This window comes from Cannabis sativa, chromosome 3 (genome assembly GCF_029168945.1).
Source record: "Cannabis sativa cultivar Pink pepper isolate KNU-18-1 chromosome 3, ASM2916894v1, whole genome shotgun sequence".
In the NCBI taxonomy this organism is placed as follows: Eukaryota; Viridiplantae; Streptophyta; class Magnoliopsida; order Rosales; family Cannabaceae; genus Cannabis; species Cannabis sativa.
The window spans coordinates 50,764,278-50,836,366 of NC_083603.1; the positions used below are offsets into that span (position 1 = coordinate 50,764,278).

The 72,089-nt window shown below is 32.1% G+C and overlaps 5 protein-coding genes across 9 annotated transcripts; 3 read left to right on the plus strand and 2 right to left on the minus strand.

Moving 5' to 3' along the window:
- The first annotated feature begins 2,166 nt into the window (after positions 1-2,166).
- LOC115699525 (protease Do-like 9) lies at positions 2,167-6,515 on the plus strand. 3 transcript variants are annotated; one of them, XR_009686885.1, is made up of 10 exons: positions 2,176-2,949; positions 3,450-3,649; positions 3,748-3,928; positions 4,255-4,446; positions 4,864-5,096; positions 5,491-5,592; positions 5,700-5,750; positions 5,860-5,964; positions 6,051-6,350; positions 6,440-6,515. XR_009686885.1 is itself a non-coding variant. In XM_061112061.1 (9 exons), the coding sequence occupies exons 1-9, from the start codon at positions 2,307-2,309 to the stop codon at positions 6,147-6,149; spliced, it is 1,806 nt and encodes a 601-aa protein (XP_060968044.1). In that variant the 5' UTR covers positions 2,167-2,306; the 3' UTR covers positions 6,150-6,515. The 3 variants fall into 3 exon arrangements, 1 of the variants encoding a protein (XP_060968044.1); XR_009686886.1 differs by having other exon boundaries at positions 6,448-6,515; XM_061112061.1 differs by having other exon boundaries at positions 2,167-2,949; positions 6,051-6,515.
- Positions 6,490-8,522, minus strand: LOC133035791 (WAT1-related protein At4g15540-like). 3 transcript variants are annotated; one of them, XM_061112063.1, is made up of 7 exons: positions 8,210-8,522; positions 8,021-8,092; positions 7,818-7,934; positions 7,461-7,713; positions 7,191-7,349; positions 6,943-7,094; positions 6,490-6,827 (listed from the first exon to the last, which is right to left on the minus strand). In XM_061112063.1, exons 1-7 carry the CDS (start codon positions 8,398-8,400, stop codon positions 6,689-6,691), a joined length of 1,083 nt encoding a protein of 360 aa, XP_060968046.1. In that variant the 5' UTR covers positions 8,401-8,522; the 3' UTR covers positions 6,490-6,688. The 3 variants fall into 3 exon arrangements, with proteins under 3 accessions (XP_060968046.1, XP_060968045.1, XP_060968048.1); XM_061112062.1 differs by having other exon boundaries at positions 8,021-8,086; positions 8,210-8,514; XM_061112065.1 differs by lacking the exon at positions 8,021-8,092 and having other exon boundaries at positions 8,210-8,474.
- Positions 8,523-16,444: 7,922 nt separating this feature from the next.
- On the plus strand, positions 16,445-19,308 carry LOC133035792 (uncharacterized). The gene is made up of 4 exons (XM_061112066.1): positions 16,445-17,810; positions 17,916-18,045; positions 18,176-18,672; positions 18,803-19,308. The coding sequence occupies exons 1-4, from the start codon at positions 17,539-17,541 to the stop codon at positions 18,990-18,992; spliced, it is 1,089 nt and encodes a 362-aa protein (XP_060968049.1). The 5' UTR covers positions 16,445-17,538; the 3' UTR covers positions 18,993-19,308.
- On the plus strand, positions 16,679-17,437 carry LOC133036151 (uncharacterized). Its single transcript, XM_061112647.1, has 4 exons — positions 16,679-16,726; positions 16,829-17,167; positions 17,268-17,348; positions 17,417-17,437. The coding sequence occupies exons 1-4, from the start codon at positions 16,679-16,681 to the stop codon at positions 17,435-17,437; spliced, it is 489 nt and encodes a 162-aa protein (XP_060968630.1).
- A 196-nt stretch (positions 19,309-19,504) lies between the features above and the next one.
- LOC133036152 (uncharacterized) lies at positions 19,505-21,636 on the minus strand. Its single transcript, XM_061112648.1, has 4 exons — positions 21,347-21,636; positions 21,243-21,305; positions 20,089-21,163; positions 19,505-19,936 (listed from the first exon to the last, which is right to left on the minus strand). Exons 1-4 carry the CDS (start codon positions 21,634-21,636, stop codon positions 19,505-19,507), a joined length of 1,860 nt encoding a protein of 619 aa, XP_060968631.1.
- Positions 21,637-72,089: the final 50,453 nt, after the last annotated feature.

The window sequence follows — 72,089 nt, forward strand, 5'->3', positions numbered from 1 at the left end:
AGGCTCGCGCCTAGGGCCCACTCATTCTAGGGACCCAAATAAAAAATATACATATTTTTTTAATAATTTTTAAAAATACCATTTATCTTTATAGTAAGAGCCCAATTTTTTTTTTTCCTATGGCCCATTTTAACTTAGGGTCAGTCCTGGGTGTGCTCTATTCTTGGGATGGTTGAGGCTGGTGATGATGGCTTCTATTTGGGTCTTCCCAACATTATGAAAAGAAATAAGAATGTGGTGTTGGGTTTTCTCAAAGAAAAGATGAGGAAAAAAGTTGAGAGTTGGGATAACAAATTCCTGTCTCGTGCCGATAAAGAAGTTCTTTTGAAATCAGTTGCCTTATCTCTTCCCAATTATGCAATGAGTGTCTTCCTTATGCCTAAATGTATTTGTGAGGATCTCGAAAAAATGATGCGCAAGTTTTGGTGGAAGTCTAACTCTAAATAAGGGAATGGTATACACTGGATGAGTTGGGACCGTTTGTGTGTTCCAAATGATCAAGGTGGGATGGGATTTCGCCACTTGCATGATTTTAATGTTGCACTTCTTAGAAAACAAGCTTGGTGCTTACATACTCTTAAAGACTCTCTTGTTGGTAAGTTGTTCAAAGCTAGATACTTTCCTCATGGGTCATTCATTAATGCTGAGTTAGAAAGTAATCCTAGTTACATTTGGAGGAGCATTCTTGAAGCTAAAGATGTTATCTTAAAAGGGGGTCGTTTGATTGTTGGGTCGGGTGAGGATGTATCCATCATTAAAGATCCTTGGTTGCCCGACAGTGACAACCCCTTTGTCACATCCTTTCATCCAAGCTTGTGTGATTAAAAAGTAAGTTGTTTGCTGGCCATGGATCCTAGAAGCTGGGACCATGAGATTGTGTCTGATTTGTTTAATAGTAGAGACAGAGATTTGATTTTTAGCATCCCAATTGCTTCTTCAGGTGATATTGACACTTGGTATTAGAGTAAGGAAACCTCAGGTAAATATTCTGTCAGATCTGCCTACAAATTGATTCAAGATTTAAAGTTTCCTCTAGCCCTTTAATAACAACTCAAGTTTTTCGAGTGAGCTGTGGAAGTTGAAGGTTCCCTCAAAGGTAAAAGAAATGTTTTGGCGAGCGTTGTCTAACTGTTGACCAACTCGTTCTCAGCTCATTCAAAGGCATGTTCAAATCTCCTCTATTTGCCCCAGGTGTAACCAATCGGCTGAAACAATCAGCCATTGCCTGGTTTTGTGCAATTTTGCATCTGCTTGCTGGTGTGAAGTTTGTTTGCTTCCTGGGAATGTTGTGTTTTCCTCATTTGGTGTCTGGTTTCAAAATCAGTTTCAACGGTGGAGTAAGGAGGATAGACAAATGGGTGCTATGTTATGTTGGGCAATATATCATGATCGATATAACAAAGTGTGCAATGGGAAGAGTAATACTTTTAAAAATATTGTTGCCTTTGCTAAAGGTGATCTTGAACAAAGGTTATTTGCTCACAATAACTCCTTTAGTCCTTCTCATTTTTCGATGGAGGTTGGGGAATAGGATGAGCAATGGTATGCTCCATTAGGTGATAATTACAAGATTAATGTAGATGCAGCAAAATTTGAGGGTGCAAACAGATTTGGGTATGGCTGGCTCTTTCGAGATGTAAGGGGTCATGTTTTACAGGCTCAATCAGGTTCTTGGGTTGGTTGTGTTGATTTGGGTCTTGCCGAGGCCATAGGTGTGAAGGAGGTCTTAAGTTGGCTAAAGATGTCAAATGTTTCCAATGTAACCGTTGAAACGGATAGTCTCATCACTGTTCAAGCTATTAGAAGTTCGGTCATTATGATCTCTCCTTTTGGCAGTTGTATTGATGATTGCAGATTCCTTTTGTCTAATTTGGTAAATGTTAATTTACGTTTTATTAAACGGTCTGTTAATCGTGTTGCTCATGACTTAGCTAGAGTTTCATGGTTACATGCTGATCGTAGCTACTCGGCGACTTCTATCCCGAGTAGCATTTTTAATGTAATTGCTCAATAGATGATTTAATAAATTTACATCTTTTATTAAAAAAAATGTTCAAAAATCAAATCTCCCTTTTAAAATTCATTGAAAAAAGAAAAAAAAATAATTTTGTAAAATTTATTTTATTCACCATTCCATGAGTCCCCGTTACTTTAGTAAATTATTCAAAAGCCCTCAAAATTATTCCCCGTTATTATTTTCCCTCTACTACTTCTGGAGGAGTCATTTTCTTCTTTTCTTATTCCTCCGAGCTGACCAAAACCATTTCAACAGAGGAGAGACCCTTCGCCAAATCCCAGTATCCAAAATGGGTGAGACTGAGGCCAAAAGAAAACGAGGTCGTAAACCCAAAACCACCATTTCCGAAAACCTAGAAATCCCACCTACATCAACTTCCACCGCCATTGTCCCCGCCACTACCCCCGGCACCACCTCCACACCTGTATTGGACGATGTTTTCTCAGTCAGCAATGTCGAAATACTTGACACGGGTACGCCCACTGACCGTCACCGCCGCCGTCGCCCCGGCCGCCCACCCAAGAAGCTCCCCAAGAACTCTGATAAGCCCGAGAAGCCCCCGGCCAAGGCCCCAGGGAGACGCCCCTCTCGGCCGGTTGAAAATGGCGACTTCGCGTTATCCACTGACCTGGTGGTTGGCCCAGGTTTGGGTGCTGATCATGGGATCAGGTGGGAGAGCGTAGAGAGGGTGATGCCCGCTATGGATTCTGTGGTGAAGGTTTTTTGTGTCCATACGGAGCCTAATTTCTCGCTTCCGTGGCAGAGGAAGAGGCAGTATAGCTCGAGCAGTAGTGGGTTTGTTATTAGTGGGAAGAGGGTGCTTACTAATGCGCATTCGGTGGAGCATTATACTCAGGTCAAGCTCAAGAAGCGTGGCTCCGACACCAAGTATTTGGCTACTGTTCTTGCCATTGGCACCGAGTGTGATATTGGTATTCAAATCCTCCTTATTGCTTCTTTCTTTGAAATGTTTTTGCTCTCTGTATATTTTTTGTAAGAACTTATATATATATATATACATACATATATTACTGATTGCTTAGTTTGAGTTTTTTCTATTTAAATTTTTTAATGTAATATTTTTCCCATTTGAGTAAATTGTGAGATAGTTGGTTGTTCGGTAATGGCAGGAGTATCTATCTCTGTTTCATTATAGATAGGTAAAAAAGTTGCTATTTTTCCAGAAATTGTGCAATTTTTCCCTTTGTAATGAATACTTTTTTTTTTTTAGAAAATTATTGAATTTTAAGCCAAGTTCATCAGGAAGATTAATAGTAAATAATCATATATGAGCAAATATTCAAGGAAGTGGCAAGTATTAGAGCCTCAACGTGTAATGTGAAGTAATTGTTGGTATTAGTAGTATTTCTCTGAACTTGTGTTCTTCCTATGAGAAAACAATTTAATTGAATGTTTTATTTATGTAATGCAGCAATGCTTACTGTTGATGATGATGAGTTTTGGCAAGGAGTATACCCTGTAGAATTTGGGGATTTGCCTACACTTCAAGATGCCGTGACTGTTGTTGGTTATCCAATTGGAGGTGACACCATTTCTGTGACTAGTGGAGTTGTATCTCGAATTGAGATTCTATCCTATGTTTATGGTTCCACCGAACTTCTTGGTTTGCAGGTTATGAGATGGTGATTTTGGCTATTTTTCTTTGCTCCAGTGCTGGTCACAACTCTTAAATTTGTCTTTAACTCTACTTTGCATTTTTGTATCTACAGATAGATGCTGCTATAAACTCAGGTAATTCAGGTGGACCTGCTTTTAATGATAAAGGTAACTGCGTGGGTATTGCATTTCAGTCCCTTAAACATGAGGATGCGGAGAACATTGGTTATGTCATTCCAACACCAGTTATTAAGCACTTCATTCAAGATTATGAAAAGAATGGTGCTTATACAGGTACATATACGTCTCTCTCTCTCTCTCTCTCTCTATATATATATATATATATATATATTATATGTTTATATAAACTAGTTACTAGTGTTATTAGTCCCAGTTGGAGTTTGATCCCCCAGGCTTTCCACTCACAAAACCTACGCAAACTACTTGAGCTAGACTCGGATGGCATTTATGTAGTTTTTCTTTTTTATTGGCTTTTCACAAATTAGATTCGCATATGTGGGTATACTATCATGTTATATTTGTAGTCTTGCATTCTTTCAATTCTCTAACCCTTTTTTGTTTTTTGTTTTGTTCTTGTCATATATAATATTCACTTTCAGGATTTCCAATTCTTGGGATTGAGTGGCAGAAGATGGAAAATCCTGATTTGCGCAAGTCTATGGGCATGAAACCTGATCAAAAAGGTGTTCGCATTAAAAGAATTGATCCTACAACTCCAGAAGCTCAAGTTTTAAAGCCATCTGATATAATTCTCAGCTTTGATAGTGTTCATATTGCCAATGATGGAACAGGTTAGTATAGATTTGATGCATCTATGTTTGTTATTCATATATAATAATAAGATAAACCGTGGGTGTTGTTGCTGTCATTATTCCCCATGAAAGAAAATTAATAGTTATAGAATATTTTTCAACCTGTACTGTTTATTATTTTGTGGGGCTTATTTTTCCTTTTAAATTACTGAAGGGAATCTTTTTTGTTTTTTTTTTTTGGGCTTTAACCTGTATGCTTTGGTCATTGAATTTGGATTAATAACCAAAGCATACCAGTCAATGAGTTTCAACTTACAAGTACATGTGTCCCGAGAAGATATGGAAATTGTGAATTCGGAGGAAAGCATGTATGAGTTACAACTTACAAGTCTTATTCTTGTCTTCTGCTTAATGTGTAATGTCACTTCAAATCCCTTTCTTTTGTTGATTTTTCAGTTCCTTTTCGACATGGCGAGCGCATAGGTTTTAGTTACCTTATCTCCCAGAAGTACACTGGAGATAATGCTGCTATCATGGTTTTGCGCAACTCTGAGATTCTCAATTTTGATATTGAACTTGTAACCCACAAAAGGCTAATACCAGCACACAATAGAGGAAGACCTCCATCATATTATATCATTGCTGGATTTGTTTTTACGACCGTGTCTGTTCCTTATCTCCGATCTGAGGTGTGTAATTCACTTTCAATTCCATTCAATCTTTTTTCTTTTTCCTGCATGGCAATTTGTTTTCTGTATGAGCTCTGTTCTATACTGCTGAATAAGCCTCAGCTTTTGTAGTTAGGTTTGTGTACAAGTTTTTGTAATGTTTCGGTGCATCTAGAAGTTGATTTACAATTCCTATTTTAGAATCAACTACAAAAATAATTCCATTTCTGTTTCTATATTATCTAGATAACTGTACCAATAATCATCACTAGTGTTTCTCATATTTTGTTTTTATGGTTTTTAGAACTAATATAGTTCCTTTTTCATGTGTCTTGGCTCATGAAGAACGCCAGTAGTTTATTTTCAGAATATTTAAACGAACTTGGATATTAATTTCCCTGCTTGTGTTTTACAGTACGGAAAAGATTACGAATATGAAGCCCCAGTGAAGCTATTGGATAAGCTGTTGCATTCTTTACCAGAATCTCCCGATGAACAGCTTGTTGTGGTTTCTCAGGTTCACTTTCTTTTTCTCTGAAGTTATGCACTGTGTTACAATGGCAGACTCATTTTTGTGATGGTATTTTCTAACATTTATTTCTGGATTTGGAAAATCTTTTTAAGGTGCTCGTGGCTGATATCAACATTGGGTATGAGGACATTGTTAACACCCAGGTTAGGGTTGGCACCAATATAAATATGAATGCAGTTTAGTAGCGTAAATTGCTTTACAGAGTGAGGTATTGAATTTATTTACTATTTTCTTTTTCTAATGCATGCATAGGTTCTGGCTTTCAATGGTAAACCTGTAAAGAATCTGAGGAATCTGGCCAACATGGTTGAGAGCTGTAATGATGAATTTTTAAGATTTGATTTGGAATACCAACAGGTACTCGGCTCATGTCGACTTTGTGTTTGCACTTGTCTGTTCGGTTGGTGCATATTGCACTTTCTTAAATTCTTACCCTTGTGCAGATAGTGGTCCTCCGTACAAAGACAGCAAATGACGCTACTCTGGACATTTTGGCAACACATTGCATACCATCAGCCATGTCTGATGATCTCAAGACATAAAATTCAATTGGGCATACTAGATACTACCCTGAGTTGCTGCTTCTTGTAGGCACTAGATAAGGAATTTTGGATTCTTTTTGGTGAACATGTAGTTGTTAGTATACCATAGTAAATTATTCGTTAACCTCAGCTTAAGCCTGTTGCATTCTCCGGTCAAAACATGTAGGCCTAGAATCTTCATTGAAGCTGATGGAAAATATGGTAGGTGTAAAATCTAGAGGCAATCCTCAAATTTTGATAGGGCATTCAAATTTTGAAAGTGGTGGCCTAACTAATTTTATGCTGTCAAGATCTTCAGGTTGAGGACATGTTTCATGCAAGATGAGGTTGGGCCCAATCAAGAAGAAAAAAGTGCTTTTGCTCTTATATTGCATATATTTATTCTAAAAGAAGCATTTGCTATATGATTATTTAGTAATTTACAAAGAGCATCAACCATGCGCATTGCCTGGTTCAGACAAAATTAACAAATTCAACTCTGGTTTTAAAGTAATGTTAGTACCTTGACATCTTTGACTTTTATTTAAATGGGGATGTGGTTAGCTTTCTAAAAGTGGGGTCAGTGGGGAGACTGACTGCAACCCATCAACAACTCCATGGGTCTCATCCTTTCCCTCTACTGATTGTGACCATATTACTCCATAGAAGCCTATAACGATTAAAACAGCTCCAATAACACTGTCAGAAAAGTAAGGAATAAAAGAAGATCAGAAGTCAATCAAAACATAGTCTAAGAGTTTATGATAATGGATAAATCATGTGCTTTAGTTGCCGATATGGAAGGTGGTATTACCTTCCAATGTAAAGTGCCTCGCCGAGAAAAATGGAGCTTATAAAGGCAGCAATAGCAATCCCTAAAGGCTGGAACATGGCAGTAAAAACTGGGCCTTTCTTTTTTATGCACCATGTTATCACAGAAAAGGGAACCACACTTCCAAAAATACCCTACCAAAAAAGTTAAGTTTAGCAAATGACTACTAAATAACTAGTCATATTCTGATCACATTAGTGGAATTGAGAGTGAGAAAATGTTGTGCTTACTGAATAGAGGACAGAGATGAGCTCAATATTAGGTGTTAGTGCCCAGACACTTGAACCTTCTCCCACAATTAAAGTAAGTAATGCACACTGAATGGTTCCAAAGAAGAAATAATAGAAGAGTATGGTTATCTCTGATGGGTACCTTTCAAGAATTGCTGCCTTCAAACATAAACCAGTTTCATAAAAGTTTTTGGATAAGAAAAAATGAAGAGAATTAGATCAGAATATACCTGAATGAAACCCAAGAAGTTTTTATTTAATTGAATTTACCTGGCCAATATTCCATATGGAAAAACATAAACTACCAACTACAATTATAAGGCCTCCAAATATCCAATTATTAGTTGCTCCCAAAATCATGGAGACAGAGTTTGTTGAATAAGTATTTTGACCAGAATGCAACAATGGAGGCAAAATTGCTGGACCTTTGTATATGGTGATGATCAGTGCTCCTGCGATTGAAAGCACAGTGCCCATGACTTTCATCATCCCTTTTCGATTTTTCAAATCCAACTTTTCCATTCTACACCAAACAAAACAAATTATAAGTCATATGATTGGGAGAGGAGGACTTTCCGATCTCTTTCTTTTCTCTTAATCTTTCTCCTATAAGCAATAAATAAGTACTTGAAGAAAACAGCTAGAATGAAAGTGAAGGCCGGAGCCAGGCTACTCAAAGCTGATTCAAGTGTTGGGGAGCTATAGCTTATCCCAGCAAATGCACAATTTTGCACGAGAGTTATCCTGAAATTTTAACAATAAGAAATTTTTATTTTTTTTAAAATATCACATTATGCTGATAACCAAATTAAAGAAGAAATGCTACTTACCCAACGAAGCTAAGGAGGAAGAATTTAGAGAGAAGAGAGAAAGTGAGTGGGGTTGGTGTCTTCTTTCTGTGACTTAGAAGAAGAAATATCCATGAAGGGATTTGAGTGGTTATGAAAGAAAATTAGCACACATATATATATATATATAGATCTATATATATACATAGAGTAATTGGTGAAGTTAAATACCTATGGCAGATGAAGATGGGGAGGAAGATAATAGTGGCAAGTGCATTTGTGTAGACAACAAAAGCAAAGTGATTAATTCCTTTGGTCATAGCTGCTTTGCTCATTGTGGTTGACACAATATCCAGGCATTCAACCATCACCATGGCTGCAAATGGTGCAAACCCTTTTAACCATGCTGCCATTATTCCCATCTCTATCTTTCTCTTCTTCTCTAAATATCCTCAATTTAATGCTAGACTTTGCAAGCTATATGTTTGTTTAGTAGGTAAGCTATCCTATGACGTTGACTAAATTTCCATTTTACTTAGAGCTAGAAATAAAAAAATAAGGGTTTGATTTATTTTAATTTTTCACTATTAGATAACTATTATTATGTGATTTTTTTTTTTTAATAAAAATTACCATTTAGATATCATTAAAAAACAATTTGTGAGTAAATTAAAAATTATATAAATTATTTAAAATAATTTCTTAACAAATTTAAAAAATAGTTAAATATCTTAATTTTTAACTGTTTTACTGTAGGAAGGAATTTTTTTTAAAAATACTATATATATTTTATACTGTATACCGTGTTAAATTTTTACAGTTGTTCTACGGTTATTTTTTAGTTGTTCTACTATTGTTTTAATTGTTCTGTTTTGTTAATTTACAATTATTTTATAAAAAAATATTATTATGTAAAAAATTTAATAAAATTATAAAATTTACCTAAAATCTGTTATATTATTTTATAATATAATAATAAAGTAGATTAAAATGTGATAAATATATGTGAATAATATATATTAAGTGTATGGTGAATAAATGTGTAACTTATGATTTTATAACCTACACTTTTGTAACCTACATGTTGTAACTTGGAGAGGAGTTACAATTTGTTGTCACTTGTAACTCATGTGTTGATCACACATTATTAGTGTAATAAAAGGGTTGTTACATAATTTGATGATAGGATTCAAATGGTATGAAATATAGTTGTTACAAACTATATTAATACTCATTTATATGAGAGAAATGAGTGTTGTGTATTTTGAATTCTAAGTGATCACCCTATCCATTATAAAAGGAGGTCTTTGGTGCTCATTTATAAGAGATGTCAAGTTTTCTATCAAGAAAGCACTTTGCTAGAAAACCCTAAAAGGCTTGATAATTCCCAAAGCTATTTCCTAGAGAGTTCCCTTAGTGCTTAGAGATAGGGGGAAATAAGCTTTTGGACAAAGGTGTAATACCTTGTTCAAGTCATGGTGATCCCCACTAATCTACACTCAAGGTTGTGAGTGAGTATTTATATATATACATATATTATTCTCTTGTTATATATATATATTATATTACATGTGTTGTAATCTTCTCTTCTACCTTTCATATATATATGTGATATATATAGTGTATATATATGTATTGTAACATATATTTAATCAATCTCTTATTTTAGTCCTTGTATTATTTTACAATAGAGTTGTAATAAATCTTGATTTTCTTCCATTGTTATAAAATCTCTAACAATCAAAAGCTTATCCCTTTTCAATGGAAGAGGTGATAAATCAAGATTGTGAGAATACAAGGATAAGAGATTTTATGTGAAAGCCATTCATGGGTGAGCATGATGGTGAATATTATGTGATTTACTATTTTATATGATAGTAATATATAATATATATATATGAGTTATATATATGTGACATATATGTGATTATGTGTTTGTATCATATTAATATATATAGTAGTATATAATATGATATTTAATTTTTATATCATGCTATTATATGTATATATGTGAGATATATAATATATAATATGTATGTATGAGTAATATATATTATATATATGTAGAGCATGTGATATAATATATATTAGTGAGATTAAATATGTAGAAATAATTACTTCTATGTATTTATGTGAGACATGCATATATAATATATGTTATATATGTGTATATAATATATATCATGTATATTAATGTGTATATATATGTTATATATGTGTGAGGTATGTAACATATATAGCTGTGTAATAAATATATATATTATGTGTATATGATATGTATATTATAGTATATATGTTATATTTATATGAGATATGTAACATATATATTTGTGAATTTAATATTGACATTATGTGTATGTTACATATAAGATGTTGATTAGTAACATACATATTATATTAATGTATGAGTTATATAGTATGATAATAATGTTGATAGTAATATAATAGTGTTTATTACTATTGATGTGAAAATTATTATCATCTATTTTGTGAATAAAGAATAGATTTGAATTCTTATTCAATTTGGTGGTGAACATCTCACTTTATGAGATAATAAAAGATGGATTTTGAGAAGTTACATGTTTTATTGGATTATAAGAGATAATCATCTCATATTATGAGATAAGGAAAAGTGGACTATGAGAGTTACACTTATGAGAATTGTCTTGTCTTAGCAAGAACAATAGATTAAAAGGGGATCCAAACTTGTGAAATGAGTCATAAATTGGAAAAACAATTTTAGACTCAAAAATAAAGTGAGTCAATGTTGATTCAAAAAAAAAAAAAAATTGTGAAAAGATAACAAAATTGGAGAAGCAATTTTGAATCTTAAATAATCAAAGTGGTGAACAAAATTGATGAGAAAAGTCATTTCAAGAGGAAATACACAAAAGTGATATTTTATATACACTTTATGGTAAAAATGTGGGGGTGAGCCACAAATTTAATCAAAATGTGTTGAGACATTATTGATTAATTTATTTGATTTTGAATTCAAATTCTAAATCAAGTTTGGCTATGTGCATAAGTGAAAATATTGACATATTTGGTGTCAAATTTTTGGTAAAATTAATTTCAAGAAGGAAATTAAATTTAAGAAAAATTATAGAGACGAAGTGGTCTTCTATATTTTAAAATCAAGATATTATCTTGATAGTGAAATGTGAAAGTGTGGGGGTGATACTCCAATATGAAAAGTTTAAGACATGTTTGGTGTCTTAAAATAAAGTATAATTTAGACATGTTTGGTGTCTAAATTAGTGTTTAATTTTGATATGCATGGTATCAAAATTATTGAGAATTTGAGTTGTGTGAAAATTAATCTTTTATGATTGAATTTTCAAAGCTTAAGTACTTAAGGAGAAAAGTGGTCACAAAGTGAACACTATATTTTGGCATGCATGATTCACATGGAATCAATATTGAGAGGTTATAACAAATCGCTTAATCTCCGTACAAGATTAAAGCATGAATTTTCGAGGGATGGGACCTAAACTCCCTTAGCGTTTTGCTCATTGATGGTAACCTATCTTAACACTAGTAAAAATCTAGTCTTAAGTTCAATAGGTAATAACAAGTCAATAGAGTGAATGTGGTACTCAATTGTCCCATCTATGGATGAGTACATGTTGTAAAATTGAGGGTTAAAACCAAAAGGTTTTTTAATGGAGCTTAAGCTTAAGAAAACTCACTTAAGCTTAAGAAGTGTCTAAAGAGTGGTGAGACACTAAAACTCCACCTATATGGACTAGAGGTGGTGCCGCCTCTTATGAGAATTGGGAGTTATTCTCTAGAGAGTCCATGAATTGGAATTTTGCACATGGCCATTAACGGTGCAAGAGCGAGACATGCGGTCTCAAGTGAGCATTAGCGAGGGTGTGTGTGTTATCACCGGTTTGTATTAAAGGGATAGTGGTTCAATGCTACGGCAACCAAAATTTCATCAAACTTTGTGGTAACTACACTAAGGTAAAATTCAAGTCGAAAGACATTTTACCTAATGCACCTAAGCAAGACTTCTTTAAAAGTGTATATTTATTCAATCAAAGTGGGGGAATGTTATATTTTGATATAATATTTTGATTGATTAAATAAATGTTACAAGTGTGTTACAAGTGTGTCACACATTTTAATCTAGTGGGGGATTGTTATATTATTTTATAATATAATAATAAAGTAGATTAAAATGTGATAAATATATGTGAATAATATATATTAAGTGTATGGTGAATAAATGTGTAACTTATGATTTTATAACCTACACTTTTGTAACCTACATGTTGTAACTTGGAGAGGAGTTACAATTTGTTGTCACTTGTAACTCATGTGTTGATCACACATTATTAGTGTAATAAAAGGGTTGTTACATAATTTGATGATAGGATTCAAATGGTATGAAATATAGTTGTTACAAACTATATTAATACTCATTTATATGAGAGAAATGAGTGTTGTGTATTTTGAATTCTAAGTGATCACCCTATCCATTATAAAAGGAGGTCTTTGGTGCTCATTTATAAGAGATGTCAAGTTTTCTATCAAGAAAGCACTTTGCTAGAAAACCCTAAAAGGCTTGATAATTCCCAAAGCTATTTCCTAGAGAGTTCCCTTAGTGCTTAGAGATAGGGGGAAATAAGCTTTTGGACAAAGGTGTAATACCTTGTTCAAGTCATGGTGATCCCCACTAATCTACACTCAAGGTTGTGAGTGAGTATTTATATATATACATATATTATTCTCTTGTTATATATATATATTATATTACATGTGTTGTAATCTTCTCTTCTACCTTTCATATATATATGTGATATATATAGTGTATATATATGTATTGTAACATATATTTAATCAATCTCTTATTTTAGTCCTTGTATTATTTTACAATAGAGTTGTAATAAATCTTGATTTTCTTCCATTGTTATAAAATCTCTAACAAAATCTAATATGTTTTTTTTTTTTGTGAAAATCTCAATAAAAAATTACTCAGCAATAATGCACTTCTTCTGAAATTTTCTTTCCCATGGCTGCATAGTGCAAACCCCTTTTAACCATGCTGCCATTATTCCTATCTCTATCTTTCAACTTCTCTAAATATCTTTTACTACTAAATTTTATGCCAGACTTTGCAAGCTATATGTTTTTTTTTTTTATCCAAATATCTTAAAAGATTTTTTTTCTTATTTTAAAAATTAAAAAAGAATTAAACTAAACGGAGCCTACATCACATCATAAAAAAAAAATATTAAAGTGACACTTGCCTTTAAAACAAAATATAATTAAGTTTGACATGGTCTTTTTCAATAAAAAAGGAATCTTTACAATTTTGAACTGGATTTTTTTTTTCAAAAATATATCTTATTTTTTATATTGTATATTATGTTAAATTTTTATAGTTGTTTTATGATAATTTTTTAATTGTTTCACGTGTTTTAATTATTCTGTTTTGTTAATTTACAATTATTTTATAAAAAGATAATATTCTTGTAAAAAATTTAGTAAAATTATAAATTTTTACCTAAAATTTAATATTTTTGTAAAAGCCACAATAAAAAATAGAATAATTACATAAAACATCATTTTTTGTAAAATATTTACATTTTTACGTTCAAATAATGTTTTTTTTTTTTTACATTTTTACGGTTTTCCAAAGAATAACACGAAAACAACATAAAATCAACAAGAAAATTACATAAAAGTAACATGGAAATAACATCAAAATAACAACAAAATATAACATATAGATAATAAAAAATCAACAATAAATTAACCAGATTATAATATAAAAAGACCGTATTTTCTGTAAATAAAATAAAAAAATCGTAAAAATATTTAAAATTCCATAAAATTGTATTTTTTGTATTTTTTTTTATTATTTTTATATTTTTGTGAAATAATCCCATAAAAAATTACTCAGCAATAATGCACTTCTTCTGAAGTTTTCTTTCCCATTAATAAGACACATGCTGTGTACCCTATCCTAATTAAACAAATAATTGATGAGTTACTCAATTCCTATCATATGTATTTTTTATTATTTATACTCAATAATAATACAATAGATGATCGTGCAATGCAGAGTTTCTTCCATTTATAATTGAAATCATTTTTCTTCTTTGAAAGCTGTTGAACCGTTTTTTTTATTATTAATTATTATATAAAAATAATAATGATAATAAAGAGAATGCTGGTTCAGAGAAAAAAAAAAACGAAAAAAAATATTATATATTAATAATGTATCTTTACTTTTTACTCCATTAACATATAATTGTCCACTACTTACCTCTCCATTTTCTAAGGGAAATTTACACCCATTACTGTTTTTTCCATTTTTTTTCGTTTGTACTGTGACACGGTGGAATTTACTTTTGTACTGTTTTTTTTTTTGGCAGTATACTGCCTTTGCAAACTTTAACATTCAATGGGTTAATGCTTCACACTTGTCACGATAGAGTTTTGCCACGTTTTTTTTTAAAAAAGAATTCATTTTTTATTTTTTGATTTGACGGTTTTCTATTCTTATCAAAAGGTTATGTACTTTTTCATTTTTCTTTTATTTTTTTTTTATTTTTTTCGAATATAAAATTTTTACTTATAACTCTCTCTCCCCTCAACTGTTTATCTTCTTCCCCCATTTTCAGTTTTCTTTTACAGTTTCGAGTAGTGGGTGGTTTTTGCATTTGAAAAAATTTCAAATCTTATCCCACTTTCTTAAACTTCCCTCTCATTTTCCCCCCCATTTTTATTATTTTTGTCTATAAATACCTTCATAATTCCTTATAATGGCTGTTACTCGTTCATCTCCATCTCCGGCTAAAGCTACAAAACTCACAAAACAATCCCAGAAAACCAGACCCAAATCAAAAATGGGTAAAAAAAATATTAAAGACAACCCTCCTAGCCCCACTTCCCATTCTGCTAAAAGAAAAACTCATGGTGGACCTTCGAAGAACACTCGAGGGAAAAGACCTCGAACTGTGGTTGAAAACTCAGACTAAGATTTTGAGTTGGAATCTGAATTTCTTAAGTCGCCTGTCTCTGTGAAGGTATTTTCTATTTATCTTTTGCTGTTTTTGAGTTTTTTTTTTTTTTTTTTTTTTTTTTTTTTTTCTTTTTTTGTTAAATTCGATTTTTGAAGTTCATATAACTAGGTATATGTTTGTTTTTGTCTCTGTATTTGTAATTGTTTTATATATCTTGTTTGATTTATTTATGTGTTTTTTTTTTAATTTTTATTTGTTGTTTTGTTGGTGTTGTTTCGTTTTATTTTAGGGCAAGGGTAAATCCCCTGTAAAGGTGTTGCCATCATCAGGTGTGGCTGAGGAAATTCCTGTTAATAGGATTGTTGAGGTTTGTCATGTTATGCATTCTGTTCTATGTTTTTTTTTATTGTTATTTTGTAGTGTTTTATGGTGTTTTATCAGTGTTTTTTATTGTTCTATTTTTTAGGATTGGGAATGCAAGTACACCCGATCTCAATTCTATCATTCTAGAGTAGTAACATCTGGGTATTACTCTGTAATTGGAGACATTAAGAGAATTCTAACTGAAAGCCAATTGGAAATTTTTTCAAAATCTGTGTTTGGTTATTTTCTTCGAATTCCGGAGTACATAATTCATTATCAATTGCTTCATTGTTTGCTGTTGAGGGAGGTTCAGCAGCCTAATGGGTTGGAGTTTTGGGTTTGTGTCCAAGGGAAATATCTTAGGTTTAGTATCGAAGAGTTTGCGTTGGTCACGGGGTTAGATTGTCATGTTGATTCTGATTTTTATCAGTTTCAGCAAGATGATAATGAATTGGTCAAACATTGTTTTAAGGGGTACAAAAAAAATTACCAAGGGTGCTATTCAGACTGCGTTTATTGCTAACAATCTTAAGGATAACGACGATCTTGCAGTCAAGTTGGCTGTCTTGTATTTTGTGTAGTGTTATTTGTTGGGTGGTCCCCCGGGTAAAGTTGTTTCGTCTGAGGAAATAGATGTTGTCGATAGTGGTCGATATAATGAATTTGGTTAGGGCAAGCATTGTTTTGATATCACTATGCATTCTTTGAAGGGTAAGATAGATTCTGGTTATAAGAGGGTAGTTCGTAGTGACGAGGATGGTGGGGTATTACAGGTTATTGGGTTTTCCTTTGGCTATTCAATTCTGGTTTTTCGAGTGTTGCCCGTACGTTATTGGGAAACTATCGTTGTACTCAAATGTTGGCATTCCAAGGATTTTGAATTGGCCTAAACTACCCAAGCACAAGGAGGGTCAGGTGAAAATGGATGTCATGAACACCCTCATTTTCGATCGGTCTTTGAAAGAGGTAATTCTGTTGTTTTTTTACACTATTTCTACTGTTGTTTTAATGTTATTTTTGTGTACATTAGTTATACTTTATGTTTTGATTGTTGTTGTTATTTTATAATTTCAGTTTCATGTGCATATTTTTTTTTCGGTTTTTGTTGTTTCAGTTAAAATTAAGAAACATCACTGGAACTTCTGTTGAGAGATTGAGTTTGAGCCTTACTGATTTTTTCTCTGGTGAGACTACTCCCGATGCTGTCAAATTCAAAATTAAAGGTGGTTCCAAGTCTGTTGGTCAACCTGGCTTGATGGGTGCTTCTTCATCATCTGCTCATGAGAATGTCTCCCGAGTTGAGTTTGAGGAACTTAAAAAGAGTCTATCTGTTGTTGTCAGCCAGTAAGGGATACTTATGAAATCTGTTGCTGAGATGAACAAGAAGTTGGACATTCTTATTGAGGTGTTTTTTTAATTGTCTTTACTTTTTTCTGTTATTTTTTTAGTAGTGTTTTTATGTTGTTTTATACAGTAAATTAATTTTTTAAGTTTTTTTTGTTCTCAGTCATCCCAAGGTGGTCTTACTCACAATGGATCTCAGTCTGAAGATGCTCTTCGTTCTTCAGAAAATGAGGATGATGAAGATTCCACTTCAGAGGAAGATGAGGATGATAAAATCGACGATGACAAAGGAGATGAACATCATGACGATGAAACTGATGATGATGATGATGATCTTGGTGGAGCTGGTATTGGTGCTGGTCAGGATGAGGCTCACACGGGGGATGTTCGTAATGATGAGGGTGTTGCTGTCCCCGAGGTTGTTTCGAGGGATGATGATACCGACAAGGTGGATGATGCCAAGAATTCTGACCCTGTGGAACCTGTTGCAGAGATCAAACAGGTGTATTTCTTGTTTGGCCATCATTTTTTTTGTGCCCTTTGTGTGGATTTTGTGTTTTGTGTTTGTTTTAATAGTTTTTTAATGTTGTTTTTGTTGTCAGCCTGAACAGTCTCAAGGTGGGGAGGAGAACATTGATGTTGATGCAACAATTGCATCTGCTGTTAAAGCTGTGGAGAATTTGGTTTGTATTTCTCTTTTTTTTTTCTTTGTAATTTGTGTTTATATGGTATTCTATTGTTGTTTTAATAGTGTTTTGATTGTACTTTTTGAAATAAAAAATAAGTCTTCTTTTTTTCCTTTTTCTTTTTTAGATTGGCTCCTCAACTCATGTCCCTGCTTCTGTTGAGACTTCTGAGAAGACTGATCTTGAAATGGTTGTTTTTCAAGAGACTCCTATTTTACGTCCTCAAAAGAGGGATCAGAAGAAAGGAGCTGTTTTGAAATCTCCATTCATTGAGCTTGCTTCTGGTGCATCTAAATCAGGTTCATCCTCAGTTTTTCCTGATGATTCTGTTTATAAGGTCGTTAAATATGTGCGTGGTTTGTGCCCGTTGGACAACAAGATTGGTGAACCTGTCGATCCGCAATTGGAAGCTGAGTTTGTCACGTGGGTTGATACAGGTCTTAGAAAGCATAAATCTAAGTAAGTATTTTTGTAGGTGTTTTCAGTTATATATCTCTTATTGTTTTCCATTTAGTTTTTAATTTTTTATTTGTGTTTTGACATTTTTTTATTTGTTTTTTTTAGCACAACAACTAATGTGTATTGTAAGGGTAAGGACACAATATTTCTGCCATTTCGTTTTGGTGTTGAGGACATTAGCAACAAGATGTGGTTTCACAACCTTGCCTACCCTAATTGTTTCCTTACCAATTCTGTAAGTTTTTTTTTATTATTATTATTTATATATTTTTGTTGTTGTTTTTTATTTTTTTAATGTTTTTAAGTGTTGTTAGTTTTTTTTATAAGTTTGAATGATTTTTTACTAAATTTTTTTTCTTGTACAGCACATTGACATTATTTTCTATTATCTTCGTAAGAAAATAATGTACTCAGCCGAGCCGAAAATCAAAGTCACCACAACTGATTGCCTTTTTTGTTCTAGCATAACAAGTTTGTATGAGAAGTTTGTTGAGAAAAACAACGATATATCGGTGTTGTCTCTTTCTCACAATGTGGCACAGTACATCCAAGGTGGTAAGATATTATGTGCCACTCCTTGGCATTTGGTTGATCATGTTGTTATGCCTATCAATGTAAAATTACAGGATCATTGGATTTGTGGTCGTCTAAACATAGCTGAGCGGCGGATATATCTGTACAATTCATTGCGTTCTGGAAGGTATATGACAGCTGCCAAAGAGGCTTGCAAGCCTTTTTCTGTTATTTTACCATATTACTTCTCTATGTTAGACTTCAAAGGCCTTCGCAATGAAGCTAAGTTTAGCACGATGGAACCGTTCCCTATTGTTGCTGTTGATGGTTTACCCGAGCAGGTCACAGCGTAAGTTTTATGTATAGTGTTCAATGTTTTTCACTGCTTGTTTGTATTGTTATGTTTTTGTTATGTGACTTTGATTTTTATTAGTGTTCTCATAGTGTCTGTTTTTGTGTTTTCTTATTTTTTTTTCCAGTGATTGTGGTGTTTTTGTAGCATCATTTGCTGAGTATTTCATTGATGGCAAACCCATCCCATCCTCTGGTTTTGATGTGGAAATTCACCGCGATCGTTTGGCTGTGTTATTTTATCAATATGGCATGAAGAAGCAACTTGAGAACATTGAAAGTGAATCCGAGGCCCCTCCCAGCCTTCCCAAGAAGTGATTTGTTTTTTCAATCAGACTGTCATTGTTCTTATGGTTTTTTAATGTTGTTTTTATGTTTTTTTATGTTGTTTTCGAAAACAAACATTGGTGTTCTGTTATGTTTTCTTACGTTTTGTGTGGACAATATGTAATCTTTATTTTTGTATGTTTTTTTTTCTTCTTCTTATGTACAAACAAGTTGTTATGTTAAATTTGTTAGTATTTTCATTTCACATCCCTTCTTTTTATGTTTTTTTTTCTTATAGTTTCTCTGTTTTTTTGAATACAAATATTCATTTCATTATTAAAAACACAAACTGTTTCAATAATAAACTTCATATATATATTTAGGTTAGTATCCAACATCTTTTAATATCCAATATAAAGTATCATCAATCTCTATGTAATCAATGTTTTCAAATAAAAACTGTATTCCCTTTGTATTTCAGAAATTTAAATTCCTCAATATCTCATTCTCAAAACGTATGTGTAGTTTTCTTTTGTTTTTCCACTGTTGTTCTGTTGTTGTTTTTATTCCCTTCTACGTCTTCTGCTGCATGTTCTTTTGTTATGCCCCAGTTCACCACATTTGCTGCACTTGTTGTGTTGATCCTTTTCCCATCCAGCCTTCCTTCTTAATGTTTTTAGTCTTCCTGATTTTACTCTTTCATGCGGAGGCAAGACTATAATATTCTTCACTTCTTCCGGTACCTCCCACTCACTTTGGTGTCCTATTGGGTAAACTGTCCCTGAATAAGTTGCCAGCCAATTTTTTTTTGTGTAGTAATCTGAACAGTAGGTGTACGGGTCCATGTTCATCTCCCTCATCACGGCCACAGAGTGCCCGCATGGCATTTCATCTATTTGGAACCTGTTGCACGTGCATGTTCTTTTTTCTAGGTTTACTTTCCACGATTCTTTCATTCTTGTTACCTCAAACAAGTAATCTGTTGTTGCTTTAACCTGTTTTAAATTTTATTACAAAAAAAAACAAACATAGCTGATATTCTTACAACAACAATACAAAACTATTAAAACAACACTACAACAACACATTTACTTACTGTTTGTTTTTTTTTTTACAAAAAAAAAAAGAAGCATAATTAATATGTTACCTCCAGATTTAATGAGTATGTGTAATTTTTCAATAGTATGTCTTCTCCAGTTGGTGATAGCTTAGTGAAGGTGTTGTGTGCTTTTGTCCTATTAGTATGCGTCCATTGTTGCACCAATGCTCTCAAGCATTCTAGCAGCGTTGTAATTGGTAGCTCCCTTGCTGCCAAATTTATAGCGTTCAGTGATTCTGATATGTTTGAGGTCATTGTAGAATACCTCTTGTTTTGGCTATGAATTCTTGACCACTTTTTATAACCGACTTTTTTTAGGTAAGGTCTTATGCGTTTGTCCAATCCATCAAATTCAGCCATGTGGAACTCGAATTGCTTTTCTGTGTAGGCTTTGACTGCTCCAAAGAATGGCAGATTGTATTTGGCAGCATGTTGTTTGAAGCTTGTTTTAAGGTTGCTCAAAATGTGGTAACCGCAGTAACTGTGTGTAATTTCTGGATAGATTTCTCTTGCTGGTTTGATGAGGCTTTCATTCCTGTCTGAAATTAGGCATTGGTGTTCCCGGACCCCATACACTTCTTTAAATTTTTTGAAGAACCATTTCCAAGATTGGTCATTCTCAGAATCTGCAACACAAAACGCTAGTGGAAAAATATGACCTGCTGCATCTTGTGTGCATGCGCACAACAAAGTTCCCCCATAAGCTACTTTGAGGAACGTTCCGTCCACAACAACTATCGGTTTGCATGCTCCCCACGCTTTTATGGATGCATCCAACGCCATGAAAACAAAGAGCAAGCTGTTGTCTTCTATTTTTTTCAGATCGACAAATGATCCCGGGTTTGTTTTTTCCACCATGTGTAAGAAACTCGGTATTAGGCTGTACGAGTCACTAGCATTACCTCTCAAGTCGTTTATTGCATGTTCCTTACTTCTCCAAGCTTTCATATAGTTCATTTTGATGCCATATCTGTATTTCAACTCCCCTTTTATGTCCATCGGTGTTGCCTTTGTCTTTATGTTCAAGAACTTCGGTTTTATGCATTCCCCTATCAGTTTCGATGTTGCTTGCCTTTGGTCTTCATGCCTAATATTTATGGGGCATGTGTGGATATTTGAGAACCTATTAAAACAAAAACAACATTAAAAAACTTTTAAAACAAAAACAACAAAAACAACATTAAAAAACTATTAAAACAAACCTGTTGCAGAGATCAAACAGGTGTATTTCAGTACAAAGTGTGGAAAAAGGGCATTTGTTCAGGCTGACAACAAAAACAACATTAAAAAACTATTAAAAACAAACCTCCTGATTATGAATGTGTTTGTTGGGCCATTTCTCGATGCTCGTAGTGACCAATTGCAGCTTTCGTAAACACATTTCAGACTGTACTCTTGAGAGTAGGACTTCCACACTTTGTACTGAAAGTTGTTTTTGATTGCGTAGTAGCTCAGGACATTCTTTAGAGTTTCTTTGTCTTTGTATGCCTGTCCTTTTTCCACTTCGGGGTGATGCTTGTCTGTTATTAACTTTGCATTGTTGATGTCGATTTCTGGATCCAGTTTTTTACTGGTGTTTTCAAGTTTTTCTACCATTTCTTCAAAGAACTTGATTTGCATAGTCAATTATGTCGAATTTGTCGTTCTCATCTTCTATTGTTTCTGACTGTTCCCCTTCTTCTGTTTGCTGTCCCGTTGTGTATGATTCTGTTGTTGCTATGTTGTTTTCAAGCGTTGTTGTGTTGTTTTCGATCATTGCCACATTATATTCATACGGTGTTGTTGTGGATATCAAATTTGGTGTTGCAGCAGGTGTTGTGTTGTTGTTTTGCTGGTTGACGCATAATGGATATGTGGTGAAATCTGTTTCCTTGATTTTCAATTCCAAGTAAAAGTAGAGGCTTCGATCGTTGCATATTTTGATCGATGGTATTCCTTCTTTAGCTTGGTACTGTATTTGTAGTGTTGTGCTTTTTGGAAATTATTTTACCAGGATCTTAGATCTACTCACAAGTATGTTTATTAACATCCTAAATAAGAACTTTCTAAAACGATAAATTAAACACATATAAAGTTTAGGAAACCTTACATTGGGTGCAGCGGAATAATATGACTCATTCCGTTCAGATATCTAGCCCTTGATTCCTTTCTGTAGCAGAGCATTATCAATATCTGAACCTGGATCTCTTTCTCTGAATCTTTGATGCTGAATCTCCTTTGCTGATGATCTTTCTTCACGATCTTCCTCACTATGATTGAGGTATCACTTGATGTGTGTGGGCACTACTCATACACTAAGGATTTCAAAATATTGAAGAAGAAGAGAGAGAGTGGTCAGCTAAAGATAGGGAGAGAGAAGGCTCAGTTTTTCTGATTCAGAAAGTCTGAAGAAAAGTGTAATTTTCCTGAAGCCTTCACTATCTATTTATAGCATTCCACTAGGGTTAGATTTGAATTATATGGCATTAAAATAATAAAAAAATCAACTTAAAATAGCTACAAAGGTGGCCGGCCAAGCATTAGTGGATTGGGCCTTGGGTTTTGCAATTTTGCAATTTTAACACCTTTTGTATCTGATTTTCTCAAAAATGCCAATTTCCTAATTCAAACATTTAAATGCCAATTCTAACTATTTAATAACTATAAATAATTATTAAATAATATTGTCATTTATCATATTTATTAATTGAACCATACAAAGTATCATAATTAACAAATATGCCCCTAAAACTCTTTCTTTACAATTTCGCCCTTACTTAGTGAAAAATTCACAAACAGACATAGTCTAATTTGAGAATTATAATTGATTAATCAAAACCAATTAGATGAGTCTTACAAGCAATATTATCTCAACTAGTGGGGGGACCATGGGTCTATATAACCGAGCTTCCAATAAGTAGATCAAGAATTTAGCACTAAAATTCACTAACTTATTAATTCTTCGTTGAATCCACGCATAGAACTTAGAATTGCACTCTCAGTATATAGAATGCTCTATATGTTCCACCATATAGACACATCATTAGTTATCCATTGTTATAATCCTAATGTGATCAATGATCCTCTATATGAATGATCTACACTGTAAAGGGATTAAATTACCGTTACACCCTACAATGTATTTATTCCTTAAAACACTTGACCCCGTATAAATGATATTTCAACTAATGTGAAATATGTACTCCACCATTTATGTTCGTTTGGTCAAGCTCGAAGGAGATCATCCTTTGCTTACTATTCGCCAGATAGAAGCTATAGATTCCATGTTTATGCTAGCGCTCCCACTCAATTGCACTACCGTGTTCCCAAAATGTACGTATCACCCTGACCTAAAAGTAGGCTTAACTAACAAATCAAAGAACACGAATAGCCTTTCAAGATTGAGCCTAATCATATCAGGATTAAGATCATTTGATCTAGGATCAACTAGGCGATATTGACTTGAATAGATATTACGGTAAGTTTAATAAATCTAAGTCAAAGTTCAATATCGGTCCCTTCCGATGCATACTCCATGCATCCAACCTGAGCTTTACTTTAACCAATGCTCTGGAAATAACATAGCACTTTTCCAAATGCAAGTAAACTCTGTTGTAGATTATCATATCAGTAAAATCCTATGTCTGATAAATCTAGGAAACTTTATTCACATAGTCATGTTTACTTTCCAATGTGTTGACGGCACAATAAACAGGATCAAGTATGTGAAAAGGATTTCAGATGAATTTATACATTATGTACATATAATCATGAAATAAATCATGTGAACCATGCAACACTAAATGTTATTTCTGATCTATATTAATAAGTAAATCTGATTATATTGAAATGAGTTTTATTTAGGGCATAAAACCCAACAAAACCCCACTTGCACTAATATAAAACAAAAAGTGCGTTTCAAATATTCTCAACACATTGATATGCAAATCAAGTGCGGTCCACCCCTAACCACTTAGATGACCTAATCAAAATCTTAAGAAAAGCTAGAACCATTAACCATGGTTTGTTAGCTATTCTAAGTGATTAGGGGTGGACCATCCCATTGTCAATAGATAAGAAAGTGTTTGTTCAAACAAATACTACTTTTCTAAGAAAATGACTAAGTCTGAAAAAACAAGTAGCAAATAAAGGAGATATTTAATTCTTGATTCCAAAAGTGTTCTATCATCTTATATAACATATGATGATCCCACTGCCTCTGTTGTCTTGTCACAACCGAAGAGATTAATACCATTTTCTTAGACATAATTCACGGTACCTTGTCGTAGTGGGAGAGTTTCTAGGAACTCACCTTCTTATGACTTGGGAGACACTAGTGATTAAAATCCATTGTGAGTTTAAACAAGTAATGGATTGTCAAGATAAGAAACTAAGAAGAAAAGCCAATAGAACTATGGTTTAATCCATTCACATGGAATAACCTAAAGTTTTCTATTACAAGGACATAAAAGGAAATTTTAGTTAATAAGTCTACTCTATGGACTTAACAAACTTCCTGTTCCTAGTATTATAGGTTTGATTTTATCTAAACCTATGGCTTGTGGTATACCTGGTAATTACTTACTCTAATGCAAGCAACTTACTTTAGTAAGATGCTGAAGCATTTTCTTTCTAATGGAAATCTATAGAAGCTTCACAACTTCTTAGGTATAGATTTTATTTATCTAAGGAAAAGTCTCAACTATTCCAGAAAAGATAAAGCCATGAAAGAATTTCTTAAATCAACAGTGAGAGGTCTTAGATATGCTTTTGTATGCCTTAGACCAGACACCTGCTGTTGAGTGGGAGTAATGAGTAGGTATCAGATTAATCCAGGAGAAGAACATTGGAAGACAATCAAGTAAATCTTAAGATAAAGAAGAGGAACTATATGTTAGTCTATAAGGGTGTGTTTAAAACTCTTAGACTACACCATATCAGATTTCGAAATTTGCCTTTGTGCTAGTAAATCTTTCTGATAAGATGGTGATTACTCTGGGGGTGGAATAGTGATTTTGGAGAAGTGTAAAAACCTATCTGAAGTCTCTAGGTCTACCAGAGAGGGACTGAATGTTAAGGTTGCAGGAAAGGAACTTATTCAGTCTAAGGAAAGTTCTATACATTTTTGGCATCATTCCAAATTGCCTTAAACTACTAGTGTTAATTTCCTGATTAACCAGAAGTAGTTGCCAAAGATATAGAATCCAGTATCCCAAGAGAGTAAACATATAGAGAGGAATTTCACATTATCAATGATTTTGTGATTAAAGGAAGAGTAATGGTGGAGAAAAGGTTGTGGTTAATTCAACCTTTCAGATCCTATTACGAGGAGTTTACTACTACTACACTTGATTTGCATATCAATGTGTTGAGATTATTTGGAACGCACTTTTTGTTTTATATTAGTGCAAGTGGGAGTTTGTTGGGTTTTATGCCCTAAATAAAACTCATTTCAATATAATCAGATTTACTTATTAATATAGATCAGAAATAACATTTAATGTTGCATGGTTCACATGATTTATTTCATGATTATATGTACATAATGTATAAATTCATCTGAAACCCTTTTCACATACTTGATCCTGTTTATTGTGCCATCAACACATTGGAAAGTAAACATGACTATGTGAATAAAGTTTCCTAGATTTATCAGACATAGGGTTTTACTGATATGATAATCTACAACAGAGTTTACTTGCATTTGGAGAAGTGCTATGTTCTTTCCAGAGCATTGGTTAAAGTAAAGCTCAGGTTGGATGCATGGAGTATGCATCGGAAGGGACCGATATTGAACTTTGACTTAGATTTATTAAACTTACCGTAATATCTATTCAAGTCAATATCGCCTAGTTGATCCTAGATCAAATGATCTTAATCCTGATATGATTAGGCTCAATCTTGAAAGGCTATTCGTGTTCTTTGATTTGTTAGTTAAGCCTACTTTTAGGTCAGGGTGATACGTACATTTTGGGAACACGGTAGAGCAATTGAGTGGGAGCGCTAGCATAAACATGGAATCTATAGCTTCTATGTGGCGAATAGTAAGCAAAGGATGATCTCCTTCGAGCTTGACCAAACGAACATAAATGGTGGAGTACTCATTTCACATAAGCTGAAATATCATTTATACGGGGTCAAGTGTTTTAAGGAATAAATACATAGTAGGGTGTAACGGTAATTTAATTCCTTTACAGTGTAGATCATTCATATAGAGGATCATTGATCACATTAGGATTATAACAATGGATAACTAATGATGTATCTATATGGTGGAACATATAGAGCATTCTATATACTGAGAGTGCAATTCTAAGTTCTATGCGTGGATTCAACGAAGAATTAATAAGTTAGTGAATTTTAGTGCTAAATTCTTGATCTACTTATTGGAAGCTCGGTTATATAGACCCATGGTCCCCCCACTAGTTGAGATAATATTGCTTGTAAGACTCATGTAATTGGTTTTGATTAATCAATTATAATTCTCAATTTAGAGTATGTCTATTTGTGAATTTTTCACTAAGTAAGGGCGAAATTGTAAAGAAAGAGTTTATAGGGGCATATTTGTTAATTATGATACTTTGTATGGTTCAATTAATAAATATGATAAATGACAATATTATTTAATAATTATTTATAGTTATTAAATAGTTAGAATTGGCATTTAAATGGTTGAATTAGAAAATTGGCATTTTTGAGAAAATCAGATGCAGAAAAGATAAAATTGCAAAATTGCAAAAAGTGAGGCCCAAATCCACTAGTATAGGGCCTGCCACTTTTGTTGGAAATTTAAACTGATATTTTCATTATTTTAATGCCAAATAATTCAAACCTAACCCTAGTGGAATGCTATAAATAGATAGTGAAGGCTTCAGGAAAATTACACTAAAATTTCTACACTTCTGATTCAGAAAAAAAAAACTGAGCCTTCTCTCTCCCTATCTTTAGCTGCCACTTCTTCTTTCTCTTCCTCATTGAGATTTCGAAATTCTTAGTGTAAGAGTAGTGCCCACACACAGCAAGTGATACCTCAATCATAGTGAGGAAGATCGTGAAGAAAGATCATCAGCAAAGGAGTTTCAGCATCAAGGATTCAGAGAAAGAGATCCAGGTTCAGATATTGATAATGCTCTGCTACAGAAAGGAATCAAGGGCTAGATATCTGAACGGAAGGAGTCATTATATTCCGCTGCACCCAATGTAAGGTTTCCTAAACTTTATATGTGTTTATTTCATCGTTTTAGAAAGTTCATATTTAGGGTGTTAATCAACATACTTGTGAGTAGATCTAAGATCCTGGTAAAATAATTTCCAACAACTGGTATCAGAGCCATGGTAATTGATTTAGTTGCAAGAAATTTGGACTTTAAAACGATTGTTTGTATGTTCTTTGGATGGTATCATGTTGTATTGAGTGTTATTTGATGATTGATTGATGTTTGTGAAATTTTCGTGAAAAATAATTGCGATTTTATCTCTAGAATTATTTTTATTGGATAGTATGGAAACAATTAAGCAAGTTAGCCTTTTACAGAACTCAATTTCGATTTTATTTGAATTAGTTATGATTTTTTGAAGATTCGAAAAAATCGAAGCTGTGCTGAAATTTTCTTGCGATCGCGAAAACTGTCCGTACAGTTCACAATTTTTTCGTTTTTCTTCGATTTTTCATGCTTTTTCATGGAATTAACTTCCGATTTTTTGTATAGTTTTGTATTTATACTATTACTATTCCTAATTCAATTCTAATTATCATTTTGAATTAATTTAATATTTTTTAAATTTTATTCAAGATATTAGTGTAATTTGAATTTGAATAGAATTAGTATCTATCTTCTTGCTTAAAAATCTATCTTATTTTTAAATTTGATTATATCTTATCTTAATTTTAAATTTAAGGTCAGATTTTATATATATATTTTTAAATTAAATCTCTTTTAGATATTTTGACCTTATTTAAATTTAAAATAAGATAATTATAATCATGTAATTTTAAATAGATGTAAGATATTTTGCTAACTTTTAAATTTTGTTATTTTATTTATTTAAATTAAATTTAAAATCTGAAAAAGATATTTAACTTATCTTTTCTAATTTTTATTTAATTTTTATTTATAAAATAACATTTAAATTTTAAAAGTAGTTAGCAAATTTTGAAATGATATTTAGGTTGGTTGGAACCTAGTTTTTCAAAATTGTAGGTTTAATTTTAAATTTAATTTTTTTTTTTTAAAATTTTGAATGATTCAAATTTTTTTAAAATTTTCGAAAAATTATTTTTTAATTAATTAATTATTTCGAAATTAATTATTTAATTTAAAATTAAATAAATCCTACATCCAACTATCCAGCTAACCTTGTTGCAGTAGTATGTGTTTTAGCTTGTTGTAAGTTTTCAAAACCTATTATTACTTGATTGCAAATAGCCATGGTTACTTTTTGCCAGATCTAATGATCTGATGGCTCCATTGGTCAAGATAATAATTTGTAACAGGTATATTTACAATCTTCTTTCATCTGTGTATGACCTAACAACATGATAGGACCCATCCAAAGTGTGCCTGTGTGAGCCTATGTGTTTAATTTTATTATAGATGCATATAGGTTGTTGTTGCTAAAATAAATTATCATAGTTCTTGATAGAATTTATTTAGGCCCATTTAGTTTTTGGGCCTATTCAATTAATAACAGTTGTTCTTATTAAGGTTAAATTCCTCTCTTTTGGGCCTTGTGTGAGAGTTGGGAGCCATAGAAGTGGGTACGACATACTGAACCCAGCACCCCCTCACACAAACCACCCCAATTGTGAAGGCCCATTTGCCTGATTTGAATGACTGTACTAGGTTAATTACACTAGTTTAACCTAATTAAAATTGATTAGCAACATAATTAATTTCATTTATTTTGAAATTAATTTAAGAAAATTATAGTTTAAAGAATTTTTTATTCTAAGCTAAACTATATGTATTTTCTTGTATTTAATTAAATATAGAATTATAACCATCTAGATTCTTTCTGGAACTTAATTTAAATTTTTCATTAAATATTCCTATTTAAGTTGATATTTAGTTATCTTCAACTAACCAACTTAAATCTGAATATCTTTTGAATTCAAAATTTCAAAATTAAGTTGATGAATTTTAGGCATTGGTTATTAAGATTCTTTAGATATTTTTTACGTTAATATCTTTTCGAATATTAACTTAAAATGGAATATTTTCAAATTAAGTGGTTACAACTTAATTTTTGATATTTAATTAAATTTAAATTTGAAAATTATTTAAGTTCTAGATTTTTTCTAATACAACTTAAATTAGATATTTTTTTTCAAATTCTGTGGAAAAGATACTTAGTCAAATAAGATATTTTCTAGATAGTTATTTCTAGACTACTTATTATTTCTAATATTAAATATGAAAATATTATAAATTGTGAAATTAATTATTTAATTAATTTTGGTACAATTTATTTTAAGTATATTTTTCCTAGTATTAAACTAGCAATTAATAATTAAGCATTCTCTACACTTAATTATTTATTTCTTGAATTTAATACATTTAATTAATTTGAAAATTAAATATCTAAGTTGATTTTTATCATCATACTTAAATATTTCTTTTTCATGACATTTAATTAAATAGAAAATTATTTTTAGTTCAAATTTATTTTTTCAACTAAATTTAAATAATTTTCAAAATATATTTTTTTCTTTATTTTATTAATCAATTTTCGAAATTTCATTTCTTAAATGCTAGAATTTCGAATTTTATCTTGAAAAATAGATTAAGTTGTAAATTAATTATTTATTTTAATTAATTCTTGGATCAACTTAAATCAATGATTTTTTCATTTATTGATTAATTTAAAATAAATTGAATTAAAGTATATTATTAGAAATTGAATTAATTAGTCAAAGGAAAATCTAGATAGATGATATTTTTGCTTGAAGTATTTTTCTAGTGTATTTAATTAAATAGAAAATTAATATTTAAGTTGATTTTCATCATCATACTTAAATATTTGAGATTTTTCTTATATATATTTAATTAAATAGGAAAATTATATTTTTTGTTGTAAATTAATTTTATTAATTAATTTTGGGCCAACATTAAATTAGAATAATTTTTCCAGGATTTATTTTTTATTTTAATATGCATTTTTCGAAAATTGTATTCTTATATACTTTAATTTTTCAAAATGCAATATATATTTATAGAAAATTAAATTTGAGTTGTAAATTAATTTAAATTAATTTTGTAACAACTTAAATTGAATATTTTTCTAAATATTTATTGGAAATTATTACTAAGATGGAAATAATTCATGTTATTTTCATATCCATCTAAGTAAAATTTATAAATATTAAATTAAAATTTATATTTGGAATTTTTCATTCTAAATTGGAAATTTTAATTAAATAAATATATATTTAAAATAAATAGAATAAATAAAGAGAATAAAAGAAAATACAACTCTCTTTAAATAATGAGCTTTATTATTAAGACATTCGATCTCCATTGTGGGTTTTACACCGAGTTTGTTTTAGTGAGTAATCCTCCCTAATGGAGGAACGTTCATTAGCAATTTCGCACCGTTTAACCTCGCATGATAAGTAGTTTGTAAGTGTTTTGTATGGTATGGATCACCCTAATGGTGGCGACCATACTTGACTTGCAAATTATGAAACAATGGTGGAAGCTCATAAGATAGAATTGCCTTGACTCTCGCCTAAACGGGACAACGCTGAATTCCAATCTTGATCGAATAAAAGGTTGCTAGAATGTTTAACATTTTAGACGAGCTGACAACTCTATTCAATGAATGGTAGCTTTGACTCTCGCCTAAACGGGACACTGATATCAATTTGTTGAAAACCTTAGAAATTATTTAGGATTTTAAGTTTTAGTATTTTCACTAGTCATTCCTACTTGCTATATGTTTATAATTTCTGAATTGTGTATGAATTTATATTGAACCATGTTATTTCTGTTATTAAGTTGTAGTTTAATTTCGAATCTTCATTGTTGGTCTAACATGTTTGTTTTTCTAATGAGATAAATCCCTAATGAATTTTCACCATTAGACATATATAATAGTGTAAGATCTCGAAAGATAAATATTGTATATGCAACATCTAGCTGTTCATCAATTGATGACACCTTAGACTAGTATTTTTACAATATGAAACAAGAAGATTACATAAATAAGATTACTTTGTCTTTCGCTAATCGAAGCATCGTTGGATTCTTATTTATAAACGAAATTATCCTAATTCCTCTTAGCTTATTCATTTCGAATTAGCTTCAAAACATATCATTGGATGAATGGTCTATAAATCATTTCATGTCATTATATTTTCTCTTAAGAAATTAAATGACGCATATGATTATAATCCCGAAATTCTATTCCCAATTGATATAAATCCTCAATCTTAGAAATCTCCTACTTGTATGGGCAAATCTGACTTAGAGTTTGTATTAGTAGTGGTGGTCCAAGAAAGAATTATTCATTATATTTGGTTGAATTTAAGTCTTTGACTTTAATTTTAGAATCCAAACGTAAATTTTCTTATATTTCTAATTCCAGAATACAATACAGTTACACTTTCTCAAGTGTTTAATATCCATCTTCTATTAATGGATTAAAACTGTATGGAATATGAGTTAGGTATTCTGTGACCAACATCCACTTGCAGTATTCTAAGAACTCTTTGATGTAACTAAACCTATGTCATCAATAGACACTACCATTCTTTTAATCTATGGCATTTGTATCTTGTTCATAGTGGATTTGACAAGATCAATCTCTGCAAAGAGTTAATATGCCTATATCCACTGAAAGTAGTTCATCTCATTCGCAGATGGATGTACATTCAGGGGTGGATATGAGTTTTTCGTTGTATTCTTAAAACGATAACTCTAGATTATACCTTTTAGCAAAGAAATTTGAAATGTTTGAAAAATTTCATTAATTTCTAGCAATGGTTAAAACCATTAAGGTAAGTGGTTAAAGATCTTGCGGGCGATGGGGGTGGAGAAATAGTTAGTAGATATGCAGTTCAAAGATCATTAAATTGATTTTTGAATTATATCCAAACTTACCTCCCCAGAAATTTCGAGTTGCATGTTGATGATTAGTTACTAGTTGTTGCCTAATTCCTTCTATGGTAATACAATTTCAGAATGATGTAATGGTTGTATACCTAATGTAAATCATTACTAGATTCATGGATGACCTAATCAAAATCTTAAGAAAAGCTAGAACCATTAACCATGGTTTGTTAGCTATTCTAAGTGGTTAGGGGTGGACCATCCCATTGTCAATAGATAAGAAAGTGTTTGTTCAAACAAATACTACTTTTCTAAGATAATGACTAAGTCTGAAAACAAGTAGCAAATAAAGGAGATATTTAATTCTTGATTCCAAAAGTGTTCTATCATCTTATATAACATATGATGATCCCACTGCCTCTGTTGTCTTGTCACAACCGAAGAGATCAATACCATTTAGTTTTCTTAGACATAATTCACGGTGCCTTGTCGTAGTGGGAGAGTTTCTAGGAACTCACCTTCTTATGACTTGGGAGACACTAGTGATTTAAATCCATTATGAGTTTAAACAAGTAATGGATTGTCAAGATAAGAAACTAAGAAGAAAGCCAATAGAACTATGGTTTAATCCATTCACATGGAATAACCTAAAGTTTTCTATTACAAGGACATAAAAGGAAATTTTAGTTAATAAGTCTATTCTATAGACTTAACAAAACTTCCTGTTCCTAGTATTATAGGTTCGAGTTTATCTAAACCTATGGCTTGTGGTATACCTGGTAATTACTTACTCTAATGCAAGCAACTTAATTTTTGATATTTAATTAAATTTAAATTTGAAAATTATTTAAGTTCTAGATTTTTTCTAATACAACTTAAATTAGATATTTTTTTTCAAATTCTGTGGAAAAGATACTTAGTCAAATAAGATATTTTCTAGATAGTTATTTCTAGACTACTTATTATTTCTAATATTAAATATGAAAATATTATAAATTGTGAAATTAATTATTTAATTAATTTTGGTACAATTTATTTTAAGTATATTTTTCCTAGTATTAAACTAGCAATTAATAATTAAGCATTCTCTACACTTAATTATTTATTTCTTGAATTTAATACATTTAATTAATTTGAAAATTAAATATCTAAGTTGATTTTTATCATCATACTTAAATATTTCTTTTTCATGACATTTAATTAAATAGAAAATTATTTTTAGTTCAAATTTATTTTTTCAACTAAATTTAAATAATTTTCAAAATATATTTTTTTCTTTATTTTATTAATCAATTTTCGAAATTTCATTTCTTAAATGCTAGAATTTCGAATTTTATCTTGAAAAATAGATTAAGTTGTAAATTAATTATTTATTTTAATTAATTCTTGGATCAACTTAAATCAATGATTTTTTCATTTATTGATTAATTTAAAATAAATTGAATTAAAGTATATTATTAGAAATTGAATTAATTAGTCAAAGGAAAATCTAGATAGATGATATTTTTGCTTGAAGTATTTTTCTAGTGTATTTAATTAAATAGAAAATTAATATTTAAGTTGATTTTCATCATCATACTTAAATATTTGAGATTTTTCTTATATATATTTAATTAAATAGGAAAATTATATTTTTTGTTGTAAATTAATTTTATTAATTAATTTTGGGCCAACATTAAATTAGAATAATTTTTCCAGGATTTATTTTTTATTTTAATATGCATTTTTCGAAAATTGTATTCTTATATACTTTAATTTTTCAAAATGCAATATATATTTATAGAAAATTAAATTTGAGTTGTAAATTAATTTAAATTAATTTTGTAACAACTTAAATTGAATATTTTTCTAAATATTTATTGGAAATTATTACTAAGATGGAAATAATTCATGTTATTTTCATATCCATCTAAGTAAAATTTATAAATATTAAATTAAAATTTATATTTGGAATTTTTCATTCTAAATTGGAAATTTTAATTAAATAAATATATATTTAAAATAAATAGAATAAATAAAGAGAATAAAAGAAAATACAACTCTCTTTAAATAATGAGCTTTATTATTAAGACATTCGATCTCCATTGTGGGTTTTACACCGAGTTTGTTTTAGTGAGTAATCCTCCCTAATGGAGGAACGTTCATTAGCAATTTCGCACCGTTTAACCTCGCATGATAAGTAGTTTGTAAGTGTTTTGTATGGTATGGATCACCCTAATGGTGGCGACCATACTTGACTTGCAAATTATGAAACAATGGTGGAAGCTCATAAGATAGAATTGCCTTGACTCTCGCCTAAACGGGACAACGCTGAATTCCAATCTTGATCGAATAAAAGGTTGCTAGAATGTTTAACATTTTAGACGAGCTGACAACTCTATTCAATGAATGGTAGCTTTGACTCTCGCCTAAACGGGACACTGATATCAATTTGTTGAAAACCTTAGAAATTATTTAGGATTTTAAGTTTTAGTATTTTCACTAGTCATTCCTACTTGCTATATGTTTATAATTTCTGAATTGTGTATGAATTTATATTGAACCATGTTATTTCTGTTATTAAGTTGTAGTTTAATTTCGAATCTTCATTGTTGGTCTAACATGTTTGTTTTTCTAATGAGATAAATCCCTAATGAATTTTCACCATTAGACATATATAATAGTGTAAGATCTCGAAAGATAAATATTGTATATGCAACATCTAGCTGTTCATCAATTGATGACACCTTAGACTAGTATTTTTACAATATGAAACAAGAAGATTACATAAATAAGATTACTTTGTCTTTCGCTAATCGAAGCATCGTTGGATTCTTATTTATAAACGAAATTATCCTAATTCCTCTTAGCTTATTCATTTCGAATTAGCTTCAAAACATATCATTGGATGAATGGTCTATAAATCATTTCATGTCATTATATTTTCTCTTAAGAAATTAAATGACGCATATGATTATAATCCCGAAATTCTATTCCCAATTGATATAAATCCTCAATCTTAGAAATCTCCTACTTGTATGGGCAAATCTGACTTAGAGTTTGTATTAGTAGTGGTGGTCCAAGAAAGAATTATTCATTATATTTGGTTGAATTTAAGTCTTTGACTTTAATTTTAGAATCCAAACAGAAATTTTCTTATATTTCTAATTCCAGAATACAATACAGTTACACTTTCTCAAGTGTTTAATATCCATCTTCTATTAATGGATTAAAACTGTATGGAATATGAGTTAGGTATTCTGTGACCAACATCCACTTGCAGTATTCTAAGAACTCTTTGATGTAACTAAACCTATGTCATCAATAGACACTACCATTCTTTTAATCTATGGCATTTGTATCTTGTTCATAGTGGATTTGACAAGATCAATCACTGCAAAGAGTTAATATGCCTATATCCACTGAAAGTAGTTCATCTCATTCGCAGATGGATGTACATTCAGGGGTGGATATGAGTTTTTCGTTGTATTCTTAAAACGATAACTCTAGATTATACCTTTTAGCAAAGAAATTTGAAATGTTTGAAAAATTTCATTAATTTCTAGCAATGGTTAAAACCATTAAGGTAAGTGGTTAAAGATCTTGCGAACTGATGGGGGTGGAGAAATAGTTAGTAGATATGCAGTTCAAAGATCATTAAATTGATTTTTGAATTATATCCAAACTTACCTCCCCAGAAATTTCGAGTTGCATGTTGATGATTAGTTACTAGTTGTTGCCTAATTCCTTCTATGGTAATACAATTTCAGAATGATGTAATGGTTGTATACCTAATGTAAATCATTACTAGATTCATGGATGACCTAATCAAAATCTTAAGAAAAGCTAGAACCATTAACCATGGTTTGTTAGCTATTCTAAGTGGTTAGGGGTGGACCATCCCATTGTCAATAGATAAGAAAGTGTTTGTTCAAACAAATACTACTTTTCTAAGATAATGACTAAGTCTGAAAACAAGTAGCAAATAAAGGAGATATTTAATTCTTGATTCCAAAAGTGTTCTATCATCTTATATAACATATGATGATCCCACTGCCTCTGTTGTCTTGTCACAACCGAAGAGATCAATACCATTTAGTTTTCTTAGACATAATTCACGGTGCCTTGTCGTAGTGGGAGAGTTTCTAGGAACTCACCTTCTTATGACTTGGGAGACACTAGTGATTTAAATCCATTATGAGTTTAAACAAGTAATGGATTGTCAAGATAAGAAACTAAGAAGAAAGCCAATAGAACTATGGTTTAATCCATTCACATGGAATAACCTAAAGTTTTCTATTACAAGGACATAAAAGGAAATTTTAGTTAATAAGTCTATTCTATAGACTTAACAAAACTTCCTGTTCCTAGTATTATAGGTTCGAGTTTATCTAAACCTATGGCTTGTGGTATACCTGGTAATTACTTACTCTAATGCAAGCAACTTACTTCAGTAAGATGCTGAAGCATTTTCTTTCTAATGGCAATCTATAGAAGCTTCACAACTTCTTAGGTATAGATTTTATTTATCTAAGGAAAAGTCTTAACTATTCCAGAAAAGATAAAGCCATGAAAGAATTTCTTATATCAACAGTGAGAGGTCTTAGATATGCTTTTGTATGCCTTAGACCAGACACCTGCTGTTGAGTGGGAGTAATGAGTAGGTATCAGATTAATCCAGGAGAAGAACATTGGAAGACAATCAAGTAAATCCTAAGATTAAGAAGAGGAACTATATGTTAGTCTATAAGGGTGTGTTTAAAACTCTTAGACTACACCATATCAGATTTCGAAATTTGCCTTTGTGCTAGTAAATCTTTCTGATAAGATGGTGGTTACTCTGGGGGTGGAATAGTGATTTTGGAGAAGTGTAAAAACCTATCTGAAGTCTCTAGGTCTACCAGAGAGGGACTGAATGTTAAGGTTGCAGGAAAGGTACTTATTCAGTCTAAGGAAAGTTCTATACATTTTTGGCATCATTCCAAATTGCCTTAAACTACTAGTGTTAATTTCCTGATTAACCAAAAGTAGTTGCCAAAGGTATAGAATCCAGTATCCCAATAGAGTAGACATATAGAGAGGAATTTCACATTATCAATGATTTTGTGATTAAGGAAGAGTAATAGTGGAGAAAAGGTTGTGGTTAATTCAACCTTTCAGATCCTATTACGAGGAGTTTACTACTACTACACTTGATTTGCATATCAAGGTGTTGAGATTATTTGAAACACACTTTTTGTTTTATATTAGTGCAAGTGGGAGTTTGTTGGGTTTTATGCCCTAAATAAAACTCATTTCAATATAATCAGATTTGCTTATTAATATAGATCAGAAATAACATTTAATGTTGCATGGTTCACATGATTTATTTCATGATTATATGTACATAATGTATAAATTCATCTGAAACCCTTTTCACATACTTGATCCTGTTTATTGTGCCGTCAACACATTGGAAAGTAAACATGACTATGTGAATAAAGTTTCCTAGATTTATCAGACACAGGGTTTTACTGATATGATAATCTACAACAAGAGTTTACTTGTATTTGGAAAAATACTATGTTCTTTCCAGAACATTGGTTAAAGTAAAGCTCAGGTTGGATGCATGGAGTATGCATCGGAAGGGACCGATATTGAACTTTGACTTAGATTTATTAAACTTACCGTAATATCTATTCAAGTCAATATCGCCTAGTTGATCCTAGATCAAATGATCTTAATCCTGATATGATTAGGCTCAATCTCGAGAGGCTATTCGTGTTCTTTGATTTGTTAGTTAAGCCTACTTTTAGGTCAGGGTGATACGTACATTTTGGGAACACGGTAGTGCAATTGAGTGGGAGCGCTAGCATAAACATGGAATCTATAGCTTCTATCTGGCGAATAGTAAGCAAAGGATGATCTCCTTCGAGCTTGACCAAACGAACATAAATGGTGGAGTACTCATTTCACAATAGCTGAAATATCATTTATACGGGGTCAAGTGTTTTAAGGAATAAATACATTGTAGGGTGTAACGGTAATTTAATTCCTTTACAGTGTAGATCATTCATATAGAGGATCATTGATCACATTAGGATTATAACAATGGATAACTAATGATGTGTCTATATGGTGGAACATATAGAGCATTCTATATACTGAGAGTGCAATTCTAAGTTCTATGCGTGGATTCAACGAAGAATTAATAAGTTAGTGAATTTTAGTGCTAAATTCTTGATCTACTTATTGGAAGCTCGGTTATATAGACCCATGGTCCCCGCACTAGTTGAGATAATATTGCTTGTAAGACTCATATAATTAGTTTTGATTAATCAATTATAATTCTCAAATTAGACTATGTCTATTTGTGAATTTTTCACTAAGTAAGGGCGAAATTGTAAAGAAAGAGTTTTAGGGGCATATTTGTTAATTATGATACTTTGTATGGTTCAATTAATAAATATGATAAATGACAATATTATTTAATAATTATTTATAGTTATTAAATAGTTAGAATTGGCATTTAAATGGTTGAATTAGAAAATTGGCATTTTTGAGAAAATCAGATGCAGAAAAGATAAAACTGCAAAATTGCAAAAAGTGAGGCCCAAATCCACTAGTATAGGGCCTGCCACTTTTGTAGGAAATTTAAACTGATATTTTCATTATTTTAATGCCAAATAATTCAAACCTAACCCTAGTGGAATGCTATAAATAGATAGTGAAGGCTTCAGGAAAATTACACTAAAATTTCTACACTTCTGATTCAGAAAAAAAAAACCGAGCCTTCTCTCTCCCTATCTTTAGCTGCCACTTCTTCTTTCTCTTCCTCATTGAGATTTCGAAATTCTTAGTGTAAGAGTAGTGCCCACACACAGCAAGTGATACCTCAATCATAGTGAGGAAGATCGTGAAGAAAGATCATCAGCAAAGGAGTTTCAGCATCAAGGATTCAGAGAAAGAGATCCAGGTTCAGATATTGATAATGCTCTGCTACAGAAAGGAATCAAGGGCTAGATATCTGAACGGAAGGAGTCATTATATTCCGCTGCACCCAATGTAAGGTTTCCTAAACTTTATATGTGTTTATTTCATCGTTTTAGAAAGTTCATATTTAGGGTGTTAATCAACATACTTGTGAGTAGATCTAAGATCCTCGTAAAATAATTTCCAACAGAAAATACATATAGTTTAGCTTAGAATAAAAAATTCTTTAAACTATAATTTTCTTAAATTAATTTCAAAATAAATGAAATTAATTATGTTGCTAATCAATTTTAATTAGGTTAAACTAGTTTAATTAACCTAGTACAGTCATTCAAATCAGACAAATGGGCCTTCACAATTGGGGTGGTTTGTGTGAGGGGGTGCTGGGTTCAGTATGTCGTACCCACTTCTATGGCTCCCAACTCTCACACAAGGCCCAAAAGAGAGGAATTTAACCTTAATAAGAACTGTTATTAATTGAATAGGCCCAAAAACTAAATGGGCCTAAATAAATTCTATCAATAACTATGATAATTTATTTTAGCAACATTAACCTATATGCATCTATAATAAAATTAAACACATAGGCTCACACAGGCACACTTTGGATGGGTCCTATCATGTTGTTAGGTCATACACAGATGAAAGAAGATTGTAAATATACCTGTTACAAATTATTAACTTGACCAAGGGAGCCATCAGATCATTAGATCTGGCAAAAAGTAATCATGGCTATTTGCAATCAAGTAATAATAGGTTTTGAAAACTTACACATAAGCTAAAACACATACTCCTGTAACAAGGTTAGTTAGATAGTTGGATGTAGGATTTATTTAATTTTAAATTAAATTTTTTAATTTCGAAATAATTAATTAATTAAAAAATAATTTTTCGAAAATTTAAAAAAAAAAAATTTGAAAATTCGAAATTAAAAAAAAAAAAAAATTTAAAATTAAACCTACAATTTTGAAAAATTAGGTTTCAACCAACCTAAATATCATTTCAAAATTTGCTAACTACTTTTAAAAAAATTAAATGTTATTTTAAAAATAAAAATTAGAAAAGATAAATGAAATATCTTTTCAGATTTTAAATTTAATTTAAATAAATAAAATAACAAAATTTAAAAGTTAGCAAAATATCTTACATCTATTTAAAATTACATGATTATAAATATCTTATTTTAAATTTAAATAAGGTCAAAATATCTAAAAAGATTTAATTTTAAAAAAAAAATATCTTTAAAGATAAGATACAATTAAAAATATCTTAAAATATAAGATATCTTAAAAATATCTTAAAAGATTTTATAAATATCTTATAAAATCTGACCTTAAATTTAAAAATAAGATAAGATATAATCAAATTTAAAAAATAAGATAGATTTTTAAGCAAGAAGATAGATACTAATTCTATTCAAATTCAAATTACACTAATATCTTGAATTAAATTTAAAAAATATTAAATTAATTCAAAATGATAATTAGAATTGAATTAGGAATAGTAATAGTATAAATACAAAACTATACAAAAAATTGGAAGTTAATTCCATGAAAAAGCATGAAAAATTGAAGAAAAACAAAAAATTTCGAAACTGTACGGACAGATTTGCGATCGCAGGAAAATATCAGCAGAGCCCCGATTTTTTCAAATCTTCAAAAAATCATAACTAATTCAAATAAAATCCAAATTAAGTTCTGTAAAAGGCTAACTTGCTTAATTTTTTCCATACTTTCCAATAAAAATAATTCCAGAGATAAAATCGCAATTATTTTTCACGAAAATTTCACAAACATCAATCAATCATCAAATAACACTCAATACAACATGATACCATCCAAAGAACATACAAATAATCATTTTAAAGTCCAAATTTCTTGCAAGTAAATCAATTACCATGGCTCTGAGGCCAGTTGTTGGAAATTATTTTACCAGGATCTTAGATCTACTCACAAGTATGTTTATTAACATCCTAAATAAGAACTTTCTAAAACGATAAATTAAACACATATAAAGTTTAGGAAACCTTACATTGGGTGCAGCGGAATAATATGACTCCTTCCGTTCAGATATCTAGCCCTTGATTCCTTTCTGTAGCAGAGCATTATCAATATCTGAACCTGGATCTCTTTCTCTGAATCTTTGATGCTGAATCTCCTTTGCTGATGATCTTTCTTCACGATCTTCCTCACTATGATTGAGGTATCACTTGATGTGTGTGGGCACTACTCATACACTAAGGATTTCGAAATATTGAAGAAGAAGAGAGAGAGTGGTCAGCTAAAGATAGGGAGAGAGAAGGCTCAGTTTTTCTGATTCAGAAAGTCTGAAGAAAAGTGTAATTTTCCTGAAGCCTTCACTATCTATTTATAGCATTCCACTAGGGTTAGATTTGAATTATATGGCATTAAAATAATGAAAAAATCAACTTAAAATAGCTACAAAGGTGGCCGGCCAAGCATTAGTGGATTGGGCCTTGGGTTTTGCAATTTTGCAATTTTAACACCTTTTGTATCTGATTTTCTCAAAAATGCCAATTTCCTAATTCAAACATTTAAATGCCAATTCTAACTATTTAATAACTATAAATAATTATTAAATAATATTGTCATTTATCATATTTATTAATTGAACCATACAAAATATCATAATTAACAAATATGCCCCTATAAACTCTTTCTTTACAATTTCGCCCTTACTTAGTGAAAAATTCACAAATAGACATAGTCTAAATTGAGAATTATAATTGATTAATCAAAACCAATTACATGAGTCTTACAAGCAATATTATCTCAACTAGTGGGGGGACCATGGGTCTATATAACCGAGCTTCCAATAAGTAGATCAAGAATTTAGCACTAAAATTCACTAACTTATTAATTCTTCGTTGAATCCACGCATAGAACTTAGAATTGCACTCTCAGTATATAGAATGCTCTATATGTTCCACCATATAGACACATCATTAGTTATCCATTGTTATAATCCTAATGTGATCAATGATCCTCTATATGAATGATCTACACTGTAAAGGGATTAAATTACCGTTACACCCTACAATGTATTTATTCCTTAAAACACTTGACCCCGTATAAATGATATTTCAGCTTATGTGAAATGAGTACTCCACCATTTATGTTCGTTTGGTCAAGCTCGAAGGAGATCATCCTTTGCTTACTATTCGCCAGATAGAAGCTATAGATTCCATGTTTATGCTAGCGCTCCCACTCAATTGCACTACCGTGTTCCCAAAATGTACGTATCACCCTGACCTAAAAGTAGGCTTAACTAACAAATCAAAGAACACGAATAGCCTTTCAAGATTGAGCCTAATCATATCAGGATTAAGATCATTTGATCTAGGATCAACTAGGCGATATTGACTTGAATAGATATTATGGTAAGTTTAATAAATCTAAGTCAAAGTTCAATATCGGTCCCTTCCGATGCATACTCCATGTATCCAACCTGAGCTTTACTTTAACCAATGCTCTGGAAAGAACATAGCACTTCTCCAAATGCAAGTAAACTCTGTTGTAGATTATCATATCAGTAAAACCCTATGTCTGATAAATCTAGGAAACTTTATTCACATAGTCATGTTTACTTTCCATTGTGTTGACGGCACAATAAACAGGATCAAGTATGTGAAAAGGGTTTCAGATGAATTTATACATTATGTACATATAATCATGAAATAAATCATGTGAACCATGCAACATTAAATGTTATTTCTGATCTATATTAATAAGTAAATCTGATTATATTGAAATGAGTTTTATTTAGGGCATAAAACCCAACAGTGCTGGTGTTTTCGCACCCCTATGAAGTAAGCAGTATTTGCAGTAGCTCTTCGTAGTTGCATTTTGTTAGTATGAATTCTCCACTAGCCACATAGTTCACATAATTGTGATCTTCATTCCATTGTCCATTGCTCTTGATGAGTACTGGTAGACGTTCCATTACCTGTCATTCCAGTGTCTTATTTCATGTTAAAACAATAGTACAACAACAGTAAAACAATAGCAAAACAACAAAAAAAAAATCAACAAAAAAATAATACAACAACAATAAAACAACACAAAAACAACCAAATAAAACTACCCATTATATTTTTTATTAGTTTTTATTATTCTATTTGTCTGATACATATATGTAGGAATGTTTTTGTATTACTAACCGCAAAACAACATTAGAACAACCCTAATTTTTTGTATGAATAATTGTAGTAATTTATCAACTATTTTTTTCGAATCATTTTGTGTTACAAACGTCAAATTAACAATAGAACAACCCTCATTTATCTTTTTGCATCATAAATTAAAGAATATCACATTTGTGTTTTCGTTTTTTTTTTTAAACTTCAGATCTAAATTTGGGGTTGTTTTTTTTTTTTTAGTTTCTTAAGAATTAAATTAAAGTTTTGTTTTGTTGTGTTTACCTCTGTTATTTGGGGGGACAATGTTCTGTAGTTCTTGTTCTTCGATTATGCTTCCTTTTACCAAAAACTCTTCGCCGGATTTAATGGTTTTTTCTTGGTGATCTCCGACTCCGGCGACTCCCCACACACGAAGCAGGTCGTTTTCCCGTGTTTTTTACTGTTCACAGTATAAATGTTAAGTTGTTGGGCTTGGGCAGTACAAAAGTAAAGAAAATGGGCTGGGGCAGTAAAAAAGTTGTTTTTGCCGTGTCCCAGTATTTTTGTAAAGTTTTGGTCCAAAAACAGTATATATGTAAATTTCCCTTTTCTAATCAATATATCTTACAGAAGAGTCTATAAAGAAAAAAAAAAAAACCCTAGCAAAATTTACGGAGGAATATTACAATAAATTTTTGAGCATCCATATTCTCATCTTCAAGAGATTTTTAGAGGGTAAGTATTAACGTGTTGCGCTTACTTTCTTCTCACACTAAACTTTTTTTCTTCTCCAATGAATTCTTCACAAATATTTTTAATGATTCCTTTTGATTTACTAAATTTCAAAAAATAAGTCAATATCCGGTATATAATCAAAATCCGGTATATAATCAAAAGGAAAAATATAATATTTTTGTTGTTATTCTGCTAAATTTGTGGTAGATGATTTTTATGTTTATTTTTGATTCCATAAACTTTAAAAAATAAGTCAATGGAGTGCATAATCAAAAAGAAAAATAAAAATCTTAAACAAAAAAAACTAGTACACTGTCAAAATTCTATAAGTGAATTTATGCTCAATCACTAACTCTCATAAAAAATTTGCTGAGATATTATATATATATATGTTTTGTAGAAAGTAAAAAATGAAAAAGAATCATATATATAGCATACACGTAAAGCTTAATCAAGAGATTACATGAAAAAATGTAATGCAAATGTCAAAGCATTAAAAATTTTGATTTGCCATACATATACGTGTATGTGTATGTGTATGTATATTGATATGGTCATCTATAAATATAAATATATATAGAAGAAGTTTTAATGGTTACATTTTTATTATAACCATCATAGTTACATTTTTTTTAAGCTATTGAATTACTATTAAATAGTTGTTATTAATTTAAAAATTAAATAAAAATAAATAATAAATAACTAGTAACGTGAAAGTAACCTAATAATTTATTTCTTTATAAAACTTTAATTAAGATTAATTATATTTTAAAATTAAATTAATTATAATTATTATTAATTTTTTGTAATTTATTACTATATAAGAATCTTTTAGCAATTTTTTTTTTTTGCACTTAAATTATTTAAAATTTTATAGCAAAACTTTTTATAATTTAAAATTATACACATATAATTTTATAATTTAAATTTTATTATACTTGTAATCTTAATTTTAAATTATTACACTTAATTATTTTTTTTTTAAATATTTAAAAAGTAAAAAGTGAAATAAGTTGAATGATTTTTTAGAAAAAAAATGGCTACACTTGTTATCGATTGACTAGCTTGAGGCCTCATACTTAGTTCATCTAATTGTAACAAAATAATTAAATATCATTTAAAAATAATTAATTATTTAAAAATTTATTATAAGAAGAGAATTTTAATTTGTGTAAAAAGAAGTTTAATTTTTGTAAATAAATAAATTTTATTGTAAATATTATAATTAAATGACTTAATTATTAAAATAATTAGAGTAAGGATTTGAATATAAATAAAAAAATTATTTATAAATATTAATTGCTAAAAGAGGTCTTGTTAAATATTTAATTAATTATTTTAAGAAAATAGTTAATTATAATTAATTAATTCTAAAAAAGGAATGTTTACCTATTAGTAACCTGCTATTACAGGTCAAAGAAAAATGTAACCATGATGGTTACAATAAAAATCTAACCATTGAATAGTTGTTACAAAATTTTGTAAACAGTACGCAGGTGCACGTAATCAAGTAGTAAACTCACACATGAGGTCGAACCACAGGGAATTGGATTGAGTACCACTAGATTAAATTTATGATTCTATTTGGTAAATCAATAGTCTTTATGATTAAAAATTGAACAATAATATCAAGAAGCTAAAATAAACAGAAAAAGATTAATCAAGATGAGAAAATAAGGAAGAGAATCCTATTAATTTATTTACCCAATTGTTAATGCCTAATTGCTATAATTTTTCTTGATGTGAATGACAGATTATACAATTTAATCTAACTCTTTTAAGATCTTTTAGGTTCTAAATCACATATTCTCTAATTAATCTCTTAATTAGAATCACATGTAATCATCATTAAGCAATAATCTAATTGTCACATAGGTCATGCAAATACTTTCGTTCCACATAAAACCTAGATTATCCAATTTTAGCATTCTCAATTCTCACTTTTCAGATTTTGAATTGAGATCATAGAACATGTAGAAGGTGATCAAGCTTAAACATGAAACTAAACACAAATATAGATAATTTTCACAAATCAAGATAAAAGGAATGGCAATTGACATTAACTAAGGAAAACTTTAAACAACATTCATCATCTTTCCCAATTGGGAATTTAGTTCATGTTCAAATCCATAACCATTCCTAAAGCAGAATTTAACATAAAAGAAATAAAAAGGAAGGAAGAAAGAAACTGTTGGTGGAATGAATCCGGGCCGCCACTCTGCTCCTTATGCCGTTCTTGACTGCTTTTAGGTCTAAAATTTGCCTCTCCTCTTCTCTTTCTCGCAATTTCCTTTATATTTTTCATCCCAAATTTCAAAAGACGAAATTGGCCTCCATTTGTATGGAACCTCGCCGCGGCGAGTGTTGCTTCGGCTGCAGCGGTGGAGTATCTTGCCATGGCTACTGGGCCAGTCACGAAAACACCTTTCTGCCAAATTTTGGCCGCGACCGTTAATAAATCTGCCGCGGCCAGAAGTGAACAAAATCCTGATTTTTCAATTTTTCTTGGCTCAACTTGTCTTTTATCGTACTTTTGAAACCCCGAACGTCCACAGCTACGGGAAACCTGAAAACATAGAAAACAAGCGTAATTCTATCCTAAAACATTGAAAGACGACTCTATTTGTGACCTGAAACATAGGCTAAAAATAGCCTAACAAATTCCCCCAAACTGAATCTTTACTCGCCCTCGAGTAAAACTAAAAACTAAAACATAGAAACAATGACACAACAGATAACTGAGCCCCCAAATAGTTGAACTACCACTACCACTTGTGCAACTTCAATCAATTGACTAAACCAGAATTTCAATTCAACCACTCGATGAATTAACTTGGATGCACAAGTTAGAAACAATTATTATGTATAGATGCAAAACAGTTCTTTAGAGAAACACATCACAATCAATCTACTCTTACCAACATTCCGCCAACCAATGTTCAATATGCTTGCATGACCTACCTCTCTCCACTAATGTCAACAACCCCTGCTCGGAATCAAAAGGTCTTTTTCGGTTGAAATGTCATGGCTTAGGTGAAAGGTAGATAAAGAGTCATTTAGGCTACATTATACCATACACACACATTTTAACCCAACCAAGCACTCCCATAAATTCACATTTTCACCCAAAAAAAACTAGTAAGAGATGAGAACTTCCACTTTATGTGCCTATCATCATTTTTTTTTTCACATTGATACTTTTCTTTTCTTTTTTTTTTCTTTTTGAACTTTTCTTCTCTTTTTTCTTTTTTTCGAGAAGAATTAGCAAATTTATTTATTTATTTTTTCTTTCTAGAGATGATAAAGACACTTCCACATAACTTTCCTCAATCTCCTACTTCCAAAACAATACCCACTCAAAATACCTCATTCCCCCCAAACTTAATTAAAAGCATATGGCATAATAAGGTACATTGAAAATGAAAGTAATTAAAGGAAACACATTAGGCTCAATTAAGTGGTTAAAATTTTGAAACAGGCTAAGGCTCAACTTTGGGTATACTAAGGACAAAATTTTACAGGTAAGCTTGAAAGGCTCAATCGGTCTAAAGAAAATTGTCTAAATCATTTTCCAAGCAACAATCATCAAGAATTTCGCTTCAAGAGAGTAAGTCACACAAGTTCTATTCCATGTCAAGCAAAGATTCCACAAACCCAAGTAGAACAAAAGTGATACTATCCAAGATCAATAATGCACATCTATATCAATAATTTACAAGGCATCCAATTCAATCCAAACAATTTATGAATTAAGCACACGGTTTACATTTCAATCCATTGCACAAATAAACAACAGCAGTTCAATCAATATTTCGGCTCAATTATCAACTCCTGAAAATTAAACAAAAACTAAACTAAACTAAACAAAAACATAAACATAAAAGTAAATAGAAACCCAAGTACTATGGTTCTCTTCTTTGTATGTAGATTGGGATCCCAACCATTGCGAGGAGCTCATTGATTCATGGTGGATGCTGACATGAAAGTCAATAAGGCCTTATATGGGACAACCTTCCACCGGCTCGCTCAATATTATCAATGGATAATAGAGTAGGAACAACAATTGAAATGGTAAGACTATCAAAAAATCAATCCATATATATTCTACTGATTACTGTTTATATTATGTTAATACCTGGGTGAGTTACTAGAGAGATATTGGGATGGGGTTAGGTCAAGATTTTAAATTCAGTAAATTTCTCGTTGTATACCAATTTGTGCCGTGACAAAAGGGTATTATTGACTGTGGTGATTTTACGATGAAGTTCATGGAACGCTTTTCAATAAATGTGCAGGTGTAATGCCAGCTAGTGTTGTAAATATGGGCTAGGTGTTTTGATACATCACAAAACTGGTAGGAGTTCGAGAGGCACGAGCACGACCTGACACAAAATATATATATTTTTAGGCACGACACAATATGAAAAAATATGGGCTAAAGCAGGGCACAACAAGCCCGAGAGTTAGAATAGTTTATCTCAAAAACACGACACATTAAAAAGACCAATATTTTGATAATAATAACAATGATAAATATTTATTTATCTATTAAAATGATATTAATATTCAAATTCTAATAATAATAATTATTATTTTTATATGATTGTGTGTAACTATTGTTGATAAAATATGTAAAAGTAACTAAAACTATAAAATACACATAAATTTTAGTAATTATACCTCATCAATTTGTAATAAAAATACAAAAATATAGAGCAAAAATTTGAGTCTGTATAAGAAAATAGGTTGGTCTATTTAAAAAAAAAAACCCAGGAGTACAACCACATAAACGCATGACACAAAACTAAGCACGACACGATACTACCGGGCATGCGGGTCGTGTCGGGCTTACTCTATAAAATTTTTGCATAGCACGACACCATAATTTTATATGACACGGCACGACAACTCTTAGAAGAATTCTACCATTGTTGAGCTAAGTTTGCACTTTAAAACTCAAACCTAGTTCAAACCCAACTATAGCCACAACAATCACTCACTAACAGCTCAAACAAACTCAAAACTACTACAAAAAAAAAAACAATTTCTAAACATACCAAGCTCGAACAGAAACTACAACCTAAAATTACATATTCAAACCTAGCTTCTCATTAAGAAAAATTCAAAGAGAAGAAGTGGCTAGGGCTTACCTTGGGTTTCTTTTTACTATACACCTGAAATCCTTGCTGAAATCCTCTTATTTTGCTCTAAAAAGGATGAAAAACTTAAATTTTCCTTTGAGTTTTCCTTGGTCCGAAGCTAGAGAGAAAGAGAAGAAGTGGTGGCTTTTTTGTTTAATATTTATCCTCAAAACCCTTTGTTTTGTTCAGCTGAATAAATCTAAGAAAACACTTAAAGGATTTTACTAGAAAGTCTACTAACTCAATGATAACTTAGGTGGTTGTTAAAAAAAAAAAAATGATAACTTAGGTGGTAACTTACCAAAATGCTCCTTTCTTAGTACTTAAGCAATTTAAATATCTATGGGTAAAATGGTTAAAAATTAATATTCGAATAATACCAACATTCTAAATGTTTAACTAACTTGCCCCACTTATTCTAACTAAGATACTTAACCGCATCCAAGTTACTCTATATTACTCTATAATTGGGCTACTCAACAACAATTGGCAATAGCACATGTGGAAACCGATGCCTAAAGAGTTTCCTCTACTTTAAATTTTTTTCATAGAGTTACTGTTACTCATGCTCATAGGCAAGCTAATCATGCTGCCATAACAAAGTGAAGTACGCTAGCTCTAAAGTTGGATGAAGATGTATCTTGGATAGGAGAAATACTTTATCCTATGTTCTTTATTATTGTAAATGACTTAATTTATAATAATATGGAAAATTTCTCAAAAAAAAAAATAAATAAATAAAGAAACAAAGAAAAATGGAAAGAAACTATCGTTTCATAATCCGTTTTAAAACAAAAAAAGATAATTAGAGAAAAAAAAAGTTGAGGTTGATAGAGAAAGTAAATAATAATCTTATCACCTATCTTTGCTCAAAAAAATTAAATCACATTCTATATAAATTATATTATTTCATGAAGAGGAACCAACATATAAATTATGTAAGAAGATAAAAGAAAATTTATAAAAAAAAATAACAGGTTAAAAGGGACAATAACGAAGAAACAAAAAATATGACACCATTATATATTATCATATATTATACTAACCATAACTATGAAGTATAGATTAAAATTTGTTTTAAAAAATACAAAATATTTAAGATGAGAATGAGAAATATAAATGTATATATGATATATTGTTTATATATAACAATAATTAAAAAAAAATCTACATAGAGAACTAATATATGATAAATACATATATATATTAACTAACCTTTGTATCTTTAGTTAGTTAGTTATTTTTCAGTTAGTTTCTTTAACTAACTTCTGTTGTTTTGCCTTGTAAACTTTGGATATAAATAAAGTGCTTTGTGCTCTTTTTTGAGCTAAGGCTTTCAGCTAAATCTCTTTCTCTGTTTCTCTTTCTCTCCGATTTTTCTCTCTGGTTTAGCTTGATAAGCTTCTACATGGTATCAGTCGCCTTCAATGGAGTCGTCGATTCCACCTTCCGATCCTGCTCCTCAGGCAGTCACAGCCTATGCACCAGATCTGTCTGCTCAAACATCTGATTCTGCCTCTTATTCTACGTGGAACCCATTTTCCAGTTCTCTCTCAACCTCTCTCACGATCAAACTTGATCGTACTAACTTCCTTTCTTGGAAGTCTCAGGTGGTGTCGACTGTTATTGGCCATGATTTGGATGGTATTCTCTTCAGTGGCATTTCACCTCCTTAATTCTTGGTTTCTGGCCAAACCAATTCTGCTTATCAGCAATGGAAGAAACGTGATCAATTGCTGCTATCATGGCTTCGTTCATCCATGACTAAAGGGGTTCTTGCCTCAGTTGCCAATCGTCATACATCTTCTACTGTATGGCGTGTGTTAGAACAACGATTTTCCAGTCAATCTCGTGCAAGATTGCTTCAATTAAAAGGTCAGTTTTCTAGTATTCACAAAGGAAATCTGTTTATTTCTGATTTTGTTGATAAAGTTCAGTCTCTTGCTGATTCTTTGATCATCGCTGGTTCTAACATAAGTGAGTAAGATGTTGTTCTTCAAATTCTAAATGGTTTAGGTGCTGAGTTTGATCCTGTTGTTTCTGGGATTACTTCAAGAAGTGATTCCTTATCACTTGATGAAGTTCAAGCCTTACTCATGTCCCATGAGAGCCGCTTAGAACATCACAGCTCCATGACTGACATTTCCATGAAACTTCAGGCAAATCTTGCTGTTGGAAATAATAAATCTCACTCAGGGAGATATATTCCACCACCTGCTCGAGGAAATGCCACAGAGTCATCTTTAAGAAATGGTGCCAAGGGCAACTCTCGTGGTTCTTTTGTGTTTCAGACCAGATTGATTTGTCAATTGTGTCTCACAAGTGGGCATACTGCTGCTGTGTGTCACTACCGGTTTGATAAAAATTTTGTTCCTCCAAAACCTGCCCCTCCTCGTGCCTATCTTACTGAACTTGAAATGGACAATGAGCATCAGGTACATAACACTACTGTTCTACCTGATTTTGGGGATGACCATCTCTGGTTTATTGATACAGGTGCTAACGTTCATGTCACAAATGGTTCTGAGTCTCTTGAATCTCCTACTCCCTATGATGGAACTAAAACACTCTCTGTAGGTGATGGTAAGACTTTGCTTATAACACACATAGGTTCCACTTCCTTACCTTCCAACAATTCTCCAAATTTTCACTTAAAATTTGTTTTGAATGTGCTTGCTATGAAAAAGAATCTTATACGTGTGTCTAAATTAACACATGATAATAATGTGTATCTTGAATTTCACAAGAATTGTTGTTTTGTTAAGGACAAACTCACTGGAGCTGTTCTTCTAAAAGGACCAGTGGATGGTCTCTATGTTCTTGGTGTTTCCAGTCAATCCTCACATACCCTTCAGTGTAATCTTACCACATTGTCTCAGCCCACCTCTGTGTTGGAAATATTTTACCAGGATCTAGATTTACTAACAAGTATGTTTCATTAACATCCTAATATGAATTCTAAAACAATGAAATAAACACATAAGGGTTTAAGAAAACCTTACATTGGGTGCAGCGGAATATAATAACTCCTTTCGTTGAGATCTCTAGCCCTTGATTCCTTTCTGTAGCAGAGCATTATCAAGATTTGAACCTGGATCTTTTTCTCTCCTTCTTCAGCCTGATTCTCCTTCTTGTTGATTGGATTCTTCACGATCTTACACACTATGATTGAGATACCACTTGATGTGTGTGGGCACTCACTCTATCACTCAAGGTATGAAAATTTTTAAGAAGAAAAGAGAAGAGAATGAGATTTAGCCATAGGAATAGAATTGGAGGCTCAATTTTTTGAAGACAAGAAATTTCATCAAAACTATTAAGTGTGAGCCATCACTATCTATTTATAGGTAACCACCTAGATTTAGGTTAGAATTAATTAGCATTAAAATAATAGAAAAATAAATGGTAAATTCCTTAGTGTGGTCGGCCATAGGATGTTATTGGGCCCCACTTTGCAATTTTTCCATTTTGTCATTTTTCTATCCCATTTTCTCAAAAACGCCAAATTTCTAATTTAACCACTTAAATGCCAATTCTAATTATTTAATAACTACAAGTTAATTATTAAATAATATTGTCATTTAATATATTTATTAATTAGACATATAAAGTCTCTTAATTAACAAATAAAACCTAGAATCTCTTTTCTTCACAATTTTGCCCTTGCTTAGTGAAAAATTCATAAACTAGACATAGTCTAATTTTAGAATTATAATTGATTAATTAAAATCAATTATCTTAGTCTTACAAGCAGTATGGTCTCAACTAGTATGGGGACCATGGGCCTATATAACCGAGCTTCCAATAAGCAGATCAAGATTTTACTAAGTAAACTCACTAACTTATTAATTCCTTGTTGCATCCACGCATAGAACTTGGAATCGCACTCTCAGTCATATAGAACGCTCTATATGTTTCGCGATATAGATACGCTATAAATTATCCATTGTTATAATCCCAATAATCAATAATCCTCTATAGATGATCTACATTGCATAGGGATAAAATTACCGTTACACCGTTTCAATGTATTTTATCCTTAAAACACTTGCCACCTATAAATGATATTTTAGTGAAATAATATAATCAATAAAATGATCGTTCTATCATTTATCTCTATTTAGCAAGCTCGAAGGAAATTATTGTTTCACTTCTAAATACCTATAGAAGCTATAGATGTCATATCTATGTTTAGCGCTCGCACTCAATTACACTATCATGTTCCCAAAATGTACGTATCACCCTGACCCAAAAGTAGGCTTAACTATCAAATCAAAAAACATGTATAATACTCTTGAGATCGAACCTAACCATATTAGGATTAAGATCATTTGATCTAGGATCAACTAGGTGATATTGAATTGAATAGATATTACGGTAACTTTATCATATCTAATCAAAGTTCAATATCGGTCCCTTCCAATGTATACTCCATACATCCGATACTGGTAAACTTTGCCAATACCCTGGAAAGGACATAACACTTATCCAAGGTGTAAGCATACCTATCACTGATTATCATGCTAGTCTAAATCCAGTGAACTGACAAATCAGGGAATGAAACTTTTGAACATATAATCAAGATTATATTCCACTGTGCTGACAACACTATAATCATTAACGAATTCATATGTTCTGGACTTAATAGAATTTATACATTAAATATAATCATGAAATAAATCATGTGAACCATGCAATATAAAATGTTATTTCTGGTCTTTATTAATTAGTAAATCTGATTATATTGAAATGGGTTTTATTTAGGGCACAAAATCCAACACTCTGTTCAACATTGTCAAAATTGTTGTAATAATTTTACTGTTTCATCAGTGAACTCATGTAATATGCGAACTATTAATAAAGAATCTTGTTTTGGTTACTCTTTCCAATCTTCACCATCTGTTTCTTTAACATGTTTTAATCAAGACATAAACATTTGGCATCAGAAATTGGGGCATCCCTCATCTGCTATTTTAAGCAGAATTTTAAAAAATATACCCCACACATGAACCTTAAAGGACCTACAATTTTGTATTGCTTGTCAAAAAGGCAAAAGTCACAAACAACTTTACTCCTTGTTTACTAGTCATGCTTCTCAACCTCTTCAGTTAATTCATATTGATTTATGGGGTCCATCTCATATTTCTTCTAGGGAAGGATATAAATATTACATTCATTTTATTGATGACCATACTAGGTACACTTGGATTTATCCTTTAACTCTCAAATCTCAAACATTTGATGTTTTTCTTAAGTTTAAAGGCATGGTTGAAAAGCAATTCAATTTACCTATCAAGAGTGTTCAGTCTGATTGGGGAGGGAAATACAGACCATTTGCTCAATTTTTACATGATCAAGGAATTCACTTTCAACATCCTTGCCCTCATGACCATGAACAAAATGGGAGAGCTGAACGAAAACATAGGCACATTACTGAAACCGGTTTGGTTCTTCTTGCTCAATGTGATCTTCCATTATCATATTGGTGGTATGCTTTTTCAAAATGTTGTGTTCACAATAAATAGACTTCCTAATGCTGTTCTTGAATTTAAAAGTCCTTATGAGTGTTTGTTTGGAAGTCAACCAGATTACAAGATTTTAAAACCATTTGGTTGTGCTTGTTTTCCACACTTGAGACCTTACAATAATCACAAGCTTGAGTATAGATCTGATCAGTGTATATTCTTGGGTTATGCATCTCATCACAAAAGGCTATCTGTGTGAGAATTCACAAGGAAGACTCTATATTGCAAGGAATGTTGTGTTTAATGAAGGTTGTTTTCCTGCCTTTTCTACTCCCTGCTCCTCACAGGTACACTCAACATCTCCTACTAATTTTCCTTGTGCTACATATCATTTTCCCTCTGCTATTTCTAACTCTAATATCTGTTGTGACTCTACTGTTGCTGCATCACAAAATCCCATGCCCAATATCACTACAAATCTGTCCTCAACATCACCCATTACCACGAGCCCTCCCCAACCAACTCTATCTGCCACTATTCCTGAGCCATTACCCAACTCAGCACCAACAACAACAACAACAGCAACAACCAATATACACACTACACCAGATATCATATCACCTACTCCACACTAGCAGCCTATACAACAACCATCCACAACCCAACAGCCTATACCACATCACACACAGCAGCCTACAACACACCAGTAGTCTACACACAAAACACAGCAACCTACAACACACCAGCAGCGTATCTCACCATCCATCCAGCAGCCTACATCACCAAATATACAAAAATCTATACCACCATCAATACAGCAGCCTATGCAGCAGTCATCCTTGATATCTGGTATACAACAACAACCTATAGCATTCAATACTCCTGCTGCCAATCAGAATGTGCCCACTACTGGAGAGCAATCTCATCCATCAACATATGATTCAAGCATCATTTCGAGAATTCATAAAATGAAGACAAGGTCTCAAAGTGGGATTTACAAACCAAAAGCCTATCTATCCACAAACACCCACTTGTTGAATCTTTATTTCCTACTAAACCAAGGACTGTTCAACAAGCACTTTAGGATCCTAAATGGTTTCACTCCATGCAAAAAGAGAACACTGCCTTAATTAAAGCCAAAACTTGGACACTAGTTCCATATCAGCCTCACATGCATGTTATTGACAACAAATGGGTGCATCGGATTAAACTTAATGCTGATGGTTCTCTCAACACTTATAAATCCGGATTAGTGGCCAAAGGTTATCTAAAAAAACCTGGTATTGATTATGAAGAGACCTTCAACCCTGTGGCAAAACCAGTTACTGTTCGAATTGTTCTTACTTTAGCAGTCACTTTGTCATGGCCTGTTAAGCAATTCGATGTTAGCAATGCTTTTTTAAATGGCGATTTGCAAGAAATAGTCTACATGAGGCAACCTAGAGGCTTTGAGGATCCAACCAAACCGACTCATGTCTTTCAATTACATAAAGCTCTCTATGGATTGAAGCAAGCTCCAAGAGCTTGGAATGAGAGACTAAGGCAAACACTTTTGCAATGGGGTTTTCGAGTTTCAAGATCAGATACTTCTCTTTTTATATATGGCTCAGGATCTGATCTTATAATTCTTCTAGTGTATGTTGATGACATCCTAGTTACTGGACATAACTCAGTGTTAATTTCAAAACTCATAGCTGATCTGAATGCTTCCTTTGCTTTAAAAGATCTAGGTCCTATTCACTACTTCCTTGGTATAGAGATCTATAGAGATGCTGCAGGTATGTATCTATCTCAAAGTAAATATGTCACTGATTTGCTTGTTTGGTTTCAGCTTGATGGTGTTAAAAGCTTCCCAAATCTCACCAGCTACACTCAAAAATTATCTCTAACTGATGGGGAACCATTTCAGGACATTACTCTCTATAGAAGCACACTTGGTGCTCTGCAGTACCTTACACTCACACAGCCTGATGTTGCTTTCATAATCAATAAACTTAGTTAGTTTATTCATGCCCCCACTATCACTCATTGGGAAGCATGCAAACGTCTACTTCGATATCTAAAAGGCACCATCTCTCATGGATTACTTCTCAGACCAGCTGCTATAATGAATATTTCTGCTTATTCCGATGCCGACTGAGCCAGTTGCTTAGATGATCGAAGGTCTACTGGGGGTTATGTGATCTTCCTTGGCGGTAATCTGGTTTCTTGGTCTGTAAAGAAGCAGAATGTGGTTGCAAGGTTCAATACTGAAAGCGAATTTCGAAGTCTAGCAAACACTACTGCAGAAATCAGATGGCTGGTTAATCTGCTATCTGAATTACACATCGCACCAGCTCAAATACCAGTCATCTGGGTTGACAACCAAGGAGCAGCTGCCCTTGCAGCTAATCCAATATTTCATGCTCGCTCAAAGCACATCGAAATCGATCTCCACTTTGTAAGAGATCAAATTTTGGCCAAAGAGCTAGCTGTCCGATATGTTCCTGCCACTGATCAAGTAGCTGATTCTCTTACAAAGCCTCTATCTACAGATCGATTTTTGTATCTTAAAGGCAAACTCAAAATGGCTGCTACCCCTTTTCGTTTGAGGGGGGATATTAACTAACCTTTGTACTTTAGTTAGTTAGTTATTTTTCAGTCAGTTTCTCTAACTAACTTCTGTTGTTTTGCCTTGTAAACTCTGGATATAAATAAAGTGCTTTGTGCTCTTTTTTGAGCTAAGGCTTTCAGCTAAATCTCTTTCTCTGTTTCTCTTTCTCTTTGGTTTTTACCACTCTAGTTTAGCTTGATAAGCTTCTACAATATAGTGTACTGATATATGAGAATGAGAAATATATAGTGTATTTTTAGAATGAGAATTAATAAGATAAATCCATACATATATGTATGATAGATGGTTTATATATAACAATAATGAAAAAAATATCTTGGATATACACGTAAGAAATTAAGGTGAGTTTTATGAAGATATTTTTGTATATTTTTTTTTTCTAATTTGATTAACCTATTCATTTATTTAAAAACTAGCCTTAGAATAAGAAGGAAAGCACATAAATTAACTAATAAAAAGTAACTAGTTTTAGAGTTAATGTAGTTTAGGATATTTATAAGAAATTTTTACATAAAAAATACAAAATGCAATCTTTATTACACTAATATCAATACAGGGCTATATCAACTTTTTTACTCTTTTTCTTTATTTTATTACTACTTTACCACATGCACACTCATTCCATGCATCGGTACACGTGCTGACCTATGACCCCTATCAATCAACCATCCATCATTTCTCTCTCTTTTTTTCTTTTCTTTTTTTTTTTTCCATTTCTTTTCGATTTTTTTTAAATAGTAACCTCCATAACTGAATACTTCCCTCTCCATGATCCCAACTCTATTTTCCTTCTTTTTTTTGTTCTTCAATTTTTTTTTTCAACTCCCATTAACTGAATCTCGTAATCATTTTCCCTCTTTTAATTTTTCTCTTAATCCATACATAAATATGGCTGTAACTCGTTCTTCATCAACTCCTTCCCCTATTCAAACAAAAAATTTTAAAATGGAGTTGAAATCTTTAGCTAATAGGAACAAGGGTGTAAAGACCGCTTAGTTTAATTTGGAAATTAGCAGTTAATTATGATTAATTATGAAAATTATTTATAGCTATTTAAATAATTTATTATGCTATTATTATTGAATTCAGAGATGCATTTTTATGTCATGTAGTAGATTGCCTAATTTTGCATTCCGGTGCCCGGTATTTTGGAACCCGGTGTTTGGCTCAGTAGAAATCACAACTTAGTATGTTAGTAGTTTGAGACGGGTTAGTAGACATTGGGCATGTCGGGAATGGCCGGGAATTTAGAATTTCCCAAAAATACCCCTTTAGAGTTATTTATGTGATTTTGGTGTGGAGGGGCAAAATGGTCTTTTTGCCCCAATGATATTTTGTCTTTTTGTGATTTTGTTAAATGAAAAATAAATGTTTAATTATGTTTTATTTGGCTGAAATTAAGTGTAATATGCCTTAAAAGTCATTTTCTTTTCATTTTCTACACTTAGTCAAAAAAAATAGAAAAACACTTCAAAATCACACACTCTCTCTTTTCCTCTCTTTCTCTCTCGGCTGGAAGGGTGTTCCAAGGGCTGGAATTTTTGATTTTAAAGCTAGTTTCCTTCAATCTAAGTGTTCTTCAAATCCTTGGTAAAGTTTCTAACCTTTTCTTTTTGTAATTTTAGAAAAAATGTGTGAAAAGATGATGATGCATGCTTGATTTTATTATGTTCTTGCTGCTGTGAATTGTGGTTATTTTCTGTGGTTTAATCTTGCTATTTCAAGTAGTTTAGAGCTAGTTTTTGCATGATGGTTGCTTAAATTCAAGTTTTGAAGTTTTTAGCTCAAGAACATGAATTTTGAAAAATCTATGTTGAATCTGTAATTACTTGCTGTAGTTGGTTGTTTTCTTTTTCAGAGGTTTAGTTATGCATGATTATGTAGGTTTAATCTAGTTTGATTGCATGTTAGTGGATTCTAACCAAGTTTGAGTTTTGGAACTCAAAGCTTGGTCTCTAATGGTGTTTTGTGAATCTGTGAGTTCTTGGTAGTCTTGTTGCCTTTGAATGATTATTTGGGTCATATAGAACAGGTCTGGAAGATCTTGTGTGATTTGGGTTGGAATTGATCGAGTTATGAATTTTTGAAAAATTCCTGCGAGGAACCGGAATTCCGGTTGTGCAACCGGAATTCCGGATGAGGGTCCAGTAATTCCTAGAACCGGATTTCCGGTTGCGGAACCGGTCTACCGGTTGGGGAATTTTTCAGAAACCCTAGATTTCCTCAATTTTATGTTTTAAGGGGTATTGCCATGCTTTTTATCGATAGGGAAACTTTTAGTTCCTAGTTTAAGTCCCCGGGAAGTGATTTAGCGTGTCACTTATAGTGTTGTGATTTTTTATGGTTTAGGAGCCTGTAATCCGCCGCGCAGTTAAGTTCCAGTCAGGTTGACCAGCACACCTGAATTCGGAATCCAGGTAAGATTAGTATAACAGTATGCATATGTAGATTACATGTTTATCGTGCATGTAGGAAGCCTGTTAGATTACATTGTTATGTATGTTGGCTTCGAACCATCCAACCCTGTCACGTCGGTACAGGCTGGAGTATGACCAAGAATGGAGTATGACCGGTTCGACCGATCAGGCTGACACTTAGTTGGTGGTTCCGTACTATTGACGTATCCCGTCTGTACAGGCTGGAGTATGACCAGCAGCCGGAGTATGACCGGTTCGATCGATCAGGTGGATATAGTAACACGTCGGTACAGGCTGGAGTATGACCAGCAGGCGGAGTATGACCGGTTCGACCGATCAGGCTGTTACGTGTCAATAGTACCGTCCCTATGAATGTTCAGAACTCAGTACCGTGTTGGACACAGCAGTAGTGGCTCAGTACCGTGTTGGACACGGGAGTAGCGGGACTCAGTATCGTGTTGGACACGGCAGTTAGGGTTGTGATCAGGGGTATGGGCGTCTGATCATGACCGGGATTTATGTATGAGTATTATTATGCTTTTCTTACTGAGTCTGTCGACTCACAGTTCTACGTTTATGTGTAGGTAAAGGCAAGGCTAAAGCTGATGGACCGTGAACGAGCTTGTGAAGATTGTACATGTCGGGGCGGTTAGGCCTGGAGAGTACGATCCTCGGGACAGCGAGGCTGATTTTGTAACTAGTCGCTAGGCGACAATTATTTTGTATAAACAGTTAAATCTTTTTGTAAATGATTTTGTAATCGGGATCCCGAGTCTTTTGTAATATTATTTTATAAGTTTAATTAAAAAGCAAAAATTTTAATTAATCACGTTTTCCATAAACCTCATTGATTAGCAACGAGTTGCACAGCATGTTTAAAAATCACGTAATACGCCTAAGTTAGTTAGGGTGTTACAAATGGTAAACGACCTGTTGTTGAGGAGGGTGACTCTGATTTTGCTCCTCCATTGTCGAAACGTGGGCAAGCTCCTCCAAAGAAGAAATCAAAGGTGGTTGCCCATGAAAAAATTCCTCAAGATGATGCTCAAAAAAATAATCAAGATGGTATTGGTCTTCGGTATAAGGTTTGATTTTAGTTTCTTTTTGGTTTCGCCCCTATTTGAAATTTGTTTGTATTTGCCATTTGTGTGTCTTGTGTTTTTTGATTTTACTATTCTAGGTTTTTCATTTTAGCATTTTGTTTGGTTTTGTTTGGTTTTTTAGGACTTCTATTTTTTTAGAGTAATTTATTTGTTCTTTTTATGAGTTTTTCATTTTCGTTTGTTTAGTCTTAATTTCTGCTTCATTTTGTTGTCTTTTTTTTTTTTTTCTCTTTTTGTTTTTTCAGATGTTTTATTGTTTTTCATTTTAGTTTCTTCATTTGATCTATTCTCAGTTTGTATTAGTTTTTCGGGTGTCTACACATGTGGTACCTTGTGTTTTATCTAAATACAAGTTTGGTACCCTGTATTTTTAATAATGCTTATTTGGTTCCCTCTATTTTAAAATCATACTTATTTGGTACCCTAAATTCAAATTTTTTTGATAAAATTTAATCAATACTATCAATAGTCTAAAATTTTATGAATTCTAAATTCAAATTTATTTATTTGATTATATATAACTGAGAATTGTTTGGTTAAATTGATAAAACTGTATTGATTAAATTTTATTTAAAGGTACCAAATATGTACAATTTAAAAATATGAGGTACCAATTAAGTATTATTGAAAACATAGGGTACCAAATATGTTTTTCATAAAAACACAAGGTACTAAATGAGTATATTCCCTAGTTTTTTCATAGTTTTTTAATAGTGTAAACACGTTCTGTATGTGTTTTTTTTAATATGTTTTTGTCTAGTTGTTTCTTGTCCATTTTTATATCATCAATGGGTAACAATTTGATTTATGATGGATGTTGATGTTCAAAGAGTTTTTTTCTGTATTTTAGTTTGTTTACCGTTGTTTTGTAGTTTCATTATGGTTTTGCTACTTGCATAATATATAAACTATCATAAAAAGATAATGCAACTATAAGGCAACCAAAACAAAAAATAAACAGACTTATACGTAACTTGTTGTCCCTTAATTCAAATTTTCTCTTCTTATTGTGTTTTTTTAAAAAATATATTCCACATTGGAAACCAGTAATCAACTAAAATGCAACTGTATATAAAGTAGATCTATTATTCATGAGTTTCTTTTTTTTTTTTAAAAAAAAAAAAAAAATTTCACATCATACTTTGTTTTGGATTCAGAGGGAGCTCCAGATCTGTTTGTTATAGATCTACATTTCATGAATTTGAATTTCGATATTAGGGAGAGTTGTTTTGATCAAATAAAACCGAAAGCAATTGTATAATTTCAGTTTCTTCTGAGTTTTTCTGATTTTTTTTCGTAAATTTATGTTTAGATCATTGCATGTCTTCTTTTCCAGTTGATTTCATCGGAATTAATGGCTGTATTTCTCTCGTTTTGGTTTCATTTTGGTTATTTTGCTGATTTGAAACGATCGAGGTATGTTCATCTTCATCGTTCGTTCCGTGCGGCTGAAGGTTTAGAGCATGTGGTATTTTTGTAAATATTTGTATGTGGGCGGTATAAATGTTGAATGGGCCGACCCATAGTAATTTTGTAATTTTTTTCTCTTTTTTGTATTTTCTTATTTTTTTTCCCTATTTATAATGATTTAAAAGTTTAGTTTAAAATTAATAATGGAAAAAATGAGAAAAAATATCTCATATATCTATTCTATATAAAGTGTTCCTATATAACTGAATTCTTGCGTTTATGAGAAATTCATGGATAACTTTTTTTTAAAATAATTTTGTATTCAAAAATAATATATTTTTTTATTAAGATGTATTTTAATATTAATTTTTAAATAAATTAATATTACTTTTACATTTTAATCGGGTTTATGAGAAATTTATGGGTAACTTTTTTTTAAAAAAAATTTCTATTCAAAAATAATAATTTTTTTTATGAAGATGTATTTTAATTTTAATTTTTAAATACATTAATATTACTTTTAAATTTTAATCGTATAAACCTAACCGGAAACACAATCTCTGAAAATTCTCAATTGTAGTAAATAGTGATTCGAATTGTGTGTATATTTCATAGAATAGTACATATTTATATACAAAGCTAGGAGACTAGGAAATAGGAAACTACCAACAAAATAGGAAACTACTAAATACAAGTTACCCTAATTCTTTTACACCTAATATACAGCTAATATTCTAACACTCCCCCTCAAGCTGGAGCATAGATGTTAATCATGCCCAGCTTGTTACAAAGATAGTCTATCCGCACCCCATTCAAAGCTTTTGTAAAAATATCTCCTAGTTGTTCTCCGGTTTTCACATATCCTGTGGAGATCAGACCTTGTTGAATTTTCTCACGAACAAAATGACAATCGATCTCAATGTGCTTAGTTCGCTCGTGGAATACGGGATTCGAGGCAATATGAAGAGCAGCTTGATTATCACACCATAATTTTGCTGGAATAGAAGTCTTAAACCCGAATTCAGTCAAAAGCTGATAAATCCATATTACCTCACACACGGACTGGGCCATAGCTCTATATTCTGATTCAGCACTGGATCTAGATACAACATTTTGTTTCTTACTCTTCCAAGAGACCAGATTGCCCCCAACAAATACACAATATCCTGAAGTGGATCGTCTATCTACCTTGGAGCCCGCCCAACTGCATCGAAAAACACTCAATCTGGGTATGTCCATGATCCTTGTAAACTATACCTCGTCCTGGTGCTCCTTTTAAGTAACATAAAATTTGTTCTAATGCTGCCCAATGATGAATTGTTGGGGAAGACATGAACTGACTGATAACACTAACTGGAAATGCAATATCTGGACGAGTCACAGTTAAATAATTCAACTTTCCAACTAACCTGCGATATTTCTCAGGATCTTCAAATGGTTTCCCATCACGTGTAAGAGGCACAGCTGGATTCATTGGAGCATTGCAAGGTTTTGATCCCAATTTCCCGTCTCGGCTTAGCAAATCAAGTACATACTTTCTTTGAGACAGAAAAATACCTTGTTTACTCCGAGTAACTTCAATCCCCAAGAAATACTTGAGTTCCCCTAAATCTTTCGTGTTAAACTCGGGTGTGAATGAAAGACTTAAGGGATGAGATGCCTTCGCATCATTTCCGGTAATAACGATGTCATCAACATACACCACTAACAAAATGATACCAACAAGTTGATCTTTTATAAAACACAGAATGATCTGACTTACTTTTCAACAAACCAAACTTCTCAACAAATTCGACTAAATTTACCAAACCAAGCACGAGGGCTATGTTTCAATCCATATAAAGATTTGCGAAGATGACAAACTCGCCCTAACTCCCCCGAGCAACAAACCCGGTGAGGTTGCTCCATATATACTTCTTCCTCAAGATCTCCATGAAGAAAAGCATTTTTAATATCAAGCCGATGCAAAGGCCAATGATGAGTAGCCGCCATGGAAATGAACAATCGAACGTATGTGAGTTTAGCAACAGGAGAAAAAGTATCACAATAGTCCACTCCATAGGTTTGAGCATAACCCTTGGCAACAAGACGGGCCTTTAAGCGAGCAATCGTGCCGTCCGGATTGAATTTAACCGTGAACACCCATTTACACCCGATGGCCTCGTTTTCCGAAGGTAAATCAACCAAGACCCAAGTACCATTCGCAACCAAAGCATTCATCTCTTCTATCATTGCAGCAAGCCAACCAGGATGAGACATCGCTTCTCGAACAGTTTTAGGAATAGTGATAGAATCAAGAGAAGCAATAAAAGAACAAGAAGAAGAGGAGAGATGATTATAAGACACAAAAGAAGTAATAGGAAAAGTTCATTGACGTTTACCTTTACGTAGTGCAATGGGAAGATCATCTGAGATTTCCGGATCTGATGACGAAGATGCAGGTGCAGGACATGAAACGGGGAGGTGGAGGAGGGGGCGCCTGGTGTACACAATAGGAGGCCGAGGGAGTGGTGGAGGTGGTAGAGGTGGTGGAGGTGGTGGAGGTGTAGACATTGTCGGGGTGACGACCGAGGCGGTGAAGGAACAAGAGACCCGCCGTAACATGGAGCGGCGCATAGGATGTGACGAATAAACCAACAAATCATCATCCTCCCCTGACTAGTAGAAGTAGTGGAAGATGAAAAATAAGGTGTATTTTCAACAAAAGTAACATCAATAGACACAAGATATTTGTTGAGATCAGGACAATAACACCTATACCCTTTCTGAAGACGAGAATAACCAAGAAAGACACACTTTAGTGCCTTAGGGTCTAATTTGGTGACAGATGGACGGACATCGCGAGCAAAACAAACACTACCAAATACTCGCGGAGCAACTGGAAATAATGACTTATTAGGAAAAAGAATTTTAAATGGAATTTCACCATTAAGAACAGAAGAGGGCATGCGATTAATAAGAAAGCATGCCGTGGAAACTGCATCGGCCCAAAAAGGTTTAGGGACTTTCATTTGAAACAAGAGAGCACATGCGGTTTCAAGAAGATGTCCGTTTTTACGTTCGCAACACCATTCCGAGGTGCCGTATCAACACAAGAAGTTTCATGAAGCATGCCATTAGAGGTCATATAAGATTGAAATTGAGCGGACATGTACTCTTTGGCATTATCACTTCTCAAAGTACGAATAGATACATTAAATTGAGTTTGAATCTCGGACAAAAAGCACGAATATAGAAAACAACTCGTAACGATTTTTCATTAAATATAACCAAGTTAAACGAGAATGATCATCCACAAAAGTAACAAAATACCTGAATCCAGGTTGAGACAAAATAGGAGAAGGACCCCAAACATCAGAATGAACTAACTCAAAAGGAACACTAGCACGTTTATTGACACGTGGACTCAAACTAACACGATGATGTTTGGCAAACTGACATGACTCACATTCTAACGAAGATAAACTACTATATTGGGGACACAGCTTTCTTGAGCAAAGGAAGGGATGGATGACCTAAACGACAATGAGCCTCAAAAGCGGAAGCAACACTCGAACAAGCAATAGCGGTTGGCGGAAGTGGGTCAAGAACATACAAGCCACCAGATTCATGTCCTTTACCAATAATCTTCTTCGTCATGAGATCCTGAAACAAACAATGATCAGGAAAGAATGAGATGCAACAATTTAGATTACGAGTGAGTTGACTAACAAAGCAAATTAAAGGACAAATCGGGTAAATGTAAGACCGATGATAAAGATAGCATAGGTGTAGGAACAATAGTGCCGGATCCAAGAACGAAGGTCGTTGACCCATCGGCTAAGGTGACAACGAAGTGGGACCGTGAGACCGAAAAGTGGAAAAGAGACGGAATTACCCGTCATATGATCTCGTGGCACCGTAATCAATGACCCATTTTGAGGATTTGGAAAGAAGGCGGGCATTAGAGTTACCCGAATCGCAATCGCGATGACGAAGAAGATGAAGACTTAAGTGTTTCCCGATACCTTGAGAACTTGGCAAATTCATCGGCGAAATAAGGACCGATTTGTCGGATGCATCACTAGTGCTTGCAATATTGGCGAGTGTTGTTGTCGATTCTTAAATTGTAACTTCCTACACTCAAACTTGGTGTGGCCTCGGTTTCTTACAATAATTGCACATGATGCTCCCGAATTTGGTGTGCGGTTATCGAGTCCTTGTGAATTACCTCCTTTAAATCCACTTGGAGTAGAGTTTCTTTCCGCGTAATTATTACGACTCACCAAGGCGCTATTCGGAGGAGTTGAAGAGGTAGTCTCGTGCGAAGAACACGAGTAAACACATCTTGTAAAGAGGAGACATCGAACCGAGAGAGAACTTGTGACTTTGCGAGTCAAATTCGGATGAGAGTCCCGCAAGAAAACTCATAATAGCCATCTCGTTCTCGTTGGCGCCGTTGAACTTTTACATCAGACTAAACGGTAATAGCACATTAAGTTCTTCATATGTTTTCTTGAAAGCCATAAAATAATTCATAAGAGACTTATCTTGTTTCTCCGCGCGATAAAAAGCTTTGCAAACATCATATATGCGAGATATGTTGTCTTTGCCAGAATACAAAAACTCCAAGTAACCCATTAGTTCTTTAACCAATTCACAATGATTAATCAAACTAATTACCTCAATATCGATAGAATTTCGAATTTGAAGGAACAAGCGAGCATCCTCACGGAGCCATATTTTCCTTGAATCGTTTGTTTCTTCAGGAGGATCGTCAGTCAAGTGATCATCTTTGTCAATACTCCTCAAATACAGTCGAATCGTCTTACTCCATTCCAAATAATTCGAACCAATCAACTTATGATCCGTGATTTTAGACATTACGGGAACAACATCAGAAACAACAACTGATTTTGAATCTGATCTTATCTCTGCCATAATCTCAAAAGCAAACACAAAGACAGAGAAAAAGAACAAAAGAACACCAAAGAATGAACACCCAAACACGAAGAAGACAAACAAATACCGAATTACAACCTAGAACAGATGCGAGTGGGCTTAGAAGAACCCAGTGAAGAATCGGCAACAGAACGCCGTCGAAGGCGCCGTCACACGCGCCTCCACGCGCCGGCGCGTGAGCCCCACGCGCAGAAGCTTCAGGCGGCGCGTGAGCCCCACGCGCGAGGAATCCGGCGACCGGACTTCGGGGGTTGGTAGATCGGCGGCTGGGCAGTCCTCCTATGTGGGCGGTGAGAAACAATGTTCACTCCAAATAGGATTTTCGAAAAAACAACCCTAAACTCAAACCCTAATTTTTTTTTTTTTTTTTTTTTTCAGAACCCTAATTTCGAATTTCGAATTTTGAATCACAATGCTCTGATACCATGTAGTAAATAGTGATTCGAATTGTGTGTATATTTCATAGAATAGTACATATTTATATACAAAGCTAGGAGACTAGGAAATAGGAAACTACCAACAAAATAGGAAACTACTAAATACAAGTTACCCTAATTCTTTTACACCTAATATACAGCTAATATTCTAACATCAATAAAATAACTAACCCCAAAAAGATGAGCAACCAATCGTGATTATTTAGGATAATCATTTATAATTTCTTTTTCTAAATCTCAAACCCTATATTGCTATTGAATTATTGCCTCATCTTCTATGTCGTGATTCATGGCCTCTCTGCTGCGATTCCTCACTTTTTGTTTATTTGGGTGTAATATTCAATGTTCTATTAGCGAGTTATCCTTTGTTGCTCAAGTAATTATTTATTTGAGTAAGTCTTCTATTCCCTTGCTATATTGCTTTACTTTTAAACAGCTTTGGGATATGCGAAATATAATGTCATCCGTTAGAGAGTTTGTTGGGCACACCAAAAGTAACAAGATATCCTTTTCAATTTATAATCCTTGAATTTTTGATGATGCTCATTTTGAAAGGCTAGGTGTAATTGTAATGTCGGAGTAGCTAGATTTTTCCCAGAAGATAAAACTCACATCAGCACCGCCATTGCTGGCACCCATTCTAACGAATACTATTCTTCTAAGCTCATATCTAACACACAATCCTATGGGAACAACATAAAATTGGGTTGAACCAAGATGAGATAAACATTTTTAAGTGTATTACCTTTTAATATAATAAAAAATACCTAGCATAAAATTTAGTATACGTGCCTCGTACGTAACTTTTTACTAGTATATATAGATATATAGATTTTATGTTATAAATATATATAAATTTTTTTATAAATAAAAACCACGTTTCACTTTTGAAAATTATTAATTATTATAAAATGATAAAAAAATATAAGAAAATAAATATATGTAGATTTTTTTATATATAAAAAAGCCACGTTTTTTTTTTAAAAAAAAAAAACTTAAAAATTATTAATTAATATAATTATTAATAATAAAATGATAAAAAATATAAGGAAATAAATATACATAGATTTTTTTATATATAAAAAAAGGCACAAAAATTATTAATTAATATAATTATTAATAATAAAATAATAAAAAATATAAGAAAATAAATAAATATTTATAAACCTAATAAAAAATTAAAAAAAATAGAAAATTAAGGAGAGAAGAGATAAAACTATTTGGAGTGATATTAGAATACCACATCACCGTCTCATACTTCTCCTTTTTATATATATATATAGATATAGATTTTTATATTTTAATTATAATATTCGATAATAAAAATAGTATAAATCTCTCAAACCATACCGTATTACACCGTATTTTTACAGTTTTAAGATCCCGCAATGCAATTATAATTTGAGAAATTAAAAAAATTACTTATGCGGTTTGATTTTAAAAAATAAAAGTTATAACCTGCACCACTCACACTGCCAACACTCTTAAAAAACCATAAACATATTACACTAGTACTATTTTATTATAATCAAACCATGTTCAAAGTTAGAAGTCATGTGGATAAGGTTGGTACCAAGCAACTTCTTTAAACTTCACATGACGTGGAGACCAAAGGTCCAAATCCACAACCATGAATTGGAACAGCTATCTAGTATGAGGAGAGCGGTAAATTAAAAAATGCATTAATCAAATCTACCTCTAAATTATATTTAATTAAAACATACTTTTTTTTTTATATGTACTGTACCAAAATATCTTGATATAAAGGAATCACACAGAGAGTATATTGAAGTGACAACAATAAAATTGGTAAAGTGTTTTTTAAAAAAAATAAAAATAATACTTTAGAAAAAAATAAATAAATAAATAAAAGAGGACAATGAAAAAAAGAGTATAGAATTTTCGATGTATTTTTGCTATAATTCAGATTCTCTATCTCTACTAGGCCCAGACCCATTAAACTAGCGGCTTCTCTACAGCAAGCAACTGCTACCAAACACTTGTATATATATAACTGGTCAAAGCACGTCCTATACAAAATTCAGAATTTTAGATAAACCAAAATAAAAATTTGGGCCCATTTTCAAATGTACGACATATTTCTCTCCACTTATCCACTCCTTAAATTGGGCCCCTCTTCCTTTCCCTCTCCATTATCCAACCCAACTTGAGAAACTGCTTATAAACCTTGCTCATTTCATAGATGTTTACTACTAAGAAAGAAGAGAAGAGAATATGGGATTCTTTGGTCCATTTATAAATGTAACTTACTGTTCTAAGAATGACAAAATTTCTAAAAATTGTGGGTTAATCACTTTGAAGAGATCAGAAAGGAAGAGAATAAAAAGAAGAAGAAGAAGAAGAAGAATGAGACTAAGTGAGAAGTTTGATAGGCTCCAAAAGCTTATTCCTGGAGGTCAAGGGCTGGAATCAGATCAACTTATGATTCAAACAACTCATTACATTATGCAATTAAGGTCTCAACTTTGTGTACTTGAATCTCTTCTTAAACTACATGATGACACATAATAACTTTTGCTTTATGTGTATATATGTATAGACATTCTATAGTACTTTCGTTTGTGTTTCTTTTAGTGGGTTTTCATTTGAGTGTGTAATAAATTTAGGATTAAATATTTGTACATATTCATTGTCAGTCTTGGCACGTATAAAGAGATTAGTTGTTAAAGATACTTGTCTTTGTAGCTTTATTAAAGGTGATCAACTCAATTGAAATTCCTGAGCTGAGATTAATTGAAAAACAAAAGTACTTAAACTGTTGAGAAGTCAACAACAAGGGAGCAGAAAGGACACCGAATTGATCCAAAATAGAAAACACATCGAAACAAAATTATTTACTATGAACAAATTAGTAACCTAAGAGTAAATATTGGAACTTTGTATGAAATTATGTAAAAATAGAAAAGTGAAGTGTGTGAGTAGGAGTCTCACATGGGATAGAAACACTACATTTGAAGTGTATATCTAGTGCAAGTTTGAGATATAGGTTTGGGCCCAAGGGGTACCCAGTTTTGCGTGCATGGGTGAGGACTCACACACTGGACCACCACACACGCGCACCGCCGTCCGACCGATTTGAGCCGGGTTGGCGGGCGGGTGAGGTGTCACTTTATTTTTTAAATAAAGATTTATTTTTTATTTATTTATTAATTAATTTTAACACGTGATCAGAACGTATTTTAATTAAATAAAGATTTCTTGGATCGACTTCAGTAGGGTGTTACAGAGCGATACAGTTCGGTGCAGAACGTATCGTACTTATACAGAGGCTGTTTTATCCTGGGGAGACCGTGGTTGCTAGACTGTCGTGCACACATCGGGCAGAGCCGCGAAACGTCTTAAAGAGAGCGACATTGTCCGCGACTCAGCCAGATTATTCTATCGGTAATTCGTTCCAGTTTCATTGCTTTTAATTTCGGTATAACAGTAAAGAAAGAAAGGAGTTCTAGAAATTAAATGTGTTCGCGGTATGGGTAGTGTGAATTTTAACCAATTTTTCAAACCAAAATGCATATTTTAATTTTTGTAATTTCTCAAACTACAATCATACAACACCACAAGATTTTAAAATCACAAAAAAAGTAGTATGATGAAGTGCATTTTGAACAATTTATACTGTCATCATTATTAAACCTATACACTGATCAAATCATTACATTGTCTCTAAAAAAATGATGTAATATTACATATATTTGTTCATGAGAAATGTTCAAGAGGGAGATATTTAAATTACGAGGAGTGCTAGGAAAACTTTCTTTTGCACTCTCTTTTACACTCTCTGACATGTGTAATTTTCTAAACTATATTTAAGTATAGTTACAATTATACCTTTTTTACTTTTCATTAATAATTAAAATGTGTTATCTCATTCGCTTGTTTATTTTTTTTTTTGGACTATTTTATTAATTTCTCATTTTTTTATACTAAATAATATGTACTACTATGCATTTTTCTTTTAATTTTTTTTTATGATAAATATGTAATATTTTATATTATTAAAAATAAAAAACACTAACTCCTTTTTTTCCAACAAATTTTACATCAATTTTTTTTTTCATATTGTATAATTTTTTAAATTATTTTTTTTCATATTTGTTATATATATATACTAGATAGATGTCATGTGCCAAGTCACGTATGTTAATTTTATTTTAGTTTTTAATACTTTTTAATATCATAATTTAAAAATTAATAAATAAAAAACACTAACTCCTTTTTTTTTCCAACAAATTTTACATCAATTTTTTTTTTCATATTGTATCATTCTTTAAATTGTTTTATGAGATTTTTTCTATAATAAACTAAAAATGTATCAAATTTACATTTATGACCCTAAAAAAGGAAATAAACAAAAATAGAAACTAAAAAGTTGTTAATTACAAAAATGCCGGCCAAGAAAAACGGAAACTCCATCTTCTTCGTGACCAGCCGCACCCTTCTTCGTGACCCACCGATCCAACCCCAACAACCCATTCTCAACCATTTTTCTTCCAAAACCAGCAAAATTAAAATCTAAAAAAATGTATATCTCATAGGAAAACAAGTTGAATCCCGAAAATCCAAATACAAAAACGGAAAGGAAAAAAAAAAACAAGCAACCTCCATTGATGTACAAAAAAAAAACTCAAAAACAACAATCATTGAAAA

What these genes read in the sequence shown, in the direction of transcription:
- LOC133036151 (XM_061112647.1), top strand. Translation starts at nt 16,679, where the DNA reads ATGAAATCTGTTGCTGAGATGAACAAGAAGTTGGACATTCTTATTGAG. An exon ending in CTGTTGCAGAGATCAAACAG is followed by an intron (nt 17,168 to 17,267) that starts GTGTATTTCTTG and finishes TTTTGTTGTCAG; the next exon opens with CCTGAACAGTCTCAAGGTGG. An exon ending in TTAAAGCTGTGGAGAATTTG is followed by an intron (nt 17,349 to 17,416) that starts GTTTGTATTTCT and finishes TTGTTTTAATAG; the next exon opens with TGTTTTGATTGTACTTTTTG.
- LOC133035791 (XM_061112063.1), bottom strand. Translation starts at nt 8,400, where the DNA reads ATGGGAATAATGGCAGCATGGTTAAAAGGGTTTGCACCATTTGCAGCC. An exon ending in CCCATCTTCATCTGCCATAG is followed by an intron (nt 8,093 to 8,209) that starts GTATTTAACTTC and finishes TCTTCTTCTAAG; the next exon opens with TCACAGAAAGAAGACACCAA. An exon ending in TCATCTCTGTCCTCTATTCA is followed by an intron (nt 7,095 to 7,190) that starts GTAAGCACAACA and finishes CTTTTTTGGTAG; the next exon opens with GGTATTTTTGGAAGTGTGGT.
- LOC115699525 (XM_061112061.1), top strand. Translation starts at nt 2,307, where the DNA reads ATGGGTGAGACTGAGGCCAAAAGAAAACGAGGTCGTAAACCCAAAACC. An exon ending in CCGAACTTCTTGGTTTGCAG is followed by an intron (nt 3,650 to 3,747) that starts GTTATGAGATGG and finishes TTGTATCTACAG; the next exon opens with ATAGATGCTGCTATAAACTC. An exon ending in AGGACATTGTTAACACCCAG is followed by an intron (nt 5,751 to 5,859) that starts GTTAGGGTTGGC and finishes ATGCATGCATAG; the next exon opens with GTTCTGGCTTTCAATGGTAA.
- LOC133035792 (XM_061112066.1), top strand. Translation starts at nt 17,539, where the DNA reads ATGGTTGTTTTTCAAGAGACTCCTATTTTACGTCCTCAAAAGAGGGAT. An exon ending in ATTGTTTCCTTACCAATTCT is followed by an intron (nt 18,046 to 18,175) that starts GTAAGTTTTTTT and finishes TTTCTTGTACAG; the next exon opens with CACATTGACATTATTTTCTA. An exon ending in TTACCCGAGCAGGTCACAGC is followed by an intron (nt 18,673 to 18,802) that starts GTAAGTTTTATG and finishes TTTTTTTTCCAG; the next exon opens with TGATTGTGGTGTTTTTGTAG.
- LOC133036152 (XM_061112648.1), bottom strand. Translation starts at nt 21,636, where the DNA reads ATGGTAGAAAAACTTGAAAACACCAGTAAAAAACTGGATCCAGAAATC. An exon ending in AACACATTCATAATCAGGAG is followed by an intron (nt 21,306 to 21,346) that starts GTTTGTTTTTAA and finishes TTTTGTTGTCAG; the next exon opens with CCTGAACAAATGCCCTTTTT. An exon ending in CATACTCATTAAATCTGGAG is followed by an intron (nt 19,937 to 20,088) that starts GTAACATATTAA and finishes AATTTAAAACAG; the next exon opens with GTTAAAGCAACAACAGATTA.